General features: G+C 37.7%; 3 protein-coding genes across 3 annotated transcripts; 2 read left to right on the forward strand and 1 right to left on the reverse strand.

The window, feature by feature from the left end:
• Nucleotides 1–25,044: 25,044 nt before the first annotated feature.
• LOC141608345 (GDSL esterase/lipase At4g10955-like) lies at nt 25,045–26,055 on the reverse strand. Its single transcript, XM_074427709.1, has one exon. It carries the CDS (start codon nt 26,053–26,055, stop codon nt 25,045–25,047), a length of 1,011 nt encoding a protein of 336 aa, XP_074283810.1.
• Nucleotides 26,056–28,039: 1,984 nt separating this feature from the next.
• On the forward strand, nt 28,040–30,553 carry LOC141609235 (GDSL esterase/lipase At4g10955-like). The gene is made up of 3 exons (XM_074428376.1): nt 28,040–28,090; nt 28,459–28,596; nt 29,426–30,553. The coding sequence occupies exons 2-3, from the start codon at nt 28,526–28,528 to the stop codon at nt 30,426–30,428; spliced, it is 1,074 nt and encodes a 357-aa protein (XP_074284477.1). The 5' UTR covers nt 28,040–28,090; nt 28,459–28,525; the 3' UTR covers nt 30,429–30,553.
• Nucleotides 30,554–46,344: 15,791 nt separating this feature from the next.
• On the forward strand, nt 46,345–47,502 carry LOC141608346 (F-box protein CPR1-like). Its single transcript, XM_074427710.1, has one exon. The coding sequence runs from the start codon at nt 46,345–46,347 to the stop codon at nt 47,500–47,502; it is 1,158 nt and encodes a 385-aa protein (XP_074283811.1).
• The last annotated feature ends 19,873 nt before the right edge of the window (nt 47,503–67,375 follow it).

The raw sequence follows: 67,375 nt of genomic DNA on the forward strand, positions 1-67,375 counted from the left end.
GTGTTACTACGACCTTCGTAAATGGGGTCAAATGGGCATATTTTGGGTTATGATGGATGTGGCTAGTCGAAGGGAATGAGTGCGATAGGAATTGTCCACCCCTAGTCAGGGTTATAACAATATCTCAGGGCCACTCGAGGAGTAATGAACTGGAAATGCGTGGCCACGCTCGGAAAGTATCTATGATAGATAAGTCCGGTCAATCAGTTATTCTCCAGATCGAGGAAACCACTCTCGATATGATCACTTGCAAGTACGACCTGAAAGACACCTTGCATTGAGTGGGAGATAGTAATAGGACAAGAGAATTGGTGACGCACACTTGTCGAGGACAAGTGGGAGATTGTTGGGAAATGTGTCCTCAACAATAGTGCGATCACATGATTTAAATATCGTTATTAAATCTCATTTTAAAGAATACAATTGGGAAGTATTGTTCTTGTCAACCGGTCAACATATATCGGTAATGATTGGTGACTAGAGTTTGACATTACTTTGTCGTGCGATGCGACGGTGGTGATCAGTTGACCCCCTAGGTCATACCTATAGGGCGACACTCTTAATTGATTATTTAATTAATCGTATAATGTTACGAGTTAATTAAATTATTTGAAAATTGACGGACGATTTTGGAAGTAAAATTTACGTATCATATTGAAATGTGATTAAATAAGATACGGTCTGAGTAATTGAATCGTATCATTACTCGGATGAAATAATTGTTTAAGGTAACAATTAAATTTGAATGAATTATTATAAATACAATCTGTTGTGATTTATAAACGGTAAAATATTTTGGTACAAGTAATTATGAATTACTAAGTCGATTTTTGTTTATGACGTATTTTTATTAATACGTTGATTTTAATATGTTAAAAATACATAACAAATTTATGTCACATATGACATGTGACATATTGACAATTGACAAAAATAAAATGGATTCCATTTTATCTCCAAATGGACCGAAATATGGGTGTGAGTAACAAATTGTATTGTGTTAATTAAGATTAGTGGAATTCATTATTATTACTCTAATTTAGGCATGCATACCTAGTGTCTTTTGTGTAAGAGCACAAAGACCATGCATTGGCCATCCCACTCCACCCTACCCGGTTTTCCCTTGAAAAGAACAAGGGTTCTTTTGCTTATTTTAATTATCATTCACCATATGAATGGGTGTGTGATAATTATTATTCATTCCAACTTCTAAAAAGATTAAGTTTTAGAAAGATAAAAATCCTCCAAAATTCCTCTCCTCTAACCGGTTTTAGAGAGCAAAAATACCAAATTATTTTGGGTCTTTTTTCACAAGATTAATATTGTACTAGTTCATATAATATTAATTCTAATTAAGAGTAAGCCTTGGGTATTATTCCTTGGGAGAGATCCTACACTTGGATCTTTTGTTCATCCAAAAGGAGAGCTCAAGAACAAAAGAAAAGGAGATTTCTTTTGTGCCCATTAGAACCGAAATCACAATGTAAGGATGATTTCTTCTTTATTTTGTTAATTAGTTTGCATGCATAAGACCTTTATTAATTTTATGACAAATTAGTTTAAACATATATGAGTATGTTAGTATGTATATAAATCTACATTTCCTTCAATACTTCCATAATAGACTCAATATACTCTGAAAATATCCCCATCATGCACCTTTGAAAGGTGGCAGGGGCATTACATAAACCAAAAGGCATCCTGCGATAAGCAAACACGCCTTGAGGACAAGTAAATGTAGTCTTAGCTTGATCGTCTGGGTGGATAGGGATCTGAAAGAACCCTGAATACCCGTCTAAATAGCAGAAAAATTTATGAGAAGCTAACCTTTCTACCATTTGATCAATAAAAGGAAGGGGAAAGTGATCTTTCTTGGTGGCGGCATTAAGCTGTCTGTAATCTATACACATCCGCCAACCAGTCACTACTCGAGTAGGTATTAGTTCATTCTTATCATTCTTTACCACAGTTGTCCCTCCTTTCTTCGGGACCACCTGTACTGGACTCACCCATTTAGAATGACCAACGGAATAAATAATACCTGCATCGAGCAGCTTCATTACCTCAGCCATCACAACATCTTGCATCTTCTGGTTCAGTCTGCACTGACCCTGTCTACAAGGTTTGTGATCTTCCTCCAGCTCTATCCTGTGCATACAAACATCGGGACTAATCCCCTTGATATCGTCCAATGAATAACCCAGTGCTTTCCTGTTTTTCTTAAGTACAGCTAACAAAGAAGTCAGCTGATCATTATCAAGCTTAGCACTAACAATGACTGGAAATTGCTCAGTATCGTCTAAGAAAACATATTTTAGATGAGAAGGGAGAGGCTTATGTTCCGGTACCTTTATCTCAATGGAGCAAAGAGTGCTAATCATCTGTTCCACTTGCTCTCCCTCAGCTTCAGTGAGTTCAGGCTCATCTAAATCATCAACAAGCAAATCCAACACAAATTGTCATCATCCTGGGCTATCTGCACACTCATCAAAAAGCATAAGAGCTTCTAGTGGGTCCTTCATAAAAGAACCCGACCAGAAGTCATAAATAGACTCGTCAATAATATCAACCGAATAGCAAGTATCCTCTATCATTGGCCGAGCCAAAGTACTAGGCAGACTGAAAGTGATCGTGTCATCCCCTACTACAAGAGTCAAACGCCCTTGTTTGACATCAATAACGGCCCCAGCTGTGCAAAGGAATGGTCTTCCTAGAATAATTGGGGTCCGGGTGTCCTCAGCTATATCTAAAACAATGAAATCCACTGGAATAAAGAGCTTGCCTATTTTCACAGGCACGTCCTCTAAGACACCTAAGGGCTTCCTAACAGATCTATCAGCCATCTGTAGGGTAATGTTAGTCACTTTAAGGTGACTCGTGTTCAGTTTCTTGCAGACGGATAAGGGAATGACACTAACACTGGCTCCTAAATCACAAAGAGCCTTATCAATAACCACATTGCCTATAATACAGGTAATAGAAAAGCTACCCGGGTCTTTCATTTTGGGTGGAGCCTTGTTTAAAAGCAAATTACTAGACTCTTCCATAAATGAAACTGTCTCGAACTCACTTAAATCTCTCTTACGCGTCACAATATCTTTCATAAACTTAGCGTAAGTGGGTACCTGAGTAACAAGTTCAGTAAAAGGGACAGTTACCTGGAGGTTCTTCACAACGTCCACAAACTTACCGTACTGTCACTCGATCTTTGCGTCCTTCAGACGACCTGGGAAGGGCACTCTGGTAGCAATAAGTGGACCCGCAACTTTCTCTTTACCTTTATCAACGCGGAACGTCTCCACAGCAGGGGAAGATGACACGGTAGCGGAATTAGATAGTAAAATATGATCCCCGCCGCTTCTGGTACTCGATCGAGTACTTTTATCACTCGATCGAGTGATTTCATGTTCAGAAAGACTCGATCGACCACTTTCCTTACTCGATCGACCATTCTCTTTTTCTGCCTTACTCGATCGAGCCCTTTTATCACTCGATCGAGTGATTTCTTCAGCAAACTTACTCGATCGAGTAAGAATGTCACTCGATCGACCATCTTCAATTTCTGCACTGGTCGATCGACCATAATTATCACTCGATCGAGTGACAGGATGAATTAAATCACTCGATCAGGTAGATTTTTCACTCGATCGAGTGTTTGGACCACATGTAGCAACTATTTCGTCCAAAAACTCATCTATATCATCATCCGGGGTATCTTCAGCCATCAAAACCCCGTCTTCTGGTACTTTTGGCCCTTCATGAGTAAGGCCAACTTGGAGATTCATTGCATCGGCCGGATTGCATGTCGGTAGAAGCTTGGCTTGGTCTTTTGCGAGTGTTAACTGCGCGACTTGTTCTCTCAATCCTGCTATGACAGTTTCTTTCCTATTGCACTTCTCTTCAAATTATTGTGTTATGCTAAACATAAAGGATTTTAGTTCGGCAATTTCTTGATTTGCAGGAGGGGGAACGGGTTGCGGCGCTGGCGTATAAAGAGTAGGAGCATTCCTTATTTCTTCGTACAATTGAGAAAAAGGAACTCCTTGCTTGTATTTCTGATAAGCAAGGACGCGCTCTGTACTTGCCAAGCATCAAATAGGGTCATGCCCTTCCATACCACTTCTACCACACAACTCAACATACTCAGTAATCGAACAAACCTGAGCACTCTCGCCTGAAACTTCTGTAATCTCCACATTACCTAGACTTTTGCTAGGACCTTCCACTGCAGCAGCTGCCGACTCAATAATTTGCTCACTACCTCGGGGATTTCCATATTCAGAGACATGAATAGCCATCTCCTCAATGAGACGCCACCCTTGGTCATCTTCAACATTCTTCGTGAATCTCCCTTTAGCTACGCTGTCAAGAATAGCTCTCTCGCTCCAATATAACCCATTGTAGAATTGGGTACAAAGGAACCATTTCTTGAACCCGTGATGAGGCACAAAACGAACAAGCTTCTTGAACCTAGTCCAAGCCCCATTCAAATCTTCAGTAGACAGCTGCTCGAAGGAACTAATCTGAGCTCTCAAGGCATTGGTGCGCTGTGGCGGAAAATATCGCCTGTAAAAGGCCAAAGCAAGGGAACTCCAGTCGGTTACACCGGCTGTCTCCCTATCAAGGTCTCTCAACCATTCCCGGGCATCATCAGCTAAAGAAAAAGGAAAAAGAGCTCCCTTAACTTTGTCCTGTGTCACCCCAGTAGAAAGAGGAATGGTAGAGCAATACTCTGTAAATAGCTCTATATGTCTGCATGGATCTTCTTCAGGTACCCCCCCCCCCCCCCCCCCTAAAGATATTTCTCTCTACCAGCTGTATATAAGATGGGTGGATTCCAAAGTTTCCCTGATCAGTGATGGGTAGTAGGAAACCTTTTGGAAGCGAATCCACGTTAGGCTCTGAATGGCTGGCTAACTTAGGCATTCTGGCAAACAGACCTTACAAAGCAAAAAGTAATCTGCAAAACTAATCAAAAACTTTGCAGAAATGAGATCAGTCTCAAGGAATAAATTCCTTGAGATGAGAAACAAACTTAAATAAAGCAACAAAATTGCGCCACCTCCCCGGCAACGGCGCCAAAATTTGACAGGGCAGTCCTATACCTATCAAAAATACCAACTGGCTCTAACTAATATAGCTAGGGAAGTCGGGTCGAATCCACAGGGAGATGGGAAAATGTCAGCCTTGTCTAAGTTCGTCAAGGTAACCAAATTGGGGGGTTTTTTTTATTGTGATATTCTAAACTAATGAGAGAATAGGGAAGAGAGAATAAGAGAATAAAGATTAACTAAGAAGAGAAAACAGCTAAGACAGACGGTTCACCATAATCATTCAGTCAAGTAATCTAGGTCTCAGGTCAATGCAGATACGGTCTGAGGAGCAGTGAATATCTCCTTTCGGTCTCAATTCGCCCTAAAGCACAAATAGCTTAGCTTTCGCCCTAACTATAATGCCCTATTGTTCGCTACTAGTCTCGCCTCTTCCAACCTTTCGGTCCAGGTTAAGGGTCACTAAGATATAAATGCCTAATTGCGTCGACTCAATTAAACAGATACAGTTAATTGAAGCAGTTAACAACAAAGATTATACCAGCATTAACCCAATAAATCGATTACTATCCCTTCATAATTATGGATCCCCTATAGTCTTAGCAGAGGGGAATTAGCTACGCATCATCATTGAACTAACAATAATAACAAATAGATAATTGAAACTAAACATAATAGCAAAACTAATAAAGATCGAATTTAAGCAATTATGATAACAATAAAGGAGAGAAGGAATTGAAGCAATAATTAAGATTAAGAGATGAAAGAACAAGAATAATAATACCAATCGTAATCCAAATCTGAGTAGCAAAAGTGTAAAAGAAGAACAAAAATCCGAGAACAGTAGTTAACAGTAGAGTAAAAAGAATGAGGGAAGAGAAGAGAGAGGTTACGCAGTCCCCTCTTCTCTTTACATACGAAAATCCCTCCCTAATCTAACCTATGGACTAATTACAAAAGCCCATACGAAAATTAGGCGGAAATAATCTATAGAAAGACAAACCACTCGATCGAGTGGAAATAAACCACTCGATCGAGCAAACTAACGCCAAACCACTCGATCGAGTGGAATTAAACCACTCGATCGAGCACTCCTTGCAATATCTTCTCGATTGGCTACTTGAACTGCTCGATCGAGCAACTTGGAGTATATAAAGCATTCGATCGAGTAATAAATCACTCGATCGAGCTATCTTGGCACGTAAGACATCAAAGCACCTTCTAAAACCAGCTCACGCGTCTCCAAAATGTTAGATTCCAAGCTCCGTCTCCTTATTCTCAATAAATGTATGCAAATGGGACGAATTAGGCTCGATTTAGCTCCTCTTTGGTTTATTCCTGCAAATTACATAAAACGAACCAAAGTAGAATATTCGGGGGTATTTGTAGCTAGATGCTACATAAATAGTATAGAAATGCGTGTAAAAATGAGGTAAAAACCTTATATAAAATACACGCATCATTGTCCCACATCGAAAGATTAGTATAAGGTGATGTGATCCTATGATTATAAATAGGAGGCATATTTGGAACTTATGTATCAACCCAAAATTTTTTGAGTCTCATAAATATTGTTTTAAAGATCTCTTAAGATTTTCTATCATTATCTACGATATGATATAAAAAATAAAGTGGAAATCGTTGGGAACTACCCAGGAAAGAGTTAAGAACATGAACAAGAAAATCAAAAAATACAAAACTAAAGGTTTTACTAATGGTACTCTCCTGACAGAGTACAAAACTAAAGATTTTACTAATGATTGTCTTCTGAATGCAGTAATAGAGCGTTAATGAGTCGTTATATGTACGATGTAGAGATCTCTATCTAATGATCGAGACTAAGTGGTTTTATCTTCAAAGAAAAATAATATGTATACAATAGTGGTTTTTTTAAGAAGAGACATGTACTTCTTGGTATGTTATATCTTTCACATTGAAAAATAATGTAGGCATGATGAACATACTACGTCTAAATAATTAAATTATGTATCTCACATCGAAAGAATAGTATACGGTAGAGTGATTCAATAAATATAAATAGGAGGCATCCTTGAAACTTAGATATTAACCCAAAAATTTTTGATATAAAAGATATGTACTGTTTAGTATGTTATATGTTTCACAGTTAAAAATAATGTACGTGTGGTGAATATATTATGTATAAATAATAAAACTGTCCCATATATATACATTTTCTATATTATATTAAAGTGATGTTTATAATTTTGATATAAAAACTTTATATTTCATTTGACAAAAAAGTATCGTATACCCGATGTCAAAGTTAGTGCGAAAAAAAATGGTGTACTTAGTATGTTATTTGTCCTACATTGAATAGTAATGTAAGTGTAGTGAATATACTATGTATAAATATTAGAATTGTCCCACATCGTAAGATTATCATAAGGCAGGGTGATCTTATGATTATAAATAGAAGTCATAAGTCTCATAACCCAAAATCTTTTGATTCTCTTAAGTATTGTCAGAGAGAGCTCTTAAAAGAGTTTGTATTACTGTCTCTACAATAATGATTTATAACCTAAGTTAATCTTTGGAAAATCTTTTAGTTATTATAATATATACTCTGTATTTCTTATTTTATATTCAAGTGATGTTTCTAATTTTTATATAAAAAATTTTACATTTCATTTGGCAAAATAATGTCGGTAAAAAAATTATGAATATAATATTATTAGATTCATTTTAAGAAATTCTACCATTAGAGTATATATAGATTTCATATAATTTGCATATATTAAAGATGGTGTATTTCATAGTATGTTATATGTCCCAAATTGAAAAATAATATAGGTGTAACAAATATACTACATATAAAAAATAGAATTTTCCCACATCGAAATATAGCATAAGGTGAGTGATTCTATGATTATAAATAGGAAGCATCCTTGGAACTAAGACATCAACCCAAAATCTTTTGAGTCTCTGACGTATTATTTTGAAGAGCTCTTAAAAGTTTATATCATTATATTTTCTACCTATAAATTTTATATGTCCCACATTGAGAAATAATGTAGGTGTGGTAAATATACTACGTTTAAATAATATAATTAGAATTGTGTTAAAAAAAATTATATCATTAGAGTAAGGTTCATATCATTTGCACATATTTTAATTATGATAAAAAAAAATAGAAACAAAGTATGAATATTAATAGATAATATAGTATTTGCTTATTATTAAGGATTATTTCATGGGAATAATCCATCCTATAGGTGCCCTGCAAATAACACTCCATCCTATCCATAATTCCAATTAAACCCATCATATTCGCCATTCTTCCCATAATACTCTCAGGAGACCGGCAACCTAAACAACAAGTCGCCCTTGTTATTTTTAGGTTATAAGCATTGAAGTGTGTTCGACACACTTTAAATACATCAAACACCCTTCTCTCGCACCTTTTTTTTCATAACAAGATACTGATTTCCTTGCATTATTCAACGACGAAGATGATAACATCAATGATTTTCTCCTAACAACTTTTTCTTCTTCTTAGTAACTCTACTACTCATATTAACATTTGAATTTAAAACAAGAATTTGGCCCAGCCGCCTATTCTTGAACTTCCAGTTTCAATCTATCAAATGTCTGTTCTTCGTCCTCGGTAGGAGCAGGCAAAAAGGGGCGAACGGTTGATAAGCCAAAACTCCACAAAAATCTCTGAATTCGTAGGTGCTTTCCAGAGGTGGAAGTTTGATAAGCCGATAAAGAAGAGAAGAAAAGCCCAACAATCTTATGTTGAACCAACCCACGCACCTTCCATTTTCCTTTAAATTCACCAACCCAACAACAAAGACACAATTTAATTCAATTTTCTTCACTGAGGTATTTAAACAAACACCTGGTATACATAACCAAAACTCCACAAAAATTTAACTCAAAACACTGTAAATCAAAATTCTGGGATGAATCCAGGTGCAGATATGTGAGAATAAGTATGAAAAACGAGATGGATATGTTGTAAAGTATGAAAGTTGAGAGATTTTTAAGTTTTTTTTAGATAAATATGATAATGAAGGGGAAAACTTTCTGTGTGTTGTGTGTTATAAACAAAGGAAGAAGGTGCAAAATTAGGGGCCATGGTATTAAGAGATGTCTGACCACTACTACAAATCCAGGCAACTACAACGCCCCTTTAACAACGAATATTCACGAAAATCACAATAGACGTTGTAGAATGTATGGCGCGAATTTTACTAAAATCAATTACAACGGGTATGGTTATAAAAACCGTTGTTATTCGTTTTAACAACGGGTCACACATGAACAACCGTTGTTAATAATTTGGCGCAAAATTGGCGCAAAGTTAGTGAAAAGTAATCACAACGGTTATTTTTGAAACCCGTTGTTAAAACTTATTTAACAACGGGTGTTTTTTATAACCGTTGTTAAAACATATTTCACAACGGTTGTTGTTTAATAACCGTTGTCAATACCTTCCATACTATAAACCACACAAACACAAGTCTGCTGCAACCACAAAACACAAACCTTAATACACAAACACAAACCCAAAGCAGAAATGAAACACAAACACAAAACACACACTTTCTCATCGTCTCTTTCTCTCTTTCTCATCGTCGCTTTATCTTCTCGCCGTCACTTGTTGATTTCATCGTCTCTTTACGTACGTTACTGTAATTATCGTTTTGTTTCATCGTCATTATTTTATTGTTCTAATTATTTCATTTCAATGTATGTGTTTTTATCGACCATTAGGTTCCGTTCAAAGATCTGCTAATTATTTCATTTCCATGTATGTGTTTCTAATTATTTCATTTCCATCTTCTTTGGCGTCCTTCAAGACGGATCGAGCATGTTTTAGCGATTAGGGTTTGGAGAATATATTGAGATAATGGAAATGCATGTTAGTTGAGATAATGCAATGTATTTATACTAATGTGTGGGTTGAGTTGTTTTTTAATTAATATTTATGTTAGGAAGTTGTGCCATATATGTTAGGAAGTTGTGCCATAATCAGATCTTGATGATGACTGATAGATCTATGGAGTTGAAAAAATGGAAGCAAATCAAACAAGCATAACTCAACACTTTCAAAATGATCATTTCATTTAATTTTAAACCAAATACATTACAAATTATCGAAATCAAAAGATGTATAATAAGCCGGAACAACCCCGGTTAAGCGTAAAAAGCGCTTCTCAACCTGCCACCAATCACGCCACTCTGGTATACCGCTAACTTCCGGGTCATTGGCTTCATATTTTGCAATAACAGATTGAATATATGCAAGGACACGACTTGCATGTGGAGATAAGGTTGGAAGAGTACAACTCAACATATCTCTCGGCTGCCCAAGTTGCGAGTAACAGGTCGACGAGGGTATGAAGATGATGATGATGATGATGATGAGGCTTTGTTGACAAGCCGGACCGCTTCACGCCTCTTAATCCAATAATTCCGTTGATGTTCAAGGGATGCTTTGATTAATGGGTGTTGATCGGCGGAAGCCCTACGAGAACCTTCCCATCATCTTCAATCGTTTGTGTAAGCCATTCTTCGTTGTTGATAAAATTAGGGTTCATTGCCATGTTGTTTCAATTAATGAATGTTAGTAAAGGATGCTTTAATATGTTAGTAAAGGATGCTTTAATATTTATAGCTAGTAATATTTAATTATTTTTTTTTTATTTTTTAAGAACAAACAACAACGGTTATTTACAAACAACCCGTTGTTATAACTTTACCACCCAAAATTGAGTCACACTTTCCACAACGGGTTTTTATACTTAAAACCGTTGTTAATATTTTTCACAACGGTTTCCTTAAGAAAACCAACCGTTGTTAAAACCTTTTACAACGGACGCTTTAACAACGTCCGCTTTTTTATATAACAACGGTTTTTGACCGTTGTTATAGGTTGTATCTGTAGTAGTGGACTTCAACTCACTTAAAATTACAGAAGAACAAGGGAGAATGAGAAGCCAGAGAACAAAAGGAGAACACAAAAGTTGAATAAATATAGAGATGTATAAAAATGAAGGAAATTAGTCGAAAATACTTAAATAAAGGAGAAAGAATGTTACCTTAAGTAACCGGTCATAATTTTAAGGGAGTTTGTTATGGGAAGAATGATGGATATGATGGATTTAATTGGAATTACTAATAGGATGGGGTGTTATTTGTAGGGCACCCATAGGATGGATTATTCCCATGAAATATCGGGTTGGATGTCGAATTAGGTTCAAAAAATAAAACCCTTGTGTTTACTTTTTCCATAACGCCGTTACTCCTATGAGTAACTAGATGAGTAATTGAGCATGCCATGCTATTTTTGTTTTGTTATTTAGGTATTAGATGTTAGTTTATTAAATTAAATATGGATTTAGGAATTAGATGATTAGATGATGAAGTGTTTGTGTAATAGATAACAAAAGAAAAAGGTGTCACAAGTCATACGAGTAATGGCGTTATGACGGAAGTTGTCAAATGGTATTCTGGGAAACAATAAAGGGAATATTATTTTTTAATTGTTATTTTATTGTCACGCTATCAAACTTAACGTCCATTTAACAGCCTTTACCTTAGCGGGTACCATGGGCAAAAAAATGGAACCTCAAGGGTACCATAGGCAGATTCTTAAAAGTAGGGGTAACATGGAAAATCTGACAAAATTAAGGGGTAACACGGGAAATTTCCGTATCTCATTATTATGATAAAAAAAATTGAAGAAAAACAACGTACAAATATTAATGGAGAGTATTTGATCATATTATTAAATTTAAATATAACTATTAGATATAATGAGTAGCAATTGTCCATATTCGGTATTCGGGATCTGGTTGGATGTCGAACTAAAGTGCAAAAAAGATGGTGTAATTTTGAGTATGTTATTTGTCCCACATTGAAAAACAATGCAGGTTTAATGAATATATATACTACGTATAAATAGTAGAATTGTCACACATCAGAAAAACAATCCAAGTTTGGTGAATATATTACTTATAAATAGTAGAATTGTCCCACATCGAAAGATTACTATAAGGTGTGGTGATTATATGATTATAAATAAGAGTTAACCCACGTATATATTAATCTTTTATTTTTTTTGAAAGAGATATTTTAAAAATATGTAAACAAATCATTAGACATAGAATGTAAACATTAAACTCTTATAACGTTTTTTTTTTTTGCATTATAAATAAGTTAATTACACCGTTGCAACGCACGGACATTCAAACTAGTAAAATACTAGTTTGAATGCCCGTGCGTTGCAACGGGGTAATTAACTTATTTATAATGCAAAAAAAAACGTTATAATGGTTTAATGTTTACATTCTATGTCTAATGATTTATTTACATATTATTAAAATATCTCTTTCAAAAAAAAAAAAGATTTCATATAATCACCCCACCTTATACTAATCTTTCGATGTGGGACAATTCTACTATTTATAAGTAATATATTCACCAAACTTGGATTTTTTTTCTGATGTGGGACAATTCTACTATTTATACATAGTATATATTCATCAAACTTGCATTTTTTTTCATTGTGGACAAATAACATACTCAGAATTACACAATCTTTTTTGCACTTAGTTCGATATCCAACCAGATCCCGAATACCCAATATAGACAATTGTTACTCATTATATCTAATAGTTATATTTAAATTAAATAATATGATCAAGTGCTCTCCATTAATATTTGTACGTTGTTTTTCTTCAAAAAAAAATTAACATAATTGAGATACGGAAATTTCATGTGGTACCCCTTAATTTTGTCAGATTTTCCATGTTACCCCTAGTTTTAAAAATCTGCCTATGGTACCCTTGAGGTTCTATTTTTTTGCCCATGGTACCACCTAATGTAAAGGCTGTTAAATGGACGTTAAGTTTGATAGCGTGGCAATAAAATAACAATTAAAAAATAATACCCCATTTATTGTTTTATTGGTACGGATATCTCTCTCTTTTAAAATTTAATTAACTATATCATTATAATATTGGAAATTTCTCATGGTAATCTTGAACTTTGATAGATTACACATGCTACCATGGACTTTTGTTTTCTATTTTTTTTTTATCATAATTAAAATATGTGGAAATGATAGGAACCTATATTCTAATGATAGAATATTTTTTAACACAATTCTAATTATATTATTTAAACGTAGTATATTTATCACACCTACATTATTTTTCAATATGGGACATATAAATCTATAGGTAGAAAATATAATGATATAAACTTTTAAAAGCTCTCCAAGACAATACTTAAGAGACTCAAAAGATTTTGGGTTGATGCCTAAGTTCCAAGGATGCCTCATATTTATAATCATAGAATCGCCCACCTTATGCTATATTTCGATGTGGGAAAATTCTCTTTTTTATATGTAGTATATTTATCACATCTATATTATTTTTCAATGTGGGACATATAACATACTATGAAATACACCATCTTTAATATGTGCAAATTATATGAAATCTATATATACTCTAATGATAGCATTTTTTACCATGAATCTAATAATATTATTTTCATAATTTTTTTACCGACATTATTTTGCCAAATAAAATGTAAAAGTTTTTATATAAAAATTAGAAACATCACTTGAATATAAAAATAAGAAATACAGAGTATATATTATAATAACTAAAAGATTTTCCAAAGATTAACTTAGGTTAGAAATCATTATTGTAGAGACAATAATACAAACTCTTTTAAGAGCTCTCTTTGACAATACTTAAGAGAATCAAAAGATTTTGGGTTATGACTTCTATTTATAATCATAAGATCACCCTGCCTTATGGTAATCTTCTGATATGGGACAATTCTAATATTTATACATAGTATATTCACCACACTTACATTACTTTTCAATGTAGGACAAATAACATACTAAGTACACCATGGTACCCCATAAAATTATGAAAAAAAAAATTCATAATTGAGATACGGAAATTTTCCGTGGTACCCCTTAATTTTGTCAGATTTTCCATGTTACCCCTACTTTTAAGAATCTGCCTACGGTACCCTTGAGGTTCCATTTTTTTGCCCATGGTATCCCCTAATGTAAAGGTTATTAAATGGACGTTAAGTTTGATGGCGTGACAATAAAATAACAATTAAAAATAATTCCTCCTTTATTGTTTTATTGGTACGAATATCTCTCTCTTTTAAATGAAAATATAATTAACTATATCATTATAATATTAGAAATTTCTCATGGTAACTTTGAACTTTGATAGATTACACATGGTACCCCTAATTTGAAGTCTCTACAAATGGTACCCTTGTGTTCACATTTTTCTTTCTCAGAATATCATTTGACAACTTCTGTCATAAGCCTATTACTCTTATGACTTGGGGACGCCTTTTTCTTTTGTTATCTATAACACAAACACTTCATTATCTAATTCCTAAATCCATATTTTATTTAATAAATTAACATTTAATACCTAAATAACAAAACACAAATAATATGGCATGCTCAATTACTCATCTAGTTACTCATAGGAGTAATAGCATTATGAAAAAAAAGTAAACACAAGGCCAGGGTATTATATGTAGAAACTTAAAATTAGAGGTATTATGTGTAATCTACCAAGATTCGAGGGTTCATGAAAAATTTCCGTTATATTATTGACCATTTTATCGCTCTTTCTCCCACCTAAAAAAAATGTTACAACTTTAAAAATTTAACATTTAATTCAAGATTATGTTTAAAGTTTCTTATATAATAAGTATATTTTGAGAGATTAATATATTTGGGGTGATACCTAAGTTATAAGGATAAATCCTATTTATAATCATGGGATCACCTCAGCTTATGATAATCTTCTGATGTGGGACAATTCAACTATTTATACGTAGTATATATTTATCACACCTACATTCTTTTTCAATGTGAGACGAATAACATATTTAAAAGTACACCATATTTTTTGAACCTAATTCAACATCCAACCCGATTTAATAATAAGTAAATACTATATTATCTATTATCTATTAATATTCATACATTTGTTTTCTATTTTTTTTTATCATAATAAAAATATGTGCAAATCATATGAACCTATACTCTAATGATACAAATTTTTTTAACACAATTCTAATTATATTATTTAAACATAGTATATTTACCACACCTACATTATTTTTTAAATGTGGGACATATAAAATCAATAAGTAGAAAATATAATGATATAAACTTTTAAGAGCACCCCAAGACAATACTTAAGATACTCAAATGATTTTGGGTTGATGCCTAAGTTCCAAGGATGCCTCTTATTTATAATCATGGAATCACCCACCTTATGTTATATTTCGATGTGGGAAAATTCTATTTTTTATATGTAGTATATTTGTCACACCTATATTATTTTTCAATGTGGGACATATAACATACTATGAAATACACCATCTTTAATATGTGCAAATTATATGAAATCTATACATACTCTAATGATAGCATTTCTTACCATGAATCTAATAATATTATTTTCATAATTTTTTTACCGACATTATTTCTTTAGTTTTGTACTCTGTCAGGAGACTACCATTAGTAAAACCTTTAGTTTTGTATTTTTTGATTTTCTTGCTCATGTTCTTAACTCTTTTCCGGGTAGTTCCCAACGATTTCCACTTTATTTTTTATATCATATCGTAGATAATGATTGAAAATTTTAAGAGCTCTTTAAAACAATATTTATGAGACTCAAAATTTTTTGGGTGGATCATAAGTTCCAAATATGCCTCCTATTTATAATCATAGGAACTAATCTTTCGATGTGGCACAATTCTACTATTTATATGTAGCATATTCACCGCACCTACGTTATTTTCCAATGTGGGACAAAACATACTAAAAAGTACCCAATTTTACGTATTACGAAGTACACCATCTTTAATATGTGCAAAGAATATGAAATTTATACTCTAATGATAGCATTTTTTACCACAATGCTAATTATATTATTTTCATAATTTTTTTAACGATATTTTTTTGCCAAATGAAATGTAAAAGGTTGATATAAAAATTGGAAATATCACTTGAATATAATTTAGGAAATATACATATTATAATAATTAAAAGATTCTCCACTATATTTTTTACATTAAAAATTATACTTTCCTAAATTGATTTTTGATGATGTGGACGCTCTCAGATCGCTCGAAAAAACTCTTTTTTATATATATACTAGTTTGAATGCCCGTGCGTTGCAACGGGATAATTAACTTATTTATAATGCAAAAAAAAATAAGGGTTTAATGTTTCCATTCTATGTCTAATAATTTGTTTACATATTATTAAAATATCTCTTTAAAAAAAAATAAAAGATTAATATATACGTGGGTTAACTCTTATTTATAATCATATAATCACCTCCACCTTATACTAATCTTTCGATGTGGGACAATTCTACTATTTATAAGTAATATATTCACCAAACTTGGATTATTTTGCTGATGTGGGACAATTTTACCATTTATACGTAGTATATCATCAAACTTGCGTTGTTTTTCAATGTGGGACAAATAACATACTCAGAATTACACCATCCTTTTTGCACTTAGTTTGACATTCAACTAGATCCCGAATACCGAATACGGTTAATTGTTACTCATTATATCTAATAGTTATATTTAAATTTAATAATATGATCAAGTACTCTCCATTAATATTTGTCGTTGTTTTTCTTCATTTTTTTATCATAATTGAGATACGTAAATTTCCTGTGGTACCCCTTAATTTTGTCAGATCTTTCATGTTGCCCCTACTTTTAAGAATCTGTCTATAGTATCCTTGAGGTTCCATTTTTTTTGCCCATGGTACCCCCTAATATAAAGGCTGTTAAATGGACGTTAAGTTTGATGGCGTGACAATAAAATAATAATTAAAAAATAATACCCCTTTATTGTTTTATTGGTACGGATATCTCTCTCTTTTAAATAAAAATTTAATTAACTATATCGTTATAATATTGGAAATTTCTCATGAGAACCTTGAACTTTGATAGATTACACATGGTACCCCTAATTTTAAGTTTCTACAAATGGTACGTGTTCACCTTTTTCTTTCCCAGAATACCATTTGACAACTTCCGTCATAATGTCATTACTCCTATGACTTTTGACGCCTTTTTCTTTTGTTATTGTCTATTACACAAACAATTCATCGTCTAATTCTTAAATCCATATTTTATTTAATAAACTTGCATAAGAATTGTAGCGTCATTAGAATTATACCAAACATACGTAGTTACATAAGTATATCTTTATAGATTTATTTATTATTTATTATTCGAAAGCGATTCGCAAAAACTGGACTCTCTGTAATCGCTCGAAAAAAGCTTCCTTTATTAATATAGATAGATAGATATAGATATAGATGAATATCAAACATCAGTAAATCCCCATATTCACACTTGCAATTGATAAATCAACCCAACTAAAATAATCAAACATCAAAAACTTTACACAAATAAATAACTCATCAATAGTTATGTTTTTTTTTATCTAATGCACACTATTTCAGCTAAAATTGTAGGTTTGAGATTGCAAATTTAGATCAGGAGCCCACCATTGATGAATGCCATGGGCTATTTTGAATTCGACTTTTGTAGGATGCGAATTCTTAACAAGAACAGCAGACGGAATTAGGTGAAGTGCTTCATCATCTTTTCCGAATGCTCCTGATACTAAACTTACTAATGTATCTTTTGCTGCAATCCTCTCAATTCCGCCTACACCCCATGATTTCATTTTCTCTCGATGCTCGAAATACCCAGTGTATCCACAGCAAATTGGATCATACGGGTTCACAAACAAGTTTGGGATCCATGTGCATAGAGTTGTAAATGGGTCATAATGTTCGGTAGTAGTAGTACTAGAATTCTTGTGAGTGTTGGTGCCCTTTAATGCAACAGAGAGCCCTGCAATCAAAAGAGTACTAGCCAAATGAAACGCGGCCTTATGTTTCGGGTTATCAAGCATCTCAATCGGGACAGACAAGTATGGAGGGTTGAATAAATAAGCATCAATGAAAAACCCTTCTCTAGCCGCGCTTTTGCCAATTTGTAAGGCAATTGCAGCGCCTAGGGAATGTCCTGCTAACCAGACATTCTGTGGACCTGCTCGGGATATTACTTCTTGTACTGCTTGCAGCGATGTTTGGTATCGGGTGTCGTGGGTTAGCCGGTTTAAAGGGAGCTTCACGCCTAATTTCCCATCTCGTAATTGTGTGTCGGGTTTGAAGAGACTTCCCCTAAAAGCGATGACATACTTTGGAGGCCGGCTTTCAGGCGGTACATGGTCGTCTTGGTTAGAGTTAGCAGATTGGTACTCAAAAATGGCTCCAACTATGGAGGAATCTATAAGACTTAGAGTTTGGAATGAATTGTGTATTATGACTGAATGTTTTTACAGTATATATAGGAGTAGCATGTACATCTAAAAAGGGAGAGGAGCCTATACAATGAGCTAATTGATTGACAGAATAATGTTGATGCTATATTTACAAAGATATGACAGCTTGATTGAAGATTATGTGGGATTGGATTGATTTTGTGATTTGTCAATATTATCTTCTGAGATATTGTTAATACGCCCCCTCAAGTTGGACGTCCTTTCGATAAGGCCAAGCTTGACTCGTAACTCATGATGTTGATGTTTGTGCAGCGGCTTGGTAAGAATGTCGGCGATTTGGTCTTTGCTTGCAACATGAGAAATGCGTATTTGGCCAAGTTGAAGCTGTTGTTTGACAAAGTGAAAGGAGATAGCCATGTGCTTCATTCTGGAGTGGAACACGGGATTCTTGGCATAGAGCGTGGCTGAGATGTTGTCACAGAAGATGGCCGGCGGTTTGGTGACAGTGATGTGTAGTTCGGAGAGGAGATTGCGAAGCCATAGAGTTTCTGTTGTAACAGAGGCAACGGCGCGAAATTCAGCTTCTGTTGTTGAGATGGCAATACCTGTTTGTTTCTTGGAGGACCAGGAAATCGGGTTGCGGCCAAGGTAAACAATGTAGCCAGTTGTTGAGAAGTAGTTGTCTTTGTCACCTCCAAAGTCGGCGTCACAGAATGCATGGAGACAAAGAGGAGTAAGTTTATAGAGTTGAATGCCATGGGTTTGAGTACCTTGAAGATATCGGAGAAGACGTTTTAATGCCGTCCAATGGTTGGCAGTGGGGTGATGAAGAAATTGAGCAAGACGGTTAATGGTGAAGGCAATGTCGGGTCGAGTGAGAGAGAGATATTGGAGGCTACCAACGATAGCTCGATAGGTTGAATGGTCGTGAACAGGTTTGCAATCTTCACGCAGAAGGGGAGGCGATGTGGCCATTGGCGTGGTATTTGGTTTGGCATCTGCCATGTTGTATTTTGTAAGAAGGTCATGTATGTATTTAGATTGACTTAGGTGGAGACCTTGAGCATTTGGAGTAACTTCAATGCCAAGGAAGTATGATAGTGGTCCAAGATCTTTAAGAGAAAAACGATTAGAGAGTGTTGTAATAAAGGTTTGTAAGTGAGACAAATTTGGTCCTGTAATTATTATGTCATCTACATAAATAAGCATGTAGAGACTAGTTTTATTGGTTTGTAAAATAAATAAGGAAGGATCGGAAATTGATTGAGTAAAACCAGCAGTGGTTAGATATGTCTTTAGCTCGGTGTACCAAGCTCGAGGAGCTTGTTTGAGTCCATAAATGGCTTTGTGCAATTTACATACAAAATCGGATTTGCTTTGATCAACAAATCCGGGTGGTTGTGTCATAAATACATTGTCTGTTAGAGTGCCTTGTAGGAATGCGTTATTGACGTCGAGTTGACGGAGTGGCCAGCCTTTGGTCACGGCTAATGAGAGAATTAAGCGAACGGTGGTTGGTTTGATAACGGGACTAAAGGTTTCCGTATAATCAATGCCCGGCCGTTGAGTGAACCCTTTTGCAACAAGGCGGGCTTTATGTTGTTTTAGGGTGCCATCAGGGTTATATTTGTTTCGATATACCCATTTGCATCCAACAATGTTTTGAGCGGAAGAGCGTGGAACTAAGGTCCAAGTGTGGTTGCGTTCAAGAGCATTATATTCGTCTTGCATTGCTTGACGCCAATGTGGTAGAACAAGAGCCTGTTTTATGGTGTTTGGAAGGCTCATGGTCGAGGTGGAGAGATGAGCAACTTTTGCATATTTTGGGTTCGGTTTTCTAATATTGTTGTCAAGACGGGTGGTGATAGTTTTTTCAGGCGGAGGAGGGTGGTTGGAGACACGGGACGACCTAACAGGAGCTGTAGGAGGAGATGGGTCAAGGGTGGTGTCATTTGGTAAAGTGGCAGTGGTATCGATGGACGGGGAAGAAGAAGAGGAAGGTGAACAGGAGGGGGTGGAGGGAGGCGGATTTCGACGTTGATACACAATGGTGATAGGGTGTTTGGGGCGGTGGGGCACGGCTGGAGAAGGTGACGGTGCTGGGATGGTGGACGTGGTGGAGAGGATTGGAATAGAGAGAGTAGCCCATTCATCAATGGATGGAGAGGGTACTTGGTCAGTTGGTAATTTTGCAAATGGATAAATATCGTCATAGAACTTGACATGTCGCGAGGTATAGATGCGATGAGTCTTAGGGTCAAGACAATGAAAGGCACTTTGTGTGTTGGAATAACCAACGAAAACACAAGGAATAGATCGGTTTTCCAATTTATGTTTGGTGTAGGGTCTTAGCCAAGGATAGCAAAGACAACCAAAGTTGTGAAGATTGGTGTAGTCGGGTTGTTTATTATGAATCATAAAATATGGGGATTTTCCTTGTAGTGATCGAGTGGGAAGACGATTGATAAGGTATGTGGCGGTGCTGAAAGCAAAGGGCCAGTATTTGGTGGGGAGATGGGCGTGGTTAAGAAGGGCAAGACCCGTTTCAACTATGTGACGGTGTCTCCTTTCGGCATACCCGTTATGTTCGGGGGTATGCGGAGGAGATGTAGAGTGAGAAATACCATTGGTAAGTAAAGTGGTGGATAATTTAATGTACTCGCCTCCGTTATCGGAAAAAAAATGTTTGATTGGTTTATTGAAAAATTTTTCAACAAGAGTTTTAAATTGTATAAATAACTTAGTGGTGTCGGATTTTTGTTTTAGCGGATACATCCAAATATACTTACTAAAATGATCAACAAACACAATATAATATTTATAATGGTCAAAGGATATAACAGGGCTTGACCAAAGGTCTGAGAAAATGAGTTCCAGTGGTGCGTGGGTTTCGAATGTCGATTTCGAAAATGGTAGCTTTTTGCTTTTTGCGATATTGCATGATTCACAGTGATTAAAATCAAAAATAGAGAAAGGTAAATCTTTATTAATAATCTTGATTACATCATATGTTGGGTGGCCTAACTTATGATGCCAAGAAAGTGAAGTGGGTCCTTTAACAGAGGCATGGACTTGCGGTTTCGAAGGACTCCACTCGTAAACTCCGTTTTTAACTTGGCCTTGGAGGAGTATGGTTCCCGTTGCTATCGCCTTAACAAAGAAACGATCATGTGAGAAAATAACAAAGGCTTGATTATCACGACATAATTGAGATATGGATATTATATTTCTTGATATTTTCGGAACATGAAGAACATTAGTAAAATTAAGCGAGTTTAGAGTGAAATTACCTATATTGGCTATTGGTATTGCGGAACCGTCTCCAATGATAAGGTCGTCAAGGCCATTGTAAGGAGAATGGAAAGCAAGAGTATCTAAATCATGGGTGATGTGGTGACTCGCGCCACTGTCAAGCAGAAAATCCGGATTCGGGGCTGCGGGTCCAGTGGTTGCGGTATTAGCATGTGGTGCAGTTTGGTGGTATCGGTTGACTGGTGGAGCAGGGAAGGTAATGTTAGGAAATAATTTCCTAAACAGTGGACAGTGAGCAATGACATGGCCGGTTTCACGGCACCATTGACATCTACCCTTGAATGGGCGTGGGTTATTGTGGTTGGGTGATTGGGCAGCGGCGTTGGTATGGCTGTAGCTTGGGTTTGGTGGACGGTAGTTGGTGCGAGCATGGTTATTGTGCCTATATGCTGGGTTGGCAGAGGGTTGAAAATGATTATGATTGGTACTGGTTTGTTGTTGAAGAAGCAACTCATGGTGGAGTAACTTCTCGTGAAGGGTTTCAAAGGGAATAGGTGTATCCCGAGCGCGGACTGTATCGATAACCGATTTATAGAGATCATAATCGAGGCCATTGAGGACCTTTGATATGACATCTTCTGGGTCGAGTATTTTGCCCATAAGGGCAAGTTGGTCCACGCAGGCTTTTATTGAGTGAATGTATTCACTGATGGTTTGGTCCGCGGTTTTTACGATCGAATCGAGTTTTGATTTGAGTTGTTGGATATGAATCCGAGAGGGGTTGGCATAAGTATGGGCTAGAATATCCCATGCCTCTTTAGTGGTTTTGGCCCGTACTATTAAGGTTTGTAGGGCGGAGGTGATGGTACCCATGAGGGCACCGAGAATTAGCCCGTCTTGCTTAAGCCAAGACAGGTGTGCAGGGTTGTTAGTCTCCTGCTTGTTGGCGTCAACAATGGTGGCAGGAGGGGTTGGTTCGGATCCGTCAATAAAACCGAGAAGACTAAGTCCAAAAAGGATGTTAGTCAGTTGGAAACGCCATGAGATGTAGTTGAGAGGTGTCAACTTCACCACATGAGCGAGGTTTGGTGCAGTGAGGGGTTTGGCGTCATTGTGAGGGTTCGGGATGAGGGTGTCATTGTGAGTGTTAGTCATGGTGAGACACGGGTTAGAAGGATGGTGATGTTGGCGTTTGAACTGGTGGCGTTTTGGGCGAAGAGGGTTGGATCGAATGTGACTCGATGATACCATATAAGACTTAGAGTTTGGAATGAATTGTGTATTATGACTGAATGTTTTTACAGTATATATAGGAGTAGCATGTACATCTAAAAAGGGAGAGGAGCCTATACAATGAGCTAATTGATTGACAGAATAATGTTGATGCTATATTTACAAAGATATGACAGCTTGATTGAAGATTATGTGGGATTGGATTGATTTTGTGATTTGTCAATATTATCTTCTGAGATATTGTTAATAGAATCAACATGATCTTCAAGCATTTGGATGAGTTGGAAATCGAAGAATTGCCACCAGATAGGGGCTAGTGCATTGTGGTCAATTCTCTTTTGCTGGCGATCATGTTCTAATACATAGACTCCTTGGATCAAGCTAGCTGCTATTGACCTCCTTTGATTTGGGTCACTCCTAAACAATGTTCTATGGATTAGTAGTACTTCAAGCTCACAATAAAGAAAAATCAAGAATTTCGAAGATTACCAATCAATATTATTGAGGTGAATAGGTCCAGTCACGTCAAAAAGTTCCCTCTTAGAAGGGGACTTCACCATTTGTTCCATAACTAATCCTGTAATGATTAAGCATAAATCATCAATCATTAATCATCAAATAACTTTAAAAATTCAAAACGCAAATAATATAAAAAGATAAATAAATTAACAACACAATTAAAAATGAATATTTAAACAAATAACTAGGACAGATGAGGAACTCTTTAAAAGAGAATTACCAAACAAATGGCAAAGTCCTATGATTCTAAAGACGCATGAATCGGTTTAGATCAATAGTGTTTGTAAAGAACGCGTAGAAACAAAAGATGTGAAGGTACGTCGAAATAACATAAAGCGGCATCATAAAATATGCCTAGTTGACTTTGACTAGTTAACTCCACCCGATAGTTTGTTCCATTTTTATATATCGAGACTAGATCTGGCTATTTGCATGGACTGACCCGACTCAGCTCTTCAGCAAACTTTCCTAGGCCTGTGTAGCCGGGGCGGTTCAGGGCCCAAATTCCCTACCCAGCCCAACTTATCCCATCAAAAAGAAAAATAAAAAAAATAGTCTGGTTCGGTAGGCTTGGCTAGGCCCAACCCGGTCCCTGCCTGTGTGATCTATGTGTCCTGACTCCTGAACTCCTGATCTATTAAAGATGATGACTTAATACTTACTCCCTTCGATCCGCACTAAAAGTAACACTTGTTTTTGGGTGGTTTTCGAGACGGTACTTTGATCGTATTATTCTTCACACATACGTGACTTTTTTTGTAAAAAAATAAAATTTTATGAAAGATTTTTTCATACCAAATCTCTATACATAATTTTCGTTTTTCAAAATTTTATATATTTAACGAAATTAGTAGTTAAAGTTTTTGAAGTTTGACTATAAAAAAATGTATGTTACCTTTGATGTGGATCGGAGGGAGTACATAGTTATATACTCCCTTTTGAGTGTTGTTATGTTACTTTTGAGAGAAAATGGAATGATGTGGAGCATATCATGGCTCATGGCTTGTAACATCAAGTTATGAACAAGTATCTATACATGGTTTTTATGAAACCATGTCATTAGTATCCCCTTTCATGATAAGATGATATTTGCAAACTTATTATATTTAATCATGTCAAAAATTTAAAACATAGTAATAAGACTCTGTTTTTTTTTGCTGAAAAGTACTAAACAAAAAAGAATGAAAATAAGTTGAACTAATTGAACTTAACTCGGAAAGTAAGTTGAACTGAATAAAACTAAACTAACCTAAAATTAAGTCAGAAAAAACAAGATTTTAGATCGCTACTTTTCTTCACCTTTGACTGTTCCCCTCCAAACAAACGAGGAAAATATTTCATCGAATTTCCCTTCATATTCCTTTATCAAGATGCAAGCGGGTTGGTCATGACTCATGAGACTCGTGACCTTTTTTTCTTTTTCTCGGAAAAAATGTAATGACATAATCCCATTTACAACATCTATCAATAAATACACTTTCACACTCGCAATTAAAAATGATGGTGTCACCCACTCGATCACCCGGTTGCACTAAGTTTCAAGTAGCATCAGGTGGCGCCATATCAGAGTTAACTTTAGATACAAAAACTCAATTGTCTTCTCCAAACCAAAGCTAATTTGTTATCAACCTTATGTATTGTCAAATTTGTAGGTTACAGATTCCAAATTCAAATCACTCGCCCACCATTGACGAATGCCGTGAGCTAACTTGAATTCGACTGTCATAGGATGCACATTCTTAATTAGTTGTGCAGTAGGAATCAAATGAGGTGCATCACCATCTCTTCCGTATACAGCTGATCCAAAGCTTCCAAATGTCACTTTGGCTGCAATACTCAGAACCCCAATTAACCCCCATTTTTTCGTAGCTTCTCGGTGCTCAAAATACCCAATATATCCGCTGCAAATCGGGTCATTTTGGTTTACAAACAAGTACGGCTTCCATTCGCATAGTTTGACAAATGGGTCATTCTGTTGGGTATTATTGGTAGTACCCTTTAAAAGAACAGAGAGCCCTGAGGCTACAGAATTACTGACCAAGCCGCCAAACGGCATAAATAATGGGGTTAGGATCATTGGGTTAGTGAGCATATCAGATAAGACAGAGAGATCGGGTGGGTTAAATAAATAGGCATCAATAAGCAATCCTTGTCCAGCCATAGTTTTGCCAATTTGTAAGGCTATTGCTGCACCTAGGGAGTGCCCGGCTAACCAAACATTTTCGGGTCCTACTTGTGCAGTTATGTTCTGTACATATTCGAGAGAGGTTTTGTATCGGGGATCTAGGGCTAACGCGTTTAGGATGAGTTTCATTCCAATGAGTAGGTCTTGAGAGCGTGTGTCGGGTTCCATGATAATACCCCGGAAGGCAATGACATACTTTGGAGGTCGGCTTTCGTCAAAGGTATGAGGTTGGTACTTGAAAATGGCTCCAAATATGGAGGAATCAGCATTATCTGTAAGCATTTCGATGAGCTGGAAATCAAAAAATTTCCACCAGATTGGTGCTAGTCGTTCATGGTGATCCACTCTCTTTTGTTGGCGATCTTGTTCTAAAAAGTACACTCCTTGAATCAAGCTAGCTGCAATTGAGCTCCTTGCATTTGGTTCCGTCCTGCGCAATAATCCCAAATTGCACATTAACGAATTAAGCTCAACTAGTTTTACAAATATTGATCTTCAAGTATAGCTAAAGATTCAATGAGGAAATAGAAATTTACCAGTCAACATGTTCGAGGTGAATTGGTCCACACACGTCAAAATGCTCCATCTCCGTAGGAACATTCGCCATTTATTCCCTGTCTGATCAAGATGAAACATCCGCCGTGATTAAGAGCATATTTATACAATCAAATAAAAGCTTAAATTGATGGTTGAAGCTCACCGAGATACAATTTCATTCGATCCATATCGATTACACTATAATAAGCAAGATAGCAAAGAAAGCATTTATATAACACGGTAGTGTAATTATATCCAGAAAGAAAGTTACCAAATTAATGGCGATGCTCTACAGAACCATGGAATTATAAGGTCGATAGCGAAGACAACTTGTGAATATAGGTCGAATGGAGTTGGGAAACTATTAGGGAGTATAAAATTATGTCACAAATTCTTGTATAAGATTGTAATAAGACCACTTCAATACTTCTATGCATAAAAAAATGTGACATCTTTGATATTTTTCATCTCTCTCTTATAATAGTCCTTGTGAGTTGTGTCACTACCCATTTTGATAATGTTGGCATATACGGTATATATCGAATTTGGTTTAATTTCAAATTTAGTATTCTAACTCATTTTATATCTTCCGTACTTTATAGAGTTGGCCATCAGCACGGGCTGACCCGGCCCAACCCGGCTTGACCTATCCTTCACGCTCTTTCAGCAAGCGACCAAGCCTCCCCCTCCCCAGCCCGCCTCCCCTCCCTAGCCTGGCCCATGTCATGAATCCAAAACCCGGCCCACCCTTGGCCCGCCTATTTAGTTAAAAAAAAAGAAAAAAAAAGTTACATAGGCCCGTTAGCTCGGCCCGCCTCCGCCCCGCCACGATACTGGCCCGGGTAAAGCATGCATAGTCCCAGGTCCGACCAAGCCCGACCCTCCCCCTGGCCGGTTCAGAGTTTAGCCAAGTGAGCCCGGCCCGCCCCCGAGTCAGCCCGACCCCAAAACAGCTTTACCTATGTAGGCTGTTGACCACTAACTCAACCTCGGTAACTTTAAATCACCCTCTCTCTATCTTTCTCTTTTTTGATGTATACCAAACAGTTTAATTTGAATCTGAGTCGGGTAAGATTACTAGGTCACTAAAACTCTGGTCAGTTTAAACACTACTGCACAAGACTTTAAACAAAAATCTCTCTCTAACGTAAATCATGGTATACATTATCAATCACTAGCTAGTCAAATGTACTCGTTTATGCAAGTTAGACTTGTTAAAAATAAACATGAACTCGAAAAATCGATCAAAAATATCTGAATTGATAATCATTTGAACACCTGATATGAGGAATCTAAGTTTTACCTGAAACCCGATTCAATCTGAATCGAAACGAAACTAAATCGAACATCATAATAACCGATAAGAACTGAACTGATTAACCAGAATGGAAAATATTTATTTTCTCATAGATACACTCATGTTTATGTGTTTTTCATTGATGTTGTATTTATTAATGGTATTATGAATTATTATATTTAAATTAAAATGTATAGTCCATTTAAGCTAATTATTTTATTCGGAACTCAATAAACTATGACCTGAAACTCAACTGAATTGAAATAAACCCGACCAGAACCGTACATGACTCGAAATGAACCCAATTGAATTGAACTCCAATTAAAACTAAATCAACCCGAAATAAATAGAATCAATTATACCCAATCCAAAACTGAATCAAATATCAATCACCCTTTTGCCAGGTCTAATTGCAAGTCACAAGTCATGATACGTTGTATATCATTTTCTTTTCGAGGCAACTACCAGTCAGTCCAACAAGTCAATGGCATTATCTTGATAAAATTCGAGTAAATTTCCGGCCGGGTCGGGTTAACCGGTACAAGTCAACTACTGAAACTGTACGCTAAATATATAATGCCTTCTCAACTTCATTCGACCTACACCCCCACGTCCTTTCTTCTCTAATCTTTAGGACTTGGCCATTTCTTTGAATTGGTAAGTTTCTCTATTTGCTCTGTTATATTGTTCGGTTTCTCTTTTCAAGATAATATACGCGAAATTATAGAATAAAACTCGAAATATCATGGTTATTAAGATTCAACAAATTGTTAGTTACACTTGCAGCTGGATGTAAGATGTCACCAGCTTATTGTATACTCCAGTAAATGAGAAAACTATATTTTCTTCATTAATCGTTTTGTAATCCATCGAAAGTGTTGACAATTCTAATTTTTTTATTGCCCGCCGTATATACAAGGATGTGGAATATAATTTGTTGTTTGATGATTGTTCATCCACTTATGGTTCCATTTATTTTAGTTTTATGATTAACTTTCATATGTTTGGACATTTTTTTAATCAAGGCTAGCGGTTCGATCATCTTGACGAGCTTGGGAAACGGTTCGATCATCTTGACGAGCTTGGGAACAAATGACAAAGGCCCCTTCTGAGAGAGAACTTTTTGACGTGTGTGGACCTATTCACCTCCAAAATATTGACTGGTATTCTTCTAAACCCTTAGGGTGTGTTTGGATAGTAAATGTGGAGGGAAAGGGAGGGGAGGGGGAAGGAGGGAAGGGAAAGGGAGAGAAGGGAAGGGGAGGGGGAATGAAGTGTGGTTGTTTGGATACAATTTCCCTCCAAATCTTGCCCATTGTGGAGAGATTTTGATTAGCCTTGGAGGAGGGAAATTGGATCCCTCCAAATCTCTCCCTCTCCATTTCCCTCCACCCTCATTTGCTATCCAAATAAGGAATTTTAAATCCCTTACTCTCCCTCCCTTTCTTTTCCCTCCAAATCACTCAATCCAAACACACCCTTAGTTAGCATAGTCTTCTTCACAATTTTTTGTGTCAGACAGCAATATTCGTCTTAAACTTAAAAGGGCTCAAATATTACAACAAGGTTTGTCATACGGATGGAAATGAAAATATATTTAACCCGTTTTCATTTAAGATGAATATTGCATGTCATCTAAAGAGAGACTTGTATAATCTTTTGAACAATTCATTTCTGATTTGTGAATATGTCTGATGTAATTTGGAAGATAAAAATGCACTCTCTCAATCCCGTATATTTGTTGTCCCTTTCCATTTTTGGGTGCGTCCATCATTTGTTGTCCTTTCTATTTTAGGATTGCATTTTATGAGCAATTTGATCCTTCATAGTCAATTTGGTCCACTTATCATCTTATAATTGGTCCCTAATCTTTCCTTGGTCTTTGTACCCAAATCAAAGGACAACAATTGACCTTGACCGGGACGAAGGCTGTAATCATTTGTTTGTAAAGATGGTTAATTTTGAAAGACTAAACCATAGAACATTGTTTAGGAGTGAACCAAGTCAAAAGAGGTCTATTACAGCAAGCTTGGTCCAGGGAGTGTACGTATCGGAACGTGATCGCCAACAAAAGAGAGTCGATCACAATGCACTGGCACCAATCTGGTGGAAAATCTTCGATTTCGCGCTCATTCAAATGCTTGTTGATAATGATACAGAATCCTCCATATTCGGAGCCATTTTCGAGTACCAACCTAGTGATAACCCTAACGAAAACGATGACATACCGCCCCAAAGCCGGCCTCCGAAGTATGTCATTGCCTTCAGGGGTTGTCTCATGAAATCCAAAACACGGTATCAAGACCTACACAAAGGTGCGAGACTCTTCCTAAACAAGTTAACTCGAGATCCCCGATATCAAACCTCGCTCGAATATGTACAGGACATAGTCGCCCAAGTAGGTCCCGAAAATGTTTGGCTGACAGGGCACTCACTAGGTGCTGCAATAGCCTTACAAATTGGCAAAACGATGGCTAGACAAGGCCGTCTCGTTGAAGCCTACTTATTCAACCCTCCATACCCGTCTGCCCCGTTTGATATGCTCACTAACCAGAAGTATAAGACCCGGTTCCGTGTGGTTAGTAGTCTTGCAACTGCAGCGGTCTCTGTTGTTTTAAAGGGTACTACCGAGAATACCCAACAGTATGATCCATTTACGATACTATCCCCATGGAAGCCATACTTGTTTGTGAACCAATATGATCCGTTTTGCTGCGGGTATATCGGGTATTTCGAGCATCGAGAATATATGGAGAAGAAGGGGTTTAGTGGGATCGAAAGGGTTGCAGCCAAGGATACATTGGTAAGTATAGTATCAGGAGCATGTGGAAAAGATGGTGATGCACATCATTTGATTCCTACTGCACTACTTGTTACGAATTCTCATCCTACAAAAGTCGAATTCAAGATAGCCCATGGCATTCATCAATGGTGGGCTCCTTATCTAAATTTGCAATCTGTAACATACGAGTTTGACAAGATACAAGGAAGATAAGAAACGGAGTTTGGTTCGGACAAGACTATCGACGTTTGCCTAAGGCGCCTTTACTTTGTAATCGCACTCTCAGTTTGTTAGTATTTGACGTTATTTGATATATTTAATGTTTATATTTAATTTTTAAGACTTTTTCTTTTCGGATTTATTACACCTTTTTACCAATAACTTTCTTATACTCCCTCCGTCCCGCTCAATTGTTGTCCTTTCGTTTTGGCACAAAGACCAAGGAATGAGGAAAAGGCCAATCACTAAATGACAAGTGGAACAAATTGAATGAGAATGATCAAATTACTTATCAAATTCATTCTTAAAATAGAAAGGACAACAAATGAATGAGACACCCCAAAATGGAAAAGGACAACAAATGACCGGGACGGAGGGAGTATATTAATACTTGGTTCACTTTTAAGGTATTCTGGATCCTTAAGTTTTACTTCGATTTTCAAAATCGTTTTAATCTTTATTCTCGATTTAAATTCTAAGTTTTTATAAAAGAATTCCGGACTTCGATTTTAAAACCTATAAGTTTAGTTGTCTTTTATACTCCCTCCAATTCTATATTTTCTTCCCCTTGTTTGTGGGCACGTGAATTAAGGAGAGGAATAAAATAAGAGTAAAAAATTGAGTGGGGTTTGGTGGTTGGAGAGAGAGATGAATAATTATGAGTTAAATAAGGAATGGTGGGGTCAAAACATTAAGGAAATTAATAAAATATGAGTAAAAGAGTTGGGTGGGGTTTGGTGATAGGAGAGAGAAATGAATAAAATAAGTGTAAAAGTTTCCAAAATAAGAAATGAGAAGAAAACCTAAATAATCCCTTTTAGGAAATAGGGAAGAAAATATAGAATATGAGGGAGTATTATGTTTCACTACACTTTTATTTTTCACTTTTTCTCTTTTATTTTTTCGCATTTTTGATATGTGCGTTCACCCATGAACGGTTCTAAAGGATGGTTCATGTCAGCCAACCCCAAAGCATTTTAGGATTAAGGCTCTGATGTTGTTGTTGTTGACTCTCAGTTTTTTGTTTTTCATTAAAGCTAATATGGTTATAGAGCTGATCAAATAGCCTAGGCCCAGGGGCCCGACCCGGCCCAGTCCAAATTTTCACCGGGTTTGGGTCTCTATGAGGCCCAAAAAAGCCCATGGCCCGGCCCAATTTATTTTTTGGGCCGGGTATGGGCCCAAAGATTATCCCGCTATTTGGCCCGGCCCTGCCCGAAATAAGATTAAAACCGGGAAAAAAAATTATCTCGCTTAGCAACCTTACATAATGTTGCATTGATGATCCACAAGTTTAATAGAAATTGTTAGGTAGATAGTTTATTTTTAGTACTTAGTAGTGTACTACAATGTTTTAGGACTGAAGTATATAGAAAAAATTCTAAAATAGTGTGCTATGAATATGTGATACACATTTACATAACATGCTAAGTTTAGGTGGTAATAATCTTATATTATTATCCTTGATTTGGTCAAATGTTGACCTTACATTTAACCGTTGCCCTCTTCTGCCTGGTGCTAGGCTCGAGCTACCCTGACAATCCTGCCATGATTATCAGGCTAGGGTTGAACTTGATCCTGAAGATGATGCGGGAGTCTAGGCTCAGTGACTGGTGCCAAACTTGAACTACCCTGTCGGACCTACCCTGATCGTCAGGCCAGGGTAAAATTCTATCATGTCAGTAGTGCAAAAATCCAAGCTCAACAAATAACATAAACTTATCAAAACTGTATGATTATGCAAAGTAAAATTATCTTTTTTTTTTAGGCAAGTAAAATTTTCTAAAATTTAGTTATTTACTAAATAAAAAAATACATAGGTTTTTTTACTTTTATAATACTTTCTATTATCACCCATACAGTGCACAGGTTCAACAACTAGTTAAGACTTTAATTGTTGCCAGTCAACTCTCTGCCTTTCAATTACGGAGTAGAATGTTATATTTGAAAATATCATTTGCAAATAAGGAGGAATCAATAAAAAAAAAGGGTTTTTCTAACATGTATCCTTAGGGCACATGATAATAAGCTAAGTAGGAAAAGATTTTCAAGATTATTACACTAATTATGGTAAATATGAGTTTCAACTCTAATTTATCATGAAATATTCTTAATAATATTTCTCTAATTAGATTATTATCATGTGCCCTAAGGGCACATGTTAGAAAATCCGAAAAAAAAAAACTCCAATGATGGTAGTGTCACAACTTATGACTGCTGATGGTTCGTCTTGGGATAGGAGTAAGGTACTGTTAGGCCCAGTTTAGCCTGGTCTGACTGTAACCTGGCCTGACCTTACTAGGCTGATTGAGGCAACCAGAGACCGGACAAGTCTAACTACTATTTGGCAGATAAAGAGCATTACAGGATAAGCAGGCTACTAAGTCCTGGAAGGAAAGCCTGATGGTAAGTGCAGAATAGCCTGGTAAAGCCTCCAAACAGGCTGGATTAAGAAGATAAACAAGAAATGCAGTTGCATGAACTAATAATCACGTCCTATTTACAAGGAAGACCAAGTCTAACCACAAGACCTTATCACTCCCATGAATCAAGACGCATAAGGAGGAAGAGCTGAAGATTGATTAAAGAAAAGAACGAGTCAACCGGATTAATAGGAGGTGTGCCCTATTAATCCGGTAACAACTCCGACAATGGAGGGGAACGTTAAGATTAATGCAACGTTAACATTTGTACAAACTATAAAAGGCATTTGTAAATGGATTATTGGGAATCAATTATTCCTGAGTTATTTCACAATTTACCTCTGATTATTTTCTCAAATACTCGATTATATTCACAAAATTGTACTCAGCTTATTGAGATAATACAAAGTAATGGTCTCAAGTTAAACCTCGCAAGTGCACGATTTTATCGTTGTACACTTTAAAGGGTCGATCCCACAAGGAGTAGGTGGAGTACTAATCGTTCTAATTCACCGGTTTAGCTAAGTCGATAAATAACAAAGAGGGTGGTAACAAACTAGCACTTAAACTAACAAATTTAAAGACTATAAACTAGACTAGATAAGAACAAGCTAAAAGATAAAGGATAGATCAAATAAAGAGAAGGACTAGAACTCGGTTCTCCCACGAATATAAGTAATTCCACATGCTAATCGTCTCGGCTAATCAAAAGGGATAGAAAGGCAAGGGGGAGATGGCTCTAATTCGCCTAGAACCTCCCTTCCGGTCTCGCAATAGGACACTAGCTACTCCGACTAACCCCCCTCCCGGGTTCAAAAGTCGGTATCCCTAACTCAAAACCCGACAACCCCAAGAACATGCATTTTCCTAAGGAGGTCAAGTAAATGGTCAAGGTCATTAAGCCCTCATCATATTCCGGGTCATCCCACTCCCCCTTCCGGAGGTCGATTTCAAACGCTAGCTTAGGGGCACCCTCCCTCGGTTCTCCCTTCCGGTCTCAACCTTAGTCGGTGACAAGGGTCGGTCCCCAAATATCCGACTAACAACCTAACCAACTTCCGTTGGTGGACAAGGGTCAAAAGTCGACACAACCCGGAAACCAAACCTTAAGCATGCAAATTCCTCTAAGCTACCCTCACCAATTTCCCCCATAAATTAGCCTTAATGATGATTAATTAGTGAAATTACCCATATTGGGTCAAACCGAGTCCTAGAAGGAGACTACTCACTAATCATGTTTCTAAAGGCAAAACAAAAAATAAAGATGGAGTCTTTAAGCATAAACATGGTGAGAGGATGAATTATACTTCTAAACATGCAACAATCCAACAATAATTACGGAGAAAAATGGTTTTAATCCAATAACAAGGATGAACAAACTAAAAGACACAATCTTTAACACAATCAACTCAAAGATTAAGTCTTTGAGGACAACTAGCAAAGGTGAACAAAGGAAAGAGCAACAATGAAAAGATGAACAATGAAAAGATGAATAATAGAAAGAACAATAACAATCAAACAACAAAGATGAAAACTTAACATAAACAATCAACAAACTTGAAGGAAAAGCAAATGTAAACTAATCAAAATAGGGAGAGAAATAATACCAATCCACTAGCAAGAAAGGAAATTGGATAGAAAAATAAAGGAGGAACCTTCAATCTTCTTACAAACCCAAATTCAATTACAAATTAATTGAAGAACTTCTCTAATTAAGGAAAGATTAACAATAAGATTCGCAAAGTTTGAAACTTGAAAAGGGAAATAAATTGGATCTAGGGTTCTGTTTACAAAAAGGTTTAAGGAGGGGGTATTTATAGGCTTGTATAGGATTAGGGTAGGATTCGAAATGGGCTTTAAAACACGTCCTTAAACTCCCGGCCGGTCAACCGGCCGCCGGTCTTCTGGCCGGCTGGGAGATCTCTGGAAGTTGAAATGAATTTTGGAGGTCATCAGGTAGGCACGGCCGGTCAACCGGCCGCCGGTCACTGACCGGCTGGGACACCTTTGACTCGGAACTTGACTTTTGGCATCTGGGCGCACTCCCAGCCGGCTGGCCGGCTGCCGGTCGGTTGACCGGCTGGGAGGTTTCTATAACTCCTTAAATCTTCAGCTCAATTGTTCTCCCAGCCGGCTGACCGGCTGCCGGGCCACCGGCTGGGAACACTTCTTTGCTTGGTTTCAGCCTTGGTCGTATGTATTTGCATTCCCAGCCGGCTGGCCGGCTGCCGGCCTATCGGCTGGGAACACCCTTCAGCTTCATTCTCTTCCTCCTTTCATGTTGAGTCTAGGCAACCCGTCTTCCTTGCTTCGTTTCACCCGTTCCCGCCTCAATTTCTGCAAGGAGGCCAAAATGTTATAGTAAAGGGAATCGGGACACAAAATGCGAGAAAGGACGATCAAAACCGACTCAAATGGAGTCGGTTGGCATGAAAATAGAGGGGAAAAAGGCATAAAAGGGTCCTATATCACAAAGCGATATTCTTTATACTTGGTCTTTCTTTATTACTTATTTATAATATTTTTCCAAGCTTATAGAACAAGATACCCAAATTACTCTTTAATCAAGCCGGATTCATTCAGAGAAAATCCTGCTAAAACAATTGGCGCCCACCGTGGGGCATCTAGTTCTTTAATCAAAAAAAAATCCTTTTACCATTCTCCATTTAATATTCACATAAAAAATGGTGGACCTCACCCCAGAACAACAATTAGCGGCTGCCCTGGCCAAGATCAAAGAATTGGAAACAATTCAAGAGAAGGCAGCCCAAGCAGAAGCAGAAATCAATAGGCTGAAGGAATCTGAGTCTAACCTGAGGAAAAAATTGGAAAATCAGGCTTCAGGCTCCAAGACCAAATTCGAACTAGGAACCCCATTCTCATCCATTATCAAAAACATTGACTTTTCCAATTTTGGGACTCCGGAGAAAGATACATTATCCGGTACCCAAATCACTTCCAATGATGAAACAAACAAAACTGAAACAACAATAATGATGGCTATGCTTCAGGAAATCCAAAAACTCCACAACAAAATAGAAAATATACCTGGAGTGCCCGACCCTGTGGCTGAAGTAAAAGTTGACAGCTTTGCAAATTCACCCTTTGCAGATGAAATTGCAAAGATTGATCTCCCCAAAAAGTTTACCGTCCCATCCATGAGAACTTATGATGGGACCTCTGATTCACAAAATCACGTTGCCATATTCAAACAAAAGATGTTAGCCGCCTCAATACCCAAAGTGAACTCGGGCAGTCCGCATGTGTAAAGGCTTTGGTACAACCCCCGACCGAGCAAAGATTACAGTGGTTCATCAATCTCCCAAATGGAGGTATCAAGAATTTTGCAGAGCTGATCAATGTCTTCAATCAACAATTCGCAAGCAGCAGAGACATGGCAAAGAGACCCAGTAACCTATTCAGGGTAAAGCAACTCCCTGAAGAATCTCTCAAAGAATTCCTGGTAAGATTTGTCAAAGAGAAGGTGGCCATTCCCAGGTGTGACGAAGAGACAGCAGTAGAGGCCTTCAGACAAGGAGTCCTGCTTCACAGTGACATCTATGCAGACTTAACCAAAAAAGGCTGCCCAACCTTTGCCACTGTCCAATCCATCGCCTTAGAACATGTCAGATTGGAGGAAGATCTCAACTTCGAACAAAAATTGTCCTGGGAGGAAAGCAAGGCTATGGACACACTAACAGAAAAGCTCCTACCGAAAAGGAGGCAAATCCAGATCAGCACCCTATTCCAGGCCTGAACGATCTGAAGTCAATATGGCACAAGAACACAAAGGTAACCTTTCTAGCCTTCCAACTATTTCTGAATATAACTTCTCTATTAATACTGCAGGGTTAATCAAACGCCTGGAAAGCCTGGGAGATACGGTCAGATGGCCCAAGAAATCCGACAACCCCAGGAAAAATCCAACGAGATGGTGTGACTTCCATCAGGACATCGGGCACACCACAGAAGAATGCATCCAACTCAGGAAACAGGTGGTATACCTCCTAAAGAAAGGCTATCTGAAGGACTTAATCCAACAGCCAAAGAACAAAGATGAAGGACAAAACAAGAGATATTCAGGGAACGGCAGAGATCCTCCTCCTCCTCCCCCCATCTATGAAGTCAAGTTCATAAATGGAGGATCGAAATCGTGGTCCGACCAAATCTGGCCGCCAAAAGAATATCCAGGGAGTCTAGACTTCAGCCCCCTTCCAGGTCCAAGTCATTGCCTGCTATTACTTTTGATGACTCGGACCTGCAGGGAATATCAGACCTACACCATGACAACTTGGTAATTACCATGCAAATTGGCACAGCTAAGGTATCAAGAATCCTAATAGACGGAGGCAGTTCAATCAATTTGGTGATGCTTGACGTCCTCAAAGCTATGAAGATAGATGAAGGAAAGATCATCAAGAAATCCAGCGTCCTGGTTGGGTTCAGCGGAGAAACAAAGAACACCCTGGGAGAAATTAGCCTGCCAACCTATGTGGAAGGCGTGGCTTCGTATGAAAGATTCGGGGTAATGGATTGTCTATCCTCATATAATGTAATCTTGGGCAGACCATGGATCCACAACGTCAAAACAATCCCATCAACATACCATCAATGTGGGAAAATACCAACCGAATGGGGGATAACCACCATCAGGGGAGAACAAAGGACGGCTCAGGAGTGCTACACCCAGGCTTTCAAACCCTCAAAGTCAGGTAAATCCCTTACATAGCAATTAAAGTCACCTGTCAGGGAAGAATATATTGCACAATCACAGATGGAAACAGGAGAGGTCATTTTGGACCCGCATTCCCCGACAGAAGGTACTTGTAGGGTCGATGCACTGCACTTCGGTCAGACCCAATCTGGTCAGCTTTCTGAAAACTAAAATGTCATGTGTTTGCTTGGTCGCATTTTGATATGACTGGTATAGATGCTGATATTATAACCCATAAGTTAAATATTGACAAGTCATTCAAGCCTGTACAGCAAAAGAGAAGAAAATTTGCTGCAGAGAGGCATGAAATCATCAACCAAGAAGTTGACAAGCTATTGGACATGGGAATGATCAGGGAAGTAATGTACCCTGACTGGCTTGCAAATGTAGTAGTCGTCCAAAAGAAAAACGGCAAATGGAGAGTCTGTGTAGACTACACCGACCTAAACAAGGCCTGCCCCAAAGATCCATTTCCCCTGTCACACATCGATGCAATGGTGGATGCCACTGCAGGCCACGAGATCTTAACATTCATGGATGCCTCCAGTGGATTCAACCAAATAAAGATGCACCCTGCAGATCGAGAAAAGTACAAATTTCATCACCGAAAGAGGAATATATCTTTGCTATCTTTGCTATGCCCTTTGGATTAAAGAATGCAGGTGCAACCTATCAAAGGTTAGTCAACATGATGTTCAAAGACCAAATAGGAGATACCATGGAAGTCTACATAGATGACATGGTAGTCAAGTCAAAAAAGGCAGAAGACCACGTCAAAGACCTGGAAGTAGCCTTCCAAATACTTGAGAAATTCAATATGAAGCTCAATCCACAAAAATGCCATTTTGGAGTCTCAGCAGGCAAATTCTTGGGCTATATGGTGACAAAAAGAGGAATAGAAGCCAGACCTGAACAGATCAAAGCTATCCTTGAGCTAGAACCACCAAAGACGGTCAAAGACATACAAAAGCTGACTGGAAAAATAGCGGCCCTGAACAGGTTCATTTCAAGATCGTCAGAGAGGTTCAAATCATTCTATAATCTGCTAAGGAAAAACAAAGACTTTCAATGGACCCCTGATCACCAGGCTGCCTTTGAGGACCTGAAAACATACCTATCCTCTCCTCCCTTGCTGGAAAAACCAGTCAAAGATGAACCCCGACAAGATACCTTCGATCCACAGAAATCTTTTTGTCGGTGCGGTCTTGGTCAAAGAAGCGGATGACAACAACACACCCTGTATATTATGTAAGTAAGAGTCTACTGGAAGCAGAGATCAGGTATGGCTTGCTTGAAAAATATGTTTTAGCTTTAATTATGAGTTGCACAAAATTGAGACTCTACTTTGAAAGCCACCCTATAATAGTCAGAACCAATCTTCCTATCAAGTCCGTACTTAGGAAACCAGAATTGTCCGGATGAATGTGCAAATGGTCAGTCCAGCTAAGCACATACAACATAACATTTGAACCAAGGACAGCAATTAAGTCACAAGCACTAGCAGACTTTGTGGCTGATTTTAGTCCGACCCTAGAACCCGACCTAATAAAAGAAGTAAATAAACCCGACCAAATGACCAAACGGACCTAGAATGGACCCTATTTGTCGATGGTGCAGCCAACATGAGGGGCACAGACCTGGGGGTAGTACTAAAATCGCCACAGGGGGATAAGATAGTACAAGCTATAAGCTGTGCATTTGAAGCTACCAACAATGAAGCAGAATATGAAGCCCTAATAGCTGGATTAAAAGTATGTATTGACCTTGGTGTGCAAAACCTAAAGGTACATACTTATTCCCTTCTTATTTCCAACCAAGTAAACGGAATATATACTGCAAAAGACTCAAAAATGATGCTTTATCTGGAAGTTGTCCAAAATTTAAAAGCAAAATTCCGCAATTTTAATATTGACCAAATTCCCAGGGATTTGAATACCCAGGCCGATGCCTTAGCCGGCCTAGGATCCAACTTCAGTCCCCTTGACTTTGGCAAAATATCCATCGTACATTTATTAGAACCTACAATAAATAAACAAGATGAAAGTTTCCCAATATATGTTGCCAATTCTTGGACGAAATCTTACTACGACTGGCTACAACAAGGAATCCTTCCCCTAAATAAGCAAGATGTCAGAGCACTAAAAATAAAAGCTGCTTCATATACTATTATTAACAACGTGCTTTTTAAGAAATCGCGGGCTGGGTCGTACCTCAGATGCTGGAACCACAAGAAGCTGAACAGATATTATCAGAAATACATGAAGGATACTGTGGAAATCATAAAGGCGGAAGGAGCCTGGCAAGCAAAGTACTCAGAACAGGTTATTATTGGCCCACCTTGAGAGCCGATTGCCTGGAATTCAGCTCTAAATGCGAAGCTTGCCAGATTCATGGACCATATATCCATCAGCCATATGAGGAACTACATTCCATATCCGCACCCTGGCCATTTATGAAATGGGACATGGACATAGTAGGGAAACTACCTCAAGCACCCGGACAAAAAGTTTTCATGCTAGCAATGACTGACTACTTCTCCAAGTGGATAGAAGCTGATTCATACAGGCAAGTCAAAGAAAAGGATGTCATAGCATTTATCAAACACAACATCATATGTAGATATGGCATCCCCTCTGAAATAGTATGCGACAATGGCACGCAATTCGTGGGAAAAAGAACAGCAGCCTTCTGTGCTCAATGGAACATCAACCTGGTAACCTCCACGCCAGGATACCCAAAAGCTAATGGCCAGGTAGAATCCAGTAACAAAGTAATAATCAGCTGCATAAAGAAGAAGCTAGAAAGAAGAAAAGGCAGATGGGCTGAAGAGCTCCCCTTGGTCCTCTAGGATGACAGAACCATGCCAAAAACATCCACAGGCCAAACCCCCTACTCCTTGGTCTACGGATGTGAAGCAGTAATCCCAGCTGAGATCGACATCCCATCAGCCAGATGCAGCCTGAACAGAATAACGAGCAATATACCTCTGATGGAGGACAACCTGGACCTAACGGAAGAGCTAAGAGATGCAGCCAGCATTAGATTGGCAGCATATCAGCAAAGAGTTGCAAAAAGCTACAACAAAACCGTCAAAACTAGAGTATTCAGGGTAGGAGACCTTGTCCTCAGAAAAGTCTTTCAAAACACAAAAGAGAAGAATGCTGGCAAATTGGCCCCAACCTGGGAAGGTCCCTACCTGATTGACTCAATAGTCGGTCAGGGAGCTTATAGACTACAAACCCTGGACGGCGAAATGATCCCAAGAGCTTGGAATATTGCACACTTAAAACTATTTCACATATAGAATATATCTCCCGGTCCAGGTATAATTTTCGTGTTCACATTTCTTGCCTGGCTTGATATGAAACTAAATGTATGATACTTGCCATTATATGAATAAATGCCTTATATAATTTTTCCATTATGTGCCCAAGTACTTGTCAATATTTTCATATTTATTTTTACCAAGTAGAATCTTCAATATTTGTTTTACATACTGCGTTTTACTTAAAATAAACCTTAAAGATTGGGGGTCAGCCCACCAATATCCAACTGATACTCAACTTTCATTTGCAAAAACATGCCTTAAAATATTGAGCTCCATTTAATATACAAATCTGGAAAATCTTTTCCTGGATTGTATAACAGAGATGGGTCATAAGCCCTCCGCATGTGCGGGGGGGCGTAAGCCCTCCCGGGCAGAAATAACCCCACCCATAACACAACGAATCGCGCGATCCAAAGACAAACAAAAAACGGCCCGATCCAAATCGAATAACTAGCCGATCCAAAGAAAACATCCAATACTACAAAAGTACCTTATCGAAACACAAAAAGGAACCAACAAAGACCAAATATTTATTCATCCAAAATAGCCGGCCTTGACTCATACTTAATAATTATCCATTCCAGGGACATCCCTCCTGGATGGGCCAAAAAATACCTAAATATCCATTCTAGGAACATCCCCCTGGATGGGCCAAAACGAAGAGGAAAAACATAAATCTAAGTAGGTTTTGAGCCAATAACCGACTCACAACCATCCACCATTTCTTGATCACCAGATTTCTCCTTGGAAGCAGGAGAATCCACTTCTTCTTCTTGACCCATATTGGCCAAATCAGGATACTGGGTGTCCAGTGCTGTCTCATCCCGGTCCGGATCTCAATTAGCCCGGTCAGATTCCGGATCCCTCATAGCATCAACCCGGCCTTTCCCAAAGAAGTACTGAGCGGCATCAGCAAGCCGCGCCTCCACTAGTTCCTTTTCAGCACCAAGCTCTTCATTTTTTCTCAGCTGATCATGCATTGCCTACTTCTCGGCAGCTAGCTCTTCCTTGACAGTCCTCAGTTCTTCCCTTACAGCCTCCAACTCTTGCCTGACAACCTTCTCAGCATTTTTTGCAGCCACCTCACAAACAATAGCAGCCCTGGATGCCTCTCTAGCTATCCCCAGCTGAGATTGAAGTACTACCTCATTACCCCTGGATGTGTGCAGCTCGCGGTTGATTTTATCCACTTTCTCTTCCAAGCTAGAAACCCTGGATTGGGCATCCCTGAGCTGACAAGCAGTAGCCAACCCGACATCCAACCCCTACAAGAAACAAAATCAATCAACCAAATATAAAGTAACACAAAGAACACATAACAATTGAAACATCACTTTACAACTAACCTCCTTAGCTTGAGAAGCAAGTTCAGCAGCCTTTGTCACAAGAGAAGTCAAGATAGAAACCACTTTAGTAGAAGACTCAAGGGTATTAGCAGACAAAAGCTGGTCGCCCATGTTAGCAAAAAATTCATTTATTCGTGCCCGGGCAGCATCCATATCGTCCATCCTAGCAGACACTTGCCTGATACTCCTGATTGGTTGTGCCTGAATAGGCTCTTTCTCTCCTCCTTCCTCTTCAGGAATAACATCTTCCCTTCTCCTTTTAGAAGCTTGAACGACCTCTGGTGATACTAGCCTGGGCGGTTCTTGGGGAGGCTGGACATCAGAAACCAAAATATCAAGCGTCTTGTCACTCCCACTAGCCTCCTGGCTCTTGGACTGTTCAGCAATTCTAGCCACCCCAGCCTTTAAATCTTTTGCAGTAAAGCTGGCCAACCTAGCAGAAGACTTGAATACTGAATATATAAAGAATATACATAAATATCAGATGAGAAGCGATAAAAAGACAACAATTGACATAAAGACATATAGAAGACGTACAGGAAAGAGCAGTGGAGCTAGGCTTGCCTTTGGGTACTTTGACCACACTCAGCTTGGTCTTCATATACCGGGGCAATAAATCCCTGCCCAGACTAGCAGGCCAGGCCCTCTCTTCCTCAGGAATAGCAAGGAAAGCCTCTATCCTGGAAATAGCTTCCTCGTCAAGAGGATCAGAGTTCCAATCAGGAGTTGCAGAAATCATCAAAAATACACAGGTGAAACTCAGAACATCCTAATTTCGTATAATATATATTGCAAACTAAGAGTACAGGAAACCTACCACTCTCCAAGAGAGGATATCTCAGATAATCAAAGCCTGATCCCAGACTCTCAGTCCGGATGAACAGGAAAGTCTTTGCCCAACTTTTATCATCTTCAGAGTCCAGGTTAGTAATTAATGGAGACATTTTCGACTTAATTCTCAAATTAAAACGACCATTAACAGGATTTTTCATATGATATATTGCCTTGATATCATTAATAGTAATTACAAGATTATGTTTAGCACATAAATTTCAATAGAATGAACAAGTTTCCAAACCATTGGCATAATCTGAAAAGGTGATACTTCCATAGCACGAAAGGTATCAATCATTAAAGGAGTAAAAGGTAACTTACAACCTGCTTTGAACGCCCATTCAAAAATACATAACCAACCAGGTGACACCCGCTTAGCTTAGCTCGATCGACAAGACTCGAGAATCCATACCTCGGTTGAATCGGAATTAATTTCTTCTCCCTTAAAACCCTATCATAGTTTGTTTTCAATAAGTTTTCTTCGGAAAGTAAGGATCCGAGAGATTGAAGAGCGAGAAAAAATAGAATCCCGATATTTAAAAGCTATAGCACGAGCGGGAGGATCAACTTCAATCACCTCCTCCTCCTCGGACGTCTTTGGGTTCGAGTTCGGCGCGACTTTAAAGGGTGCAGGACGCTTTTTGGCTCCCATATCCTTTATTATTTAGTTTATTGTGATGAATTTTAGTTTATAAGTTAGCAGAATGGAACTCCTGGGAAATAGGGGAGAATTTTAGAGAAAATTTAGCAAAGAAAGTGGAAGAAATTTGATGGAAAACAAACTCATCGCAAATACCGTATTTATAGAAGGGGAGTAACGGTGAAAAAACCCTAGAAAATGCAAAACTGTCAACATGACATCATACAAATTAGCCGTTATAGTGTTTAACGGTAACTAGGAGTCTAAGAGTCATTGAGCAAATATAATTCTCTTTATTGTTTAACCCGGTAAAATTGACATCTCACCCCTGGCCTGATCCAGCACGGGTAAAATGTCAAGGGGCAATTGTTAGGCCAAGTTTAGCCTGGTCTGACTATAACCTGGCCTGACCTTACTAGGCTGATTGAGGCAACCAGAGACCGAACAAGTCTAACTACTATTTGGCAGATAAAGAGCATTACAGGATAAGCAGGCTACTAAGTCCTGGAAGGAAAGCCTGATGGTAAGTGCAGAATAGCCTGGTAAAGCCTCCAAACAGGCTGGATTAAGAAGATAAACAAGAAATGCAGTTGCATGAACTAATAATCACGTCCTATTCACAAGGAAGACCAAGTCTAACCACAAGACCTTATCACTCCCATGAATCAAGACGCATAAGGAGGAAGAGCTGAAGATTGATTAAAGAAAAGAACGAGTCAACCGGATTAATAGGAGGTGTGCCCTATTAATCCGGTAACAACTCCGACAATGGAGGGGAACGTTAAGATTAATGCAACGTTAACATTTGTACAAACTATAAAAGGCATTTGTAAATGGATTATTGGGAATCAATTATTCCTGAGTTATTTCACAATTTACCTCTGATTATTTTCTCAAATACTCGATTATATTCACAAAATTGTACTCAGCTTATTGAGATAATACAAAGCCATATTCTTTATACTTGGTCTTTCTTTATTACTTATTTATAATATTTTTCCAAGCTTATAGAACTAGATACCGAAATTACTCTTTAATCAAACCGGATTCATTCAGAGAAAATCCTGCTAAAACAGGTACGTAGCTTCTTTCTTCCATTTGAGCAAGATCGTATTCTTAAAATACGAATTAGTAGTTCTAGGCCGGAGGATTCGTGGTGTTGGGACGCGGAAAAGGATGGGGTATATTCAGTGAGATCGGCATATCGATTGCTTGTGGGGGGTGGTGTTGATGACGGGAGTCAGTCTGATGAGTCGAGAGAAAAGTGGATATTGAATATACTATGGAAGTTACCGATATGGCCTCGTATCAAGGCTTTTATGTGGTAGTTTTGTAATGCGGCGGTGGGGACAAAGGTGTATATTGCGAGGAGACTGGGCTCATTTGATACACAGTGTGTTTTATGTGAGGCGGGGAGGAATCGATATTTCATTTATTTTGTGGTCGTGGGTGGGCGAGAGGGTGTTGGAATGGTCTGAGTTTGGAAGTACAGTCGGCTTTGGGTTTTGAAGATGTGAGGGACTGGGTGGAAACAGTGATGAGGGAAATGGAGGAATAGATCGAGTCAGATTTGTAGTTGGGTGTTGGGCGTTGTGGGAAGAACGAAATGGGGTAGTCTTCGAAGGAAAATCTTTTAGGTTGGAGACGATTATAAGGAGTGTAACTGATGTTTTGGAGGAGATAAGAGAGGAAGAGGGGATGGCAAGGGGGGAAATGCGAGTGACGGAGTGGATATGGAGCGGTGGAAGAGGCCGGGAGTGTGGGTTATGTGAAGATCAACGTCGATGCGGGGGTAAAGGAGGGGGTTGGAGTTGGCCTTGGTGCGGTGTATAGGGGAGCTGACGGTGGAGTTCAATGGGGCGCGGCAGTCCAACAGAGGGAACCAATGCAGGTAGATGAGGCGGAAGCAGAAGCTATATTACTAGGGCTTAAGGAAGCATTGCGAAGGCGAAACTAGAAGGTTGTTATTGAAGGAGAGTGTGCAACGGTGATCGAAGTATTGAAGTCAAATAAACAGGGACGGAGTGATCTTTATCTAATTATTGATGATATACGTAGGTTAGCTAGTAAGTTTGATTCAGTTTTATGGTCGGTAGTTCAACGAACTTATAATAAAGTCGCACATGAGCTAGCTCATGTTAGACCTTGGTCAGCTGGTGGTAGAACTTGGTTGGTCACTCTCACTCTCTGCCTAGGTATATTGCAGATATTGCTGCTGTGGATGGTTTATTAATGAATTAAGTATCCCTTGTTGGAATTCCAAAAAAAAAAAAAAAAAAAAAAAAAACTCCAAAACTAAAAATGTTTTCATGAGATCATAAATATTTTTAATACATGTCAATTGGTATTATTCATATCCGCTCTTATGTATTCATAATCGAGTATCATCCGGTTAGTATGAATTCGTTATATTTTGGTTTGACTCGGTCACTATTCAGGTTAGCTGTTGGGCGTTCCATCGTTATCAATTAAAATATTTTTCGATCGGTTTTTATGGGTTCGGTTGATTTTGTCGGGTGTATTGCAAACCCTAATTCTACGTCAGTCACCACCTCCCTTAACCCTTTCTCTTCACTTCACTCTCATCCTTTTCAAATTACAATTTACAGTTGAAGATCTGAGTAAATGAGAGACAAAGACCCGCATAATTCTAAGAAGAAACATATGATTCCGCAACAAAGCTACCTCTCTTATGATCTCATAATTGAAGAAATACTTACAAGATTGTCCGTCAAAGCCGTTGTTCGATTTAAGTCGGTATCGAAACAATGGTATACTACTCTTTCTTCTTCTGATTTCGCCAATGCCCACCTTACCAAATCCCCCTTTTCTCACCCTACTGCTTCTGTTAACACCTTGTTTATTATGGATTGTGCGAGTTGCTACGTTTTTTCTTACGATGATGATCAAATTTCTTGTAATTTTGAAGATAATTTGGTTGAACATGACCCTGAGTTTCCGGTCGAGAAAGACGATCTTGAACTTACTGGATCTTGCAACGGGTTGATTTGTTTAACCTCTCCTTCTGGTGAATGCTTCATTTTATGGAACCCGGCCACCCGAAACCTGAACAAGTATGCGCCACATGGGTATATAAAGCGTTTTGATAATGCCAGTGATGTTTACGTAGCTTCTGGATTTGGATATGCATCCTCTGTTGATGACTACAAATATGTAGGAATTTTGACAGCATATCAAGAAGACGCGATAAGTGATTGTATCGTTTGTATCTTCTCTCTCAGGGAAAATAAGTGGAGAAAAATTGATTTTGGTAATGATCATCTCTCTATTTTTGGACAAGCAATGCTTGTTAGTGAAAAGTTGTATTGGTATGCTCATAGTGAGGAAGCTGGCGATTTACTTATTAGCTTTGATTTAGGGGTTGAGAGATTTGACGTAATTAATAATATGGACCTTGATAAGTCAGACTTGTTAGGAGTTAAGAGTGGGTGTTTGGCAATGTTAAACTGTGATGAGTACTCAGATTTTCTCCTGCACATATTGGAACCTCCTGCAATAGTGAAATCTATTGATTTACCAAAGGGGTTGATATTAGACGAGGACTCTGAAATGATCGGGTTTACAAAGACTGGCAAGTTTTTTGTGACAGGGCCATCGAGTCACAAGGTAAGGGGTTTCAATAGAACACTGGGGATAGTTGACACATGTACGAGACCTATGAAATACAAAATGCTTTTGAGATTCCATGAGGTGATTGAGATATCAAGATATGTTCCAAGCCTAATTTCACCCTTTCCCATTGAAGAGCCTTGGGAGGGATAGATACATTATTTGTTCCCTTGCTCCTTGGCTTGTTTGATGTCATTGTAAGTACTTTACCGAAAAATTAAATTGCTTGCAGTATTCTACGAGTAACAGACTATTACGTGCTTCTTCAGTGTAGTCTCTTAGACCTTTGCATCCCATTAATTTATCGCCAGACCAACAAGTAAAATACACTTATTATAAGATTGTTGCGGACATGGATTTGTGTTTGTTTTGAATATATTTATCTAGTTCAGGCCTTTGTCCTTGGTTGGTCGGAGTGTGGGACTCGTCAAGATCAGCTAGTGTTATCTCATCTTGAAAGATTCGGAGCTAGCATAGATGGATCCGGATCCATCTAATGAACATTGATCTGATATGTAATATACGCTTCATAGTGGTCTACCTTCTACGTTTTATCTCACCAATTTCTATAGGAGATTAACGTAATGATGATTACCGTTTAGCTATATGTTACATAGACTCGTTTTAATGTATCCTAAACGGTTTTGTGTCCAAGTGTCGGACTCTGCTGTTTTTTGTGAAAATTCAGCGTGTTTGGTTTAAATTGAGGTGTGCAAGTGTCATACCCACGTCCGTGTGTCAAGTGTCAGACATGGTACGCAAGGTAATAAAAACCAAAAGGAGTCAAAAACACAAGGCTTAAGTGACTTGTTGTGTCATCTGCCTTGTCTTTCTTTCATTTTGATGCAGTTTAGTCTGCTAGTGCAGCACTCCACACAATTAGGATTTTTGTCTCTGAACTGTACTTGATGCTTTTGTGGTTTGAAGAGTCAGTTAATATTGCAAGAAATTTTTACAAGCCTGGTTTCGAGGTTTTGAGTTATCTGTAGCATGTAGACGGTATATTGTGTGCTACGATTAGTGCCCATTGTTGCATGTTGGCCTTCTCTTATTGAGGGCTGTCTTAGGCATACTTGCGATCCACTTCGTGGTCTGTGCCTTCTTAAGACATTGTACTGATAAACCGAACGACCTCTAGTATTGCAAGCGATTGTGTTTTGTTCCATCATCACAGGAGGTAGATTTGTTACAAGTGATGAGCGATTTATTACCATGATGAAAAGTCCCGGAGAAGCAGAATAAATTGTTTTCCATAAGGATATAGTCGACCCGGTACACAGAAGGCCTATGTTCCTAATTTGGGTTTTCCGCGTGACCAATTTCTTGTGTCATTTACATTTTTGCTTGTGTTAAAACACATTGGATTGATGATGCCAAGTCCCTTTGTTATTTGATTGTTTGCTCTTAGTTGAAATAATTAGTGATTGAAGCAATCAAATGGACTTTCAACAATGATTCAAGATGATCTAGGTAATCAAGGAAGTCAAGACAATGATATTTTCCAAGCCTTAGTCGACATATGTAAGAGTAAGTGTAACATTCTCATTTAAGTCAAGTAATGGCAAAACCATGCAACAGTACGCTGCACTGCGGTTTCTGGTACTATCATACGGAGGAGGAATTTCGACCAAATATTTTTAAAGTGTCAAAACTTTGCAAACTTTAAACCTTAAACATTTGAATTTTCAAAAGCTTGAAAATAATCTGAAATTTTGGAGTCACAAGCCCACTTGACTAAGCCTCTAGATTTGTGCAAACACCTTTTACTAAAATGGCAAAGAAGACTTGTCAAACTTCTAAAGTAAGAAAAGTTTTTTGCCATTTTGGTAAATTGTCACATGTTGAGTGTAGAAGCTTAAGTTTTCTAATTTCTTAAGCCCCAAGCCTATAGTCTAACACTTACCATCACTCAAAGCTATCATTTTAATATTGGATTTAATCTTTCTAAGTTATACTTACCTAAGACTAAATCCACTATAAATAGAGTGTCTTAGTCACATTTATTTCTTAAGACTTCCAAAGTATTTATTGTAAAAACCTTGCAAATCATTTGTGCATTTAAAGCTTTGTTCTTCAAGTGTTTGCAAAACGTTTTTCTGATTTTAAGTTTTCAAGATTGTTTTCGAAAAAGCTGTAAAACCTCCAAGTATCAGTTCGCTGTACTGTGATATAATGAGTTTGTTCCATGATTCTCGTGTTAGATCTTCATTGTAATCTCCATGTTCATTTAAGTGAACTCTTGAGATTCAAGATTCTGTAACACCTTGAGATAGAACCCATAAACTCTTGAAGCGGAGTAGCTTTAAGTTTGAGTGCAACCGGAGTAGGTTGGCGAGTTATTTTCATTGTAAGGGGTTTAGTAAGTTTGAGTAAATTTCTTAACAAGCAATAAAATAACGGTTGGACGTAGGCCTCGGAGTAGAGGCTGAACCAATTTTTAAAACGTCGTTTGTTTGTTCATTTACTTTTACGTTTTTCCACTTTGCTATTTCTCGCATGTACCTAATCAAGTTCTGTGTCACAGTCACCTATACTGTGACATAGAACTGCAGTACCTTCTTGTGAACTTACACTCAATTAAGTTTCTCAAGTCTTGTACTTCTTTATTCCTAGCTTAAAGTAACTAATTAACTAAGTTAAGGATAAAATTTTTAAAAGGTACACCTAATTCACCCCCTTCCCCTCTTAGGTGTTAATCGTTCTTAACTCTTCAATTGGTATCAGAGCCTCGTGCTCTTGACATTGGTTAAATTCAAAGAGTTGATCCTATAGTTATGGACGATTCAAAACACACTAAGTATCCCATTTTCAAGGGAGAAAACTATGCCTGGTGAAAACATCGCATGGAGCACTATGTCAAAAGTGCGGACTATGAATGTTGGTTAATCATTCAAAAGGGTCCCCTCAAAATCGAAGTGACTAATGCTGATGGCACTAGCTCCTTGAAAAGTGAGGATAAGTATGTTGAGGCCGACTATAAGAAAATCGAGAAAAACTCTAAGGCCATGTCCATTCTTGAATATGGGATCGGTGACCAAGAGATTAATCGTATATCTGGATGTGCTTCGGCCAAAGAGATTTGGGACACCCTAAGCCTTGGTTATTAGGGAACGTCACAAGTCAAGAAATACCGTATTGATCTTCTCATGCAACAATATGAGATGTTCAATATGGAACGAGATGAGTCAATTAATAGTTTGTCTTCACGTTTTTCTAGTATTGTCAATGACCTTAAGAGTTTAGGTAGGAGTTTTCAATCCGAGGATTTAGTCCGTAAAATCCTTCGTAGCCTAACTGAAAAATGGCAACCGAAGGTTACGGCTATTGAGGAAGCTAAGGACCTTTCATTGCTCGCCCTTGATGAACTTATGGGCTCACTTATGGCTCATGAGTTAACTCTCATAAAGCGTTCTAGTGAAAGCTCTAAAGGGAAAGGACTCGCTCTTAATGCTCTCTCAAGTGATGAGGAGGATGAAGATGATGAGTTTGCAATGTTCACTAAAAACATTGTTGGCATGATAAATGGTCGAAACTCTCAAAGGTATAACAACAACTCTAGTAAACCCCGTTTTCCTAAGAGAAGATCTAACTCCACTATTGGTTGCTTTAAATGTGGCGACAAAGGTCACCAAATCAAGGAATGCCCAAAGTGGAATGATATCAAATCTAAGGAAAAACGTGACTTTGCAAAACGTGATTACAAAAACAAAGTAATGACTGCTATTTGGGGCATGTCTGATTCTGAAGAGGACGATGTCCTTGAGGATGAATTAGACGCCAAACTTAGCATCTCGTCCAGTTCCTCAAAAAATGCTTCCAAATCATCAAAGAAAGAAGACATCAAGTGTGTTATGGCTCACTCCGCAGATTCAGACTCTGATTCAGACCATGAGGTAATTAAGCTCAAGAAAAAGGTTCGATCTTTCTCTAAAGACAAAGTTTGTCTCCTCCTAGATCAATTCATAGATAAATGTCGTGTCCAAACTAATAAGTTGGAAGCTATGCAAATCGAAATTGAGGACATAGCTGAGGAAAATGTAGTCCTAAAAGAAAGTCTAAATGAGAATGATCAACCTAGTTCCATGTTGAGTCTTGAGAAAGAAATCAAAAATCTTCGAAAACAAAATTTGTTTTTAGCCAACAAAATTGATGAAACCGGTGCAACAGATCCCTGCACTGTTGCATCCAGTTCTAACAAAGGAAATGTGTCATCATTAACTCAAGAACGTGACCAACTTTTGATTGACTTAGCTACTCGTAACAACGAAAAGGACGATCTTGTTAAAATTGCTGAAATGTTAAATGATGAGTCTAGTCATGTCAAAAGTGCCTTAGAACGAGCTCAAAAATCAAATGATGACCTTCTTGCTCAAATTGAGATGTTAAAAAGAGCTGAACAGACTCATGCCACAGAGGTCTCTACTGTGGCATCTGAGTCGAGAAAAGAAGTAGATACTCTCACGAAATTAGTGTCTTCTTTAACTAAGGAACGTGACACTCTTCTAGCTGACCTCAAATTATGTCAAAGGGATAATAAACAATTGGAACAAATTGGGATGTTACTTAGTGACGAAGCAAGACTTGCAAAACAAGCTTTCGACAATTTAGGTAAATTGAATCTTAATCATCTTGCTAAAATCGAAACATTGACTAAAGAGCTAGATGAGGCTAAGATGTTCTACTTAAAATGGGAAGGAAGTCAGAATGTTTTGGAGTTTCTCTTGAAACAATCACAAGAATATGAAAAATTTGCAAAGAATGCTGGACTTGGTTTCAAATGCAACAGTAGCACACATTGTTGCACTCGAAACCAGGATCCAAGTCAAACTGACTTCCGAATAAGAAAATATGCTGGTCTTCCTGAGTACATCATTTGTAACTACTGTGGCAAAACAGGTCATGAGTTTAATGGTTGTGACAAAAGAGTCCGTGACATAGAAAGAAACACTAAAAATGCTAAACAAGTGTGGATAAAGAAAGAGGAAGTCAAAAAGGTCGTTATCAAGAAGGAGCCCAAACTTGTTTGGGTTCCTAAACTAAATGTTTGATTTCTTATAGGCATTAGTGAGGGGCAGCAGCAATTGGTACTTAGACAGTGGATCCTCTCGTCACATGACGGGAGATGAAAACCAATTCCTCTCGCTAGAAGCCTACGATGGGGCATGGTGACTTTTGGCGACAACAAGAAAGGTGAAATCATTGGTATTAGAAAAGTTGGTAAGTCAAAGTCATTATGCGTGGACAAAGTGTTGCTTGTCAAAGATTTGAAACACAATCTCTTGAGCATTTCACAACTATGTGATCGAGGTAATATTGTTGAATTTCTTTCTAGTGAATGTAGAATCATCAATGGAAAATTTAGAGAACTCATACTTGAAGGTAAACGTGTCAAAGATATCTACATGACTAACTTATATTCATTGTCGGATCAATCATTATCATGCATGAGTGTTCAAAAGAACGACCCTTGGCTTTGGCACAAACGACTTGGTCATGTAAATGCTAAGACACTTAACACCCTCAAGAGACTAGATCTAGTTGACGGTATTCCTAACATTAAGTTTGAATTTAAATCACTTTGTGATGATTGTGTTAAAGGAAAACAAGTTAAATGCTCTTTTAAATCTAAAAAGGTTGTTAGCACTTCCTTACCTCTTGAACTCATTCATATTGATTTATGTGGTCCAATGCGAGTTGTGAGTAGAGGTGGAAGTCGTTTTATTTGTGTCATTGTAGATGACTTCACAAGATTTGTTTGGCTTCTCTTCTTAAGTTCTAAGGATCAAACATTTAATGAGTTCTTAATTTGGGTCAAAAAGGTTCAAAACAAATTTGGTTATAAACTTGTCTCATTGAGATCCGACCATGGAACCGAGTTTGAGAACTCGTCATTTGACTCTTATTGTAATGAGAATGGTGTTAGTCATAACTTCTCGGCCGCAAGAACCCCACAACAAAATGGGGTTGTGGAACGAATGAATCGAACTCTTGAAAATATGGCTAGAACCATGCTCATTAGCTCTAAAGTTCCTAAGAATTTTTGGGCCGAAGCCGTAAACACATCTTGTTATATTTACAACCGTGTCATGATTAGAAAAATCATTGAGAAAACTCCCTATGAACTATTACGAGGAAGAAAACCTAACCTTTCACATTTAAAATGCTTTGGTAGTAAATGCTTTGTGCACAATAATGGAAAAGACAACCTTGACAAATTTGATGCTCGTAGTGATGAAGGAGTTTTTGTTGGTTATTCCGATCATAGTAAAGCCTATAAGGTTTATAACAAAAGGACTATGAAAATGGAAGAAAGCGTTCATGTAATATTTGACGAATCTAGTCTTTTTGTGTCAAACACACAGGTTGATGATGAGGATGATGAATATGATGACGATTTTGAGATTGGTTTGATACGACATGATATGGATCAAGTGGTAGAAGAGGTGAGCAACATTGGAGCCACTTTGTTGCATGAGGAGGATGTCCAAAACTCAGGGGGAACTAATCGTCCTCCTACACAAGATGATGCTACCTCATCCAGGGGAAACAAGGATGGTGAAGAACAGCCCAATCTAAACATAAATGAACCACAATCACCTCCTTCAAACAATCCTCATGCAACTGTCCCCTCTACTATTGCGGACGAACAAACCGAATCCTCTAACTCACTTATCCCCAAGAAATGGAAACACCAAAGCTCACATCCTTTATCAAACTTAACCAGTGACCTAACCTCTGGAATAAAAACCAGATCATCGCTTCAAAATTTCTGTGCACACAATGCTTTCATCTCAAAAATCGAACCGGACCATGTCACGTAGCCTTGATGATGAATCTTTGGGTGATTGCAATGCAAGAGGAATTGGAGCAATTCGAAAGGAACAAGGTATGGCATCTTGTCCCTAGGCCCTCCCAACGTACTGTAATTGGTACACGGTGGGTCTTTCGAAATAAGCTAGATGATGTTGGAGAAATCGTAAGGAATAAAGTTAGACTAGTGGTGCAAGGTTTTAACCAACAAGAAGGAATTGATTACGATGAAACATTTGCACCGGTAGCTAGGCTTGAGCCATACGAATGCTTGTAGCTTTTGCATCTTTTCAAGGTATAAAGCTTTTTCAAATGGATGTCAAAACCGCATTCTTAAATGGATACCTTGATGAAGAAGTGTTTGTTGAACAACCTCCGGGCTTTATAAACAACGAGTTTCCCAACCACGTTTTTAAACTAGATAAAGCACTTTATGGTTTAAAACAGGCTCCTAGGGCTTGGTATGATAGGCTTTCAAAGTTTCTATTAGAAAATGGTTTCATACGTGGGTCCGTGGATAAAACGTTGTTTATCAAGTCACAAGGAGATGAACTGTTGCTTGTGCAAGTATATGTCGATGACATTATTTTTTGAGCAACTAATAATGTTCTTTATAAGTACTTTTCTGATTTGATGACTTCGGAATTTGAAATGAGTATGATGGGAGAACTTGGATTCTTTCTTGGTCTTCAAATCAAACAATGTGAAAATGGAACGATGATTCACCAACAAAAGTACTTAAAAGAAATGCTAAGTAAGTTTGGGTTGACTAATTCTAATCTTATGCCTACACCAATGGTGTCTAAAGTCAAGCTTGACAAAGAAGAAAACGGTAAGAGCATTAGTGAAAAGATATATCGAGGTATGATCGGTTCCTTACTTTACTTAACCGCTAGTCGACCCGACATACAATTTAGTGTGTGTGCTTGTGCCCGTTTCCAAGCAAATCCTAAAGAATCTCATTTCAAAGCCGTCAAACGGATTTTTAGGTATTTGATTGGAACACAAGGGCTATATCTTTGGTACTCAACTCACTATGAACTTGATCTTGTAGGTTTTTCGGATGCAGACTATGCCGGTGATACATTGGATAGGAAAAGCACTTCGGGCATTGCTACTTTCCTAGGACCGTGTCTGTGGACAAGGCCCTCGGGAACTGCGTCCGCGGGATCCACACCAGGCATAATCGACTCGAGGTTCTTTCGAATCGAATTAAGACATATTAGAGTCGCCACCAAGTTTTTTGGGAACTTGGAACCGTTCAAGTCAACTTTACACCTTTCATCGAAAAGCATAAAGCCCATCGACTACGAGTGATTAAAGATAAAGACTTGTACCCTATATCACTCGATTTGAATGACTCTCGTAATCCAATGGTATTTAGACGGATCCACAAACCATAGATCTTGAGTAAGGGGTGAGGGTACGTGTTGGGAAGCCCATAAGGACACCCAACCCCGCCCGTCAATAACGGCCTCTACTAAGTCAAGTGTCGGATTTCAAACAAGGTCATAGCTACTGCGATGTATGATATGCAAACGTTGTTTTAACCCTATCATGTGACAACAATTTCTATGTCGTTTTAGATGCAATTAAACTAACTTTGTCAAAGTTGTAATTTAGCATGTGGGTTGATTGATCTAACAACATGTAAAGCAAACAAACAAGGCTTAGGGGGAATGGGGGAGCCGTTGGGATCTACCTATTACAAACCAGGCATTTCATGCCGACACAACAACAAATTAAAGATACAACTCGATCTAAATACAAATGCTACATACAAAACAATACACGACGACACACACGGCCGTTTGGCCTAGAAAACCGTGCACATGAGGGGTGGCCCACGGCTCACATGACCCACGGCCTTGGGTCACTCCTCATAATGCGTGCTCGCGCTTAATCTCATCGAATTAGACATAGGGCTACGCACCAAAGCATGCATTAGCATAAACCGGGCCATGTTGCTTTAGACAACATGCGGTTTACTACGCTTCTACAAACATTGGGGAACAACCGTCTAACCAAACAAGACTAAGGTTTTTAGAAATCATTTGACTCGATAAAAGAAAACAAACTTGAAAGATTACAACTCGATAAACCAACGATAAATTACAAGCTACAAAATAAACAAAGAACGAATGACAAACAAGGAAAGAGAAACGAAATAGGAAAGACAAAACACACGGCCAACTCACGGCCCAAACCCACGGCAACCTCACGGCCAAGACAAGGCCAACCTAGTTCCTAAGTTAGATTCATTGATTAGATCGAATGATTGCGAAAAGGGATAGGAAACAAGTTAGAAAACGAGTAAAAAAACGATGTTGATTGATTGTCGCGCAAGGGTGCATTCTACACGGCCTAAAGGGTCTAATTAGGTCAAATTCGCTAATTAATTTAACTCATCGAGTGTCAATAAGAAGGTGCTAATCACGCACTCTTATACTAGCGAGAAATTAGGTGAAAGAGAGAGATGCATTCAATTATTTACAGAATCGTCGATTGATTTTATAACTTACGTCGAAGCCACCTATCGTGTCTAATTAGGTTATTAAATTAAATTAAAGTCATCTAAATACGTCATAGGTTAACAATCAGAGGTTAAACTAACATGCAACGGGTCCTAGGGTCTCATCGATTTGGCGAAAACAAAAGGGGGTCGAAAACGAAGAACAAAGTTAGATAATCGTTTTATTTATGCCCTACTTTGAACACGAGGATATGTAAATGAGACGGGGGTGTACGACCGACAGATGTAGCGGTTCCTTTTCCCATCTCAAGTCAACGCGGGTGTTCATAGTGGTACTTTAACTCATACTCGGACTAACTAGTTTCATAGTTAATTTAAAACAATCGATAAACAAGCGAAAAAAACAAACAAAAAAAGACAATAAAAAAAGCATAAAAAAACGAAATAAAAAGAGAAAAGAGAAGGGGATTTGATGCACCCTCAACCTACATGTATCGTTGACACCGTCTTGGGTCGTAATCGATGGTAGATTTTATCTCGAGAGGCCGTCGTCGACGAAGAACAAAGCAAACACGGGTTTTGGAAAGTTTCTGGACAGCGATTTTAAAACAGTGATATCTCCGTCGTTTCACGACGAAAATTCGATTCGAAAGATGTTTTGGAAACTAGAAAGAGAGGAGAACAAGGATCTTAAATCAACCCCTGCTCGATTTGGGTTAATGGGAACGAAAAACGAGCACAAACAGAACTGGACAGACAAGAAGAAACCGCGAAAACAGAGTGTTATTTCACTCTGTTTTTCGAGGGATTTCGTGCACTCTCAAGGGCAATTTGGCTCGTAAATTTTTTTCTAATGTGTAGATGGATGTTATGTGGTTAATTAGGAACAAGAAACTCGAATTTTTATGGAGGTTTGATGGAGGAACGAATGGGTTTTCGAAGAGGACACACAAACAGTTTCAGTTTGTGTGTCGGTTTTGTTTAGGGTTTTTGGAGGATGTTTAGGGTTTTTTTCTGAGGTTTAAAGCTTGTATGTGGTGCTTGGATGTATGGAGAACTTAGAGGAATGAATCTATGGTGAAGGGGTGGTATTTATAAGGAGTTAAAGTAGGGTAAAAGAGAGGGAGAGGCAATCGGGCTTGCTGAACATAGCTGCTGTCCAGCAGCTTTTGGGGGGGGTTTCTAGGGTTCGTTTTGGGGGTTTTCTTGGTGATTAAGCTAGGATAATATGGGTAGGATACTAGGGTATGGGTTAGGGTTAATGGGTACGGGTCTTGGTAGTGTTTGGAGCGGGTTTGGGCTCGAGAATTGGCGGCCAAAACAGGGGGCTCGGTTTATGCGTGGGCTGCTTGTGAGGGGTTTGGGACGAGGATTTGGGCCATGGTATGGGGGTTCGAACATGGGTGGATGGGTATTGGTCTAGGTGGGTTAGTGTACTCGAGATTCGTGCCAATTCGTAAAGGAAACGGGCTCAAAAAACCGAGCTAAAATCGAGCTCAAAAACAAGTACTCAAAACGAGTTTCCTTCGCTTTTCAAATCGATTTTTCAAATCAATTAATAAATTAAAATAAATGACTTTTCAAATCAAACATTCTCATAAAATGATTTTTCAAATCAAATATTTATTTCATTTTCAATAAAATAAACTTAAGAAAATAAGTTCAAAATAAAGCTTTAATTTAAATATCATTTAAATTAAATGAATAATGAATTCACTTAAAAAACACATTAATTTTAAATATCATTTAAAATAACAAAATGAACTTACTAAAAACATTAATTTAAATATCATTTAAATTAACAGAATGAATTCACTAAAAACATTAATTTAAATATCATTTAAATTAATAAAATACTTCATCGACGACGCCCATTCCACCTCGTAAAACGAGCTCCAAATAATGACAGTGACAACTAAAGAATACATGTGTCCTATCATCATCGGGTGTTTGTCGGGTTCTCTATAAATTCCAATATCGACGGATACGGGTATCTACAGTGTCTCATTTCGTGGGCTTCTAAGAAGCAAAACACCGTTGTATTGTCCACGGCCGAAAGTGAATATGTGAGTGCCGCTCTATGTTGTGCACAAATTCTTTGGGTACGTCAACAATTGCATGATTATGGCCTTATTTTCGAGAGTATCCCTATTTTCTGTAACAACACTAGTGCAATTAATATATCAAAGAATCCTATACAACACTCACGAACTAAACACATCGACATACGACATCATTTTCTACATGATCAAGTTGAGAAAGGTAATATTTGTCTAAACTTTTGTAAAACGGAAAATCAAATTGCGGACATTCTTACAAAACTGTTAGAAAGAGAACAATTCGAAAGACTTCGGTCGGAAATTGGTTTATTAGGTGACATACCGCTAAATTAAATTACTTTTTCCAATGATTGATTAGAGGGAGGATTTACATGTAATTAAATTTTAGTTAATATGGTTAAATGCATGCAAGTGTCGAACAAAATGAAATTAACAATTGTCTGTGTGCACTTGAGTTATTTTTGCATTGAGCTTCCCAAATCACTTTATGTCCCATCATACCTAAAGCCTACACCCTAGCCTCACTCTCTCAACACTCAACCGTCCTCTCACCTTGATTAATTACACCAACCCCTCATTTATTTCCATGTTTCCACTAACACTCCCTATTACCCACTAAACAAAAACCAACCCTCACCTTTTTCGGATTCCCAAAACCGTCAACACCCTTTCCCTTTTCAACTCTCTTAAAATGCCTCCAAGGTTTTCAAAAGAAGTTCTTCAACTCAGAAATACTTTCAATCCAAAATATATTGCCAAGAAGAAAATGGCTCCCAAAACCGCTGTCAAAACTAATGAGATCAGCCCTGCCACTGCCAAGCCAACCATTGCACGAAAAAAGACAACCGCCAAAAGGGGCGGTGGTCGTGGCAGAGGAGGTAGAAGTAGGAATCCTCCTATCTCTCTACAATTAGATGCTGCGGTGGACTATGACACCGATGAGGAAGACTCCGGTTCTAAGGGAACCAAAAAGGATGAAGACATTCGAAAATCAAGTGATGTTGTCGAAACAAATGAAAAAGAAGATCACTCAAGTGAGATGAAAGAGGGGGAACTTGAAAGTGAGAAATCAAAAGAGGGTAAAGAAAGCAAACAAAAAAAACAGAGGGAGACAATTAAAAATCAAAAGAAAGTGAAGAAAAATTAGAGGGAGACAACGAAAAATCAAAAGAAAGTGATGAAAAATCAAAAGAAAATGAAGGGGACTCAAAAGAAGAGGAAAAGAAGGAGAATAGTGAAAATGAAAATGATGCTACTGAAAAGAATGATGATGATGTGTTGTTGAAAGATTTGGTGAGTGAAAGTTTAGAGAAGGATGAGATGAGTAAAATTGATGCAACTGTGGCTTCCACTGTTGAAGAAGAAATCGGTCCCAATGCTGAAAAAATTAATGAAGATCCAAAAACTGTTTTAACAAAGACGGCGCATGTTGAAGTGGTAGTTGATGTTGAGGATCATGGTGATGCCAATGAGATGCTTGATGATGGGCTTGATCCATTATTTTCGAAACCGGCATCAAGAACCCGGTCCAAGCGGAAGATGCTTGAAATCTTCGGTGATGATGATGATGTGACACCGGAAGCATCCCCTCCAAAACCCAAAGTCACTCAAAGGAAAAGGGGATCCGGATCAAAAACCAAAGCACCCAAACGGGCTCGTTATCATCGGGATTTGCCAAACATAGATGAGAATGAGATCATTGAGGAGAAGGTTTCACTCAACACATGCATGGACCTGGTTATTGCTCCTTATGCCGAATCATTCAAGAATGACATCCTCAACCATCTTAGTTCTCTCGATCTTCCGGAGGAGATCTTCAAGATATGTCACGGTATGCTGATTTGTTGCTTCCACAGTGGAAGGCGTTATAAGAAATCTTGGTATGACACCTCTCTTGTTTTTAAATACTTCAAAGAGGCTATGTATGCACAGGGTTGGGTGAATTTGTTGGACAAATATAGTCCCATGTACTTGTCCGAAATCATCCAATTCTATGCAACAGTCAAGGTAGATGTTGAATCTGGAACTCTCTCTGCCTTTATAAATCAGAAACCCTTTGTCCTTACAATCAACCAACTTGCTGCCCATCTGGACATATGTGATGTCGGGCTTACCTCCTTTCCCAAACATGATTGGGGGGAAGTTGACGAGGTTACCTCTACCCAGGTCATGAAGGTTCTTCGACCTCATGATGACGATGGCCCAACCAACATATATGCCTTTGAATTAACCGCACCCATCCGGTTCATCTGTAACCTTGTTTTTCGTAACCTAGTCCCTTCCAACAATAGTCGTGGGAGATGTTCTCTCCTTGATATGCTCCTTATTCATCACATTGTCAAGCACAAACCCATTAACCTTCCTCGCCTTATGTTTCACCGAATTCTTGAGATGTCCACTGAGTTCCAAAGCGGCAACTTTGACAAAAATGTCGTGGTCCCTTATGGTATGTGGCTCTCGATCATCTTTATGAGGGAGGGGTTAGTGTTGAAAGGAAGCCCTGCAATTAAAAAATTGAGTGATGAAATGACACCGGGCCTTCTTCTCGGATGATCTTGGAGATTAAGGATGGGAAATTGGAAAGGAAAAATCAGTCGGGTTCTACAGCAGGTTCTACTGTTGAATTGGGTGTGGTGCTCGCAAAGTTGGATGAACTTCTTGGAATTGTCAATCGGTTGGTCAAAGAACAGGGCAAGCTAAGGGATGAGGTGGGTGATCTTCGCACTATGAATGAAGATCTGCTTGAACGTCTTCAGATTACCAAGCCGAATGCCTCCTAAGCTCATACCTCCCTAACCCGTTTATCTCTTTATGAACTTTGGCTCTTTGCTGTTTTTAAGACACTCTCTTGCACTTTCGGATGGTTGTTTTTTATCTTGCTTGAACTATTTGTGTGTGTTTAAATCGCGTTGCTTAACTTTTGGACATGTTTTATCCTCCTTTGACGATGTCAAGAGGGGGAAGTAGTTTAATTATGCTATGTGTGATCTTCTAACTCTTAGGCTAACGTCCACCTTAATTATGTCTTAGCTTCCATGATTAGATGTTTTACTTTGGCCAAGCATGTTGCACCTTTCGACTACCTTGATCATGTTTATAATCATGTTTATGTTGAAATGACCAAAGACCGACTAACCATGGGCTAAGGGGGAATATCACACATGTTTGGACTTGTCATCATCAAAGGGGGAATTTGTTAGAACACATTTGATTGATGATGCCAAGTCCCTTTGTTATTTGATTGTTTGCTCTTAGTTGAAATAATTAGTGATTGAAGCAATCAAATGGACATTCAACAATGATTCAAGATGATCAAGGTAATTAAGGAAGTCAAGACAATGATATTTTCCAAGCCTTAGTCGACATATGTAAGAGTAAGTGTAACATTCTCATTTAAGTCAAGTAATGGCAAAACCATGCAACAGTACGCTGCACTGCGGTTTCTGGTACTATCATACGGAGGAGGAATTTCGACCAAATGTTTTTAAAGTGTCAAAACTTTGCAAACTTTAAACCTTAAACATTTGAATTTTCAAAAGCTTGAAAATAATCTGAAATTTTGGAGTCACAAGCCCACTTGACTAAGCCTCTAGATTTGTGCAAACACCTTTTACTAAAATGGCAAAGAAGACTTGTCAAACTTCTAAAGTAAGAAAAGATTTTTGTCATTTTGGTAAATTGTCACATGTTGAGTGTAGAAGCTTAAGTTTTCTGATTTCTTAAGCCCCAAGCTTATAGTCTAACACTTACCATCACTCAAAGCTATCATTTTAATATTGGATTTAATCTTTCTAAGTTGTACTTACCTAAGACTAAATCCACTATAAATAGAGTGTCTTAGTCACATTTATTTCTTAAGACTTCCAAAGCATTTATTGTAAAAACCTTGCAAATCATTTGTGCATTTAAAGCTTTGTTCTTCAAGTGTTTGCAAAACGTTTTTCTGATTTTAAGTCTTCAAGATTGTTTTCGAAAAAAAGTCAGTAAAACCTCCAAGTATCGATTCATTTGTCTTTGTGACATAATGAGTTTGTTCCATGATTCTCGTGTTAGATCTTCATTGTAATCTCCATGTTCATTTAAGTGAACTCTTGAGATTCAAGATTCTGTAACACCTTGAGATAGAACCCATAAACTCTTGAAGCGGAGTAGCTTTAAGTTTGAGTGCAACCGGAGTAGGTTGGCGAGTTATTTTCATTGTAAGGGGTTTAGTAAGTTTGAGTAAATTTCTAAACAAGTAATAAAATAACGGTTGGACGTAAGCCTCGGAGTAGAGGTTGAACCAATTTTTAAAATGTCGTTTGTTTGTTCATTTACTTTTACGTTTTTCCACTTTGCTATTTCTCGCATGTACCTAATCAAGTTCTGTGTCACAGTCACCTATACTGTGACATAGAACTGCAGTACCTTCTTGTGAACTTACACTCAATTAAGTTTCTCAAGTCTTGTACTTCTTTATTCTTAGCTTAAAGTAACTAATTAACCAAGTTAAGGATACAATTTTAAAAGGTACACCTAATTCACCCCCTCTCCCTCTTAGGTGTTAATCGTTCTTAACTCTTCAGCTTGGTATCGCTTTCTATTTGTTAATTCTTGCATAGCAATCCAAATCTCATAAAACTCAAAAAGAGGTAACTGCGTTTAGACGTTGGACACTTTTTGCAAGAAAAAAAAGGTGAAAAAGACCCTCAATTTACTATAGTGCATTAAGCCCATTAAGTACAGAGTAAGTTTAAAAAAAATCAAATATTAGTATTAAAGACGTAATATAAATTACTCTAATCAACTTATTATAATACTCCGTCACACGTTTTTATACAAAACTTATTGATTGGAAAATATAAAGATGTTCGACAAAATAGGAGTTAGGAGCGTTATCCCACTACGGTCAAGCAAAAAACAGAGGTTAGTTGTTCGAATCCTAATTCTTGGACGTCTTCTTAATAGAAGAAATTATGTCATTGTGTAAATCACTCAGTTTACAATTTTCAATTGAAGTTCGTAGAATATCGGAGACAATCAGCCAATTAATGCTAAGACAAACAAGTTACTCAGAAACAAAGTTACCTCCCTGATGATTTAATTATCGAAGAAATTTTAACAAGACTGCCCGTCAAATCCGTTCTTCAATTTAAGCCAATTTCCAAACATTGGTATTCTATTCTTTTTCTTCCGATTTCGCCAATGCCCACCTTAACAAATCCCCTTTTCTCACCCTTCTGCGCTTGTTAACACCTTGTTTATAAAGAATTGTAATAATTATTACCTTTTTTCTTATGATGATGATGATCAAAGTTCGAGTAATTTTGAAGATAATTTGGTTAAACTAAACGTAGACTTTGAGATCAAGAATCATCATGTTGAGCTTACAGGATCCTGCAATGGGTTGATTTGTTTCACTATATTTTCTATCCCGTACGATTATGATTCAAATCTGTCTGATGATCAATACTTCATTATATGGAACCCGTCTACTCGAAAACTGCACAAGTATAAGTCAGATGGTTATCTAAAAAATATTTATGATGTTAAACATCCTTCGTTAGCTCGTGGTTTTGGATATGCGTCCTCTATTAATGATTTAATGACTATAAATATGTTCGAATGTCGACAAGGCCGGTATAATTGACCAAGTGATGAACATAATAGTATAGCTCATGTCTTCTCTCTTATGGAAAAAAAGTGGAGAAAAATTGAATTCGATCTTGATATGTTCATCGGTAATGGAAAAGCAGTGCTCGTTGATGAAAAATTGAATTGGTGGACCCAAAATGCTAGCGTCATTGTTAGCTTTGATTTGAATGTTGAGAGGTTTGACATAATTCACTTCAACTCGGACCTCCAAAATTCCGTCTTAGGAGTTGTGGGAGGGTGTTTGAGCATGTTGGCCCATGTTAGAGAAAATGGAGATGACAAATTAATGTACATAATGGAACCATATAAAAAAGTGAGGTCTATTTGTCTGCCAAAAGGGTTGCTTTTCGACATTTACTCTAAAATGATCGGGTTCACGAGGTCTGGCAAGATCTTTATGATGGGACCATTCGGCAGTGATGATATAGGGATGTGCCTAAGGGATTGCCGGAGAACATTGGGTTTACTTGACACCGGTAGAATACGCATGCAACACTCAATACTCAAGAAATTCTATGGGTCGCTTAATATGGCAAAAATATATTCCAAGCCTTGCTTCACCCTTTCCCATTGATTCGTTTAGGAGTTGTCGGTGGCATAAAGACGATACATTGTGGTATTGATGAATCCATTGTTTTGTTCCCTTGCTCATTGGCTTGTACGAAGACATTGTTATGTTGTTCCAAGCCTGACCAAGCATAATATATATGCTTATAATATCTTGATTTTGTTTTGGATAGTTTTGCTCTAACTGATTTAAGGCTTAGGTGATTTGTTGTGTCATCTTGATGCAGTCAGTCTGCTACCGTATATACTTCGTCCGACTGCATATTTTCCATATAAATTATTTAGATACTACCTCGTTTCTAATCTTAATTTTCTTTTCGTGTTTAAATTTAAATATGAAAATGAAAGGTTTGCTCTTTGAGGATTACCAGAGTAGAATCCTCGGGTTGCTTGACACAGGTACAGAATTGATGCAGTATTTTCTGCTTCACTGGTTTAAAGAGTCGGTTTAATATCGCAAGATATATGTTCAAGGCCTGAGTTCGCCTTACCCATTGAAAAGTCACTGAGGCATAGTAAACGGTACATTATGCCATTGTCGGCTTCTTCCCATTATTACGGAGCTACCTTGGGCAAAGATGCGATGCGTTGCTTTTGTGTTTTGCTATCAATTCTGTACCTGTGTAATATGATATGTCTATACCGACTGTTATATAGGACCTACGATAAGAAATTATCAACATATAAAATAGGTTAAGCAGCATAACCAAATCACTAATTACCCAAGAGAAAAATGGAAGAGCAAAAAGTTCAAAAACATGTATGTAAATAACATATTTCGTCAATTAGAGTAAGAGTTAGTTTAAGTGTTAAGAGCTCTATTACTCCACAGGGGAGGCCCAAAGGCTGTGCAATTAGGTTCACAGCACAGGGGCCCAAGGGAAAATAGGGCCCCAAAATCTAAGCTCAATTCATAACATTAAATGAAAATGATTTTGGCTTTTTTCCTCCTTGTGGACTACTCCTGTAAAGTCACTACTCTACACTCCACAGCATCTTTGTTTACCCAAAACACACGTGCATCCCCATTTCCCATCAATAGGCAGTTTTTTTTTTTAAATTTATTTATTTATTTAAGTGGATCACAGAAAAGTATATTTTTTTACCTTTCTCAGTTCTCGGTTCTTTTGTTATATCTCCATCTTTTAATTTCTTTTATTTATATTACTCTTTATATTTATATTAAATTATTAATTATTGTGTGAGACATTTTTATTCTATAAAAGACAAGATATTTATTACAAATAAACAAATATGAAGTACTGTATATTTTATAAAAGTGAATCGTCTCATGATATGAATTATGAAACGGTCTTATTTATATAATCTGTGTTTTAAGTATATGCCTAAAATAAATCATAGCAATTTTTTTTTCATATATGTTAACCTTTCCTTTTTTCTCAAATTTTTATTTTTAATAGTTTTCGTTTAGGGTCTCAAGTAAATGACAATTAATTGTTATGGGGCCTCAACCTAAGAATCGGAACAGGGCCTCCCGAATTCACCGGCCGCCCCTGTTACTCCAACTATGAGATAGGGGTTCTCGATTTATAATTTACTAGTATTGGAGCCCGGCTTCGCCCGGGCTAAAGTTGCATAACACATAAATTTGTCATTAATATTTTTTTTATAACATATCCTAAATTACGATAAAATAAATTTTGAGACAAATTCAATACTCTCGCTATTAATATTTCTCTCTTATTAATAAAACAATAGTAATAACATTTCACTACTTGCACGTAATCACTATTACTTTCACTACTCTCGCCGTAATTATTGTTACTGTACTGCCGCATTAATATTGATAATTTCACTACCCCGCTGTAATTATTCTTACTTTCACTATTACCGCATTAATATTGATTATTTCACTACTCCCGTTGTTTCTACACTAATCTCGTTGATAATATTGTTACTTTTACTATTCAAATGAGTGAGTACTATCATATAACTATATCCAATGTTACTACAATTCTTTTCTTTACTGACGAAATTACTTTTACTACTTGGGCATGCAATTTTAAGAAAATTATATATCTATATTAATATATTACATATATGCATTAAATCAAATCGAAAGAATTATTCAATATTATATATTGTGGAACCTAACTTGAATTATTTATAATCTACTTATTATATTTTTGTATGTTAAATAGTTAACATCTTTATACATCTAATAAACTATAAAGTTTAATAAAATTGTATAGATTCTAAATTTAATATGTAATTTTATGATGATAATAATTAATACCATAAGTGTGCATATTTATACTAATTAATTATTTTATTTTAAGGAAATTGACCATTTATAGTCTTCTATAAATATTTAGGAAAATTATCAGGCATCTTCTTTCTTTTAGTCTCCTTGAAATTAACCATCTTAATTAATTATTTTATTTTAAGAAAATTGACCATCTTAATTAATTATTTTATTATAAGGAAATTGACCATGTTTAGGAAAATTACCAATGCAATT

Source organism: Silene latifolia, chromosome 10, assembly GCF_048544455.1.
Source record: "Silene latifolia isolate original U9 population chromosome 10, ASM4854445v1, whole genome shotgun sequence".
Lineage (NCBI taxonomy): Eukaryota > Viridiplantae > Streptophyta > Magnoliopsida > Caryophyllales > Caryophyllaceae > Silene > Silene latifolia.

Excerpts from the sequence above, each read along its gene's own strand:
- LOC141609235 (XM_074428376.1), top strand. The coding sequence starts at position 28,526 with ATGACAAAGGCCCCTTCTGAGAGAGAACTTTTTGACGTGTGTGGACCT. Across the intron at positions 28,597-29,425 it reads CACCTCCAAAATATTGACTG|GAGTGAACCAAGTCAAAAGA; the intron begins GTATTCTTCTAA and ends AACATTGTTTAG.
- LOC141608345 (XM_074427709.1), bottom strand. The coding sequence starts at position 26,055 with ATGTGCAATTTGGGATTATTGCGCAGGACGGAACCAAATGCAAGGAGC.
- LOC141608346 (XM_074427710.1), top strand. The coding sequence starts at position 46,345 with ATGAGAGACAAAGACCCGCATAATTCTAAGAAGAAACATATGATTCCG.